General features: G+C 49.8%; 2 protein-coding genes across 6 annotated transcripts; one reads left to right on the top strand and one right to left on the bottom strand.

The window, feature by feature from the left end:
- Positions 1–383: 383 nt before the first annotated feature.
- On the bottom strand, positions 384–23,166 carry ITGB3 (integrin subunit beta 3). 3 transcript variants are annotated; one of them, XM_033078843.1, is made up of 15 exons: positions 22,770–23,166; positions 16,544–16,629; positions 12,262–12,454; positions 10,160–10,412; positions 9,305–9,467; positions 8,562–8,723; positions 8,294–8,389; positions 8,037–8,126; positions 7,521–7,655; positions 6,450–6,879; positions 3,291–3,513; positions 2,921–3,021; positions 2,680–2,799; positions 1,505–1,671; positions 384–721 (listed from the first exon to the last, which is right to left on the bottom strand). In XM_033078843.1, the coding sequence occupies exons 1-15, from the start codon at positions 22,825–22,827 to the stop codon at positions 653–655; spliced, it is 2,346 nt and encodes a 781-aa protein (XP_032934734.1). In that variant the 5' UTR covers positions 22,828–23,166; the 3' UTR covers positions 384–652. The 3 variants fall into 3 exon arrangements, with proteins under 3 accessions (XP_032934734.1, XP_032934735.1, XP_032934736.1); XM_033078844.1 differs by lacking the exon at positions 8,562–8,723; XM_033078845.1 differs by lacking the exons at positions 12,262–12,454; positions 22,770–23,166 and having other exon boundaries at positions 16,544–16,630.
- A 2,778-nt stretch (positions 23,167–25,944) lies between these two features.
- RPRML (reprimo like) lies at positions 25,945–28,013 on the top strand. Of its 3 annotated transcripts, none has more exons than XM_033078848.2 (2): positions 25,945–26,207; positions 26,674–28,013. In XM_033078848.2, exon 2 carries the CDS (start codon positions 26,886–26,888, stop codon positions 27,219–27,221), a length of 336 nt encoding a protein of 111 aa, XP_032934739.1. In that variant the 5' UTR covers positions 25,945–26,207; positions 26,674–26,885; the 3' UTR covers positions 27,222–28,013. The 3 variants fall into 3 exon arrangements, with proteins under 3 accessions (XP_032934739.1, XP_032934737.1, XP_032934738.1); XM_033078846.2 differs by having other exon boundaries at positions 26,608–28,013; XM_033078847.2 differs by having other exon boundaries at positions 25,945–26,325.
- Positions 28,014–60,948: the final 32,935 nt, after the last annotated feature.

Here is a 60,948-nt window from a genome sequence, read left to right as displayed (position 1 = left end):
CAGCACAGCTGATGCTACATAGAATTGGCAGGTGGTATAGACTGAATGCACTGGAAGAAGTGAGGGGGGCACCGTTATGTGGGATACAGCTTTTTACCACCCTGGGTCACAGCAACACCAGTGACATATGACTGCAAGAAGAAAGGAGCTGCTGGGCTGCTCAAGCAGTGTCCTGAGCCCCCAAAGCCAGCAATGGCTCCTGCCTGCTGGTAGCTGCCCTGTCCCACAGGGACTGAGGCCAGTGCAGAAGGGGGACTCCAAGTGGGCAGCGCTTCACCAGCACAGGCTGTGGAGGAGAGCACAGCTCAGCAAGTGGCTCAGGAAGCTGCTCCTGAAATGCCCTTCGCCCAATGAGCACTGAAGAGTTCACAGACTGACAGAGATCATCCCATTTCTCTGTGTTCAGTGTATGGAGGGGCTGCTGGCATTGCGAGCAACCCGCTGAGGTAAAGACTGAGGTTTGCCATGGAAAGCACATCCCTGCAGTTACAGTGGGGTGACAGACAAGAGGGGTCAGAGGCAGTCAGGGACTTGTTAAATTACATGCAGTCATTCACACAGGCAGACACAAAAAAGCTCTTCTGTAAACTGGGTTCCAGGAGATCCCATGGATCATCAGCTGATCCCTTGGCCAGTGCTGGATGTAGCATCCTTACATGTTCCCACGGTATGTGATGTTGGTGAAGGTAGATGTGGCCTCTTTATATAAAGGGTTATGGGTCTGGAGGAAGAAGGAAGATAAAAAAGAGCATCATCACTTTGTGCTTGGCATCAGCATTTCTTCTACTTAACATCTGGGGTAACTGAGGCACTGTCTCAGCATGGAGTGGTGGATCCCTGTCTCCATCAAAGGCTTTAGATGAGCAGTTTAATGGCTCCCCATAAGGTTTCAGGGGAAAAATAAGGAAAAGCTTCTGTGGAGGAAAGGAAAAGCAGCAGGAGCTCAGGAGGAGAGGGACTTCTTGAAAGAGCTCGCCGTGCCATGCCATGCCATGCCATGCCATGCCACACCATCCCTTCACTTTGTAGGGGGTTAGGAGATGGACGAGAGGTGGGGGAGAGATACCAGTGGTCTCCCAGCCCCCTCCCTTGTGCTCTGAGTTCCTCAGTACTTTCAAGCATCCCGTGGCAGGAAGGACCTTCTGCCTCACTCATGGGATGGAAACACTGATGTGAGCAGTGAGTAATGGGGTCATGCTGCTGACAAGTGCTTTGGATATGCTGGAGGTGGGAAAATCCTCTAGGACATCTCCTATCACCTGTGCACAGCCCCTGGGAACACAGTGGGCTCAGGGAAGGGCCGTCTTGGCTGGCAGTGTCACCTTGAGTTCTGCCTGGGACAGTGAGAGAGGAATGGGACAGGCTGGTCCTTAAGGACCATGTCATGGGACTACAGACAGCAGCTGGGCTCTCATGCTGGGAGCACTGGGATCTGGATCCCTCAAACCAGGGCCTGTGGGGTTTTAGGGCTCCTGCTCAGCATAGCCAATCCACTGCCCCTCACCGTGTCCCACTTGGCCCTGGCCTTCTCCTCCTCGAAACGGGCGAACTCACGGCGGTCATGGATGGTGATGAGGAGCTTCCAGATGAGCAGGGCAGCGAGGCCAATGAGCAGGATGGCACCTGTCACTGAGAGCAGGACCACCAGGACATCTGGCCCCTTTGGACAGTCTGAAATTGAGAGGAGGGCAGGGCTGGGGGGGACAGGGCTCAGCATCCCCAGGGCAACTTAAAGCAGCTCTGGGGATACCTGGCCGTGGGTACATGGAACTCCTTTGGTATCAGGAGGGCATCTTCCTCCTCTGCCAGCAAGCAGGAGCCTCCACCCTGAGCATAGCACGCTCTGGAAGGAGGATCCTGTCCATGGGGCACCTGTGCCAAAATACCTGAGCACCTATGTGTAGGGTGGGGGTCTGAACCCGAGCCGGGAGCTAGATCAGGGGCATCACAGGTCGCACCCACTTTGGGGGATGACACCAGAGACCAAATCATTGTGCTTGTGAAAGTTTGCCCCAAACAACCAGCCCACTGAAAACCCACCCCAGCCTCTGGCTGTGTATCAACACCAAGTTGCAAGATGGGGACAGTGAGATCCAGTGTAAGCCTTTGCAGCTCCTGCTCCCCCTGCACACTGCCCAGGGCCATGTGGCCACCCCAGCCCTTGCCTGCCTCTCCTCTCCTGTCTGGCTGTGGGGCTGGGGAGTACAGGCTTTACCCTCTGCCCATGGCAGACAGCTGCAGTGAGAGCTGGTGGCTGGCTTCACAACCCTACTTTTGAAGGATCTGCAGCCACACAGCTCCAGGCTCAGCTGAGGTCAGTGGAGATCTTGGGGCTGCTGATGGGAGCTTACTCTTATCTGCTTCTCAAGAAAGATCACCCCCATAAAGTCAGATACAGGATCAGGGCAGTGGGAAGGTTGAATACCCATCCTTGGCCTCAGTGAGGGGATGAAATAACTTAGGAAACGTGATACCTGAAAGGCAGGAAATCGTGGCGCCAGTGGCACTGAGCAGGGAACAAAGAAGTTCTTTAATCCCTCTCAGCCCTCAGCCATGCTGCCTCATGAGCCTGGCTGGAGTGGGAGGTACAAAGGGCACTCAACATCCCTCTGTTCCACACAGAAACCCAGCACAGCACATAGTGCAGCCCCTAGCCTAAGTGTGGCAGCTGGGTCTTACCAGGCTCCTCAATGACGTAGAGGATGGACTTGCCACTGGAGTCCTCGTAATACTGGAACCTCATCACACAGTCATTCTCGTCCTTATAGGTGCAGTTCATGGCATCCTTGCCCCTGTCACCTGCCAGAGGGAGAGGCTCAGAGCTCCCATGCCGAGGGGTGCACGCACAGAGGGAAAGCGTGTGGCATACACAGCCCCCTGGATTTCCATGTATTAAGGAAGGGGTTGGATCTCCTCTTACTCAGTTCCTGCACCGTCTCGATCTCATCACGGCACATGCGGCTGCAGGATTGCTGCTCCACTAGCTTTCCCCGCTCAAACTTCTTGCACTCCACGCAATCCCTGGGGAAGAGGAGGGAGGTACCATGAGCTTCTCCATGCTCTCCTTGTGGAACTGTCACACCTTTCAGTCTCAGGTTGTGGAAATCTCCGCAGTCCCAACCCTACTGAGCTGCAGATAGTTAGAGTTCCTGCCACCAGTCCTGCAGCTCCACAATGGGATATGACCCTCCCCAGCTCTCTGCCAGCTCCCCAGTGGACTATGACCTATCCCAGCTCTCTTTCAGCCCACAGTGTGGGATGACCTGTCCCAGCCCTCTGCTCTCTCTCACTTTTTGATGGTGCAGGCATCTGGGCAGGTGGGGCACTTCTCGCAAGTGTCTCCGTAGGAGCTGGGCTGGGTGCACTCACAGCGGCCGCACACGCAGGAGCCATGGCCACTGCACACCAGCCCATTGCTGGACATGCAGGTGTCGGTGCGTGTGGTGCAGTTGCAGTAGTCGCCTGTCCAGTCTGAGTTGCACAGACAGTCCCCACAGCTGCACTGCCCGTGGCCTGGGGACAACCAAAAGGCATCAGAATTCTAAGTGTCTCCACAGAGCCTGTTAGCAATTCCCTATATGGATGTCCACAACGCATAGTGGCAGCTCACCCTCTGTGGGTGGGTATGGCAAGGCAGACCAGCCAACTGAGACAACTCCTTTGCACTGTCCTTGGGGTGGGACACACCAAACACAGACCTTCACCATGTCCCCAACACTCCTCTTATCCCACCCAAGCAAGAACAAATTCCATTTCAGGCTGAGCTGCCCCAACTCCAGCAGGAGCAACTGGAGATGCTCCATCAGATCTGTCTCTGAGCAAGTCAAGTTCTGGCTGTGGCTTTGAATTTGAGTCAGGACATCTGGTCAAAGCCCCCATGTCTCACTCTTTCTCAGGTCTGGACCAGACAGGGAAAGCTGAATGCTAGGAAAAGCCCAACACATGCTCGCCAAGACTGGTTTAATCAGACAGAAAGGCATGCTCAAATCTTGCCAAGCCCCGGAGCTATTTGGATTGTAGTTTGATTCCAGCTCAAATAAGAGACACAGTAAGTGGCAGTAATACTGTGGAGCTGCACGTGCTGACCTGTCCTAAGCCCTGAGCACAGTGGGACATGCTGGGAATGCTGCTCCGGGCAGGGGATCAGCTGGGCACTGTCCTGGCCATGCCCTTGGAGGCACCAGCATGTGAAATAAATGTGTAACCCCATTAATGAGGAACTAGGGCTGAGTCACAGGAAAATAGTGCCACGCTGGGTGACAAGGCATGAAAACAGACTGGTAGGCTGGGGAGAAGTGGATCAACAGGGTCAGACAGTTCAGGTTAATTAACAGCCCACCCTGGCCAGGGGCAGCTCTTCATCATTTCCCTTCACCCGTCCTGGGTACCTGCAGCCCTTATTCAAACAGGAACAGGCCCCCTGAGGACACTGACTACTCAGGGTGGGGAAAACCCAGCATTTCCACCTCCATTATCAGCAGGCAGTTAAGATAAAAGATCAATCTGAGCAGCACAGAGGCAGTGTGAGCCATGAAGTTGGCCTGAGGGGCAGGTGGGGTCCCAAAAACTCAATCTGGTACATCAAGGAGCAAGAAATGAGTGTCACCTGTCCCAGGTTTCACCTCACCCAGGCTGAGCTCCAGCACAGTGGAATCAGCTTTGGCCACAGATGTTTTCCTGGGGATTTTGGGGTATCAGCAAGAAAGTGGTGGCTTTTTTTGGCACTCTGTTAGCAGCCATCTATCCTGGGCTTACAGAGGGAAGCTGGGGTTATGAAAGGGAGGGATTACCCCTCTCCCATTCCGCCCTTGAATCAGTTTTGTAGTACTCTGCTCCTGGAGAGGATGTGCCACAGTTTCATGCACTGTTCCTAGGCACTGTCACCTCTCTCAAGTCTCTTAAAAACAGGAGATGGGCAGAGCACTGCAATTCACTCAGACCTTCAGTGTTTACTGGAGGTGTGGGTGGAAAAAACCTTAAATGAAAGTTCCTGGTGGGTAAGAGACCCTGGCATATCAGGACATTTGGAACTGCTTTTGGGATGGAGGTTCTGGAGGAAAGCTTCTTCCCTAGAAGAAGACCCAGAGAATCCAAGGACCTGGTCCTCTCTTCTCAGTAGTGAGAGCAGCAGGACTAAAGAGGGGGAGTCTGGGAGTATGTGGAAGAGATAATTATTCAGGAGGGGTGATGCTGTAAGGCCAGCAAGGGAAGAAGATTTACTTCCCCAACACTTTTGCCAATAGGAAGTCTTCCAGAACTAGTGGAGGATAAAACCCAGCTCTCCCCACTCCTTTCCCTCTACCCTGGGGTTTCCTCCTGCAGAGCAGTACTTCTAATGTGTTTGAGCTGTGGTTCAAGCAAGGTCCCTGCCCTGTGCACCCCAGAGCTGCATTTCTTGGTCCCCACCAGGCCTCCTTTTTAAACTTCTAGCCTATCCTCGCTCCAAGCTGTCAGGCACAGGAAGTGGTATCAGCGGTCAAAAAGGGAGTACAGTAATTTCACGAATACAAGCTGCACCGTTTTGACCAAAATTTTGCTCCCACACCGGAAATGCGGCTTGTACTCAGGAGCGGCCAATATGTGAATAATTTTCTGACATTTTCAACCCCGGGAGTGCAAACCGAGTCAGTGCAAACTGCAAAGTCGAGCACCTGCCAGTAAAACCCGGCATTTACGCGGTTGTTACAAATTGGTTACTCTGTTGCGTGGCAGGTGGAGCTGCTCTGTGCAGGCAGCACAGGGGGTGGGGAAGGTGGGGTATCTCCCTCCTGCTGGCCCCGCGGCTGGGGGGGAAGGTGGGGGGCTCCGTGCTGCTGGCCCCGCGGCCTGGGGGAGGCAGGGGACTCCGTGCTGCTGGCCCCGCGGCTCGGGGGGCTCCCGTCCCCGCGTGCCACCGCTGCAGGAGCGGGGTGGCTCCATCCCCGCCTCCCACCACCGCCGCGGGTGCCAGCGGACTCTATGCCCCCCCTGTCACCACAGGGCAGCACCGGGCCGGGGCGAGCGAGCCCAGCGGCAGGCCGGCCCTGAGCGGCCCCATCGAGTGGCAGCGCCGAGCTGGGCCACCCAGCCCTGTCGGCAGCCCCGAGCCCGCACAGTCGAGCCGAGCCAGTAAACCCCGCCCTGCTGCGATTCTGTTACTAATTGGCAACTTTGTTGCAAGCGGGTCCTCCCTGTGAACAACAGAGCTGCTTATACTCAGGTGCGGCTTATTTATGGACAAAGAACGAAATGTCTGCTAACACTCGGCGATGCGGCTTGTATTCGTGAAATTACTGTAATTCCTCTGGCATCACTTCAGACAAGAGCTGGTCCAGGGATCCACACCTGAACAAGCCAGAAGTGGGGATAACTCATGGGACAAGCCCCAAATTGACTGGTGTCTCCCTTGCCCATGATCTCAGGCAGCCTAAACAGCCCCAAGCTGCCTCCCTGCCAAGCCCAGAACTCACCTGAGCACATCTGGCCCTTGAAGCGAACACAGGAAAAGTCATCGCACTCACAGTACTTGCCAGTCACCTTCCCAAAGTCGCTGCTATGGCACACGCACTGCCCGCAGATGCATTCACCACGCTGGCTGCACAGGGGCTGGCCTGGCTGGGGGCTGCAGTTGTCCTGCTGTGAGGGGTTGTACTCCTCCTCCGAGCACTCGCAGTGTGAGCCCAGGCGCCCGGGGTTGCAGCGGCACACCCCGCACTCCAGTGTGCCATTGCCATGGCTGCAGGATGGGCTGTTGGCCTCAGCATGGCTCTCACAGGAGCACTCACAGTTGAAGTTCACCACCACTGTTAGGCTGTCCTTGAAGCCCACAGGTTTGATGGTGAAGGATTTCTGCTGCTCCTGGGGGCAGCCCCGCACTTTGGCCTCGATGCTGAAGCTCACCTGGAGGGCAAAGGTGTGTGTCTGGATAGCAGTACCTACTCCAGTCCGTGCCCCAGCTTAGGGAGCTCAGAAATGGGACCTACCAGGTCTCTTTGGGCTCATCAAAGCTTATCAAAGCTATCCCAGCACAATGTGGGCCAGAGAATATGCCTGTCACAGTGACCAGGCAAATTTTAGCTTCAATATTAGGAAACATTTCTTCACTGAGAGGTTTGTCAGGCACTGGCACAGGCTGCCCAAGGAATAAGTAGAATCACTGTCCCTGGAAGTGTTCAGAAAACCTGTAGATATGGTGCTTAGGGCTTAGGGGTGGACCTGTCAGAGATCAATTAGTGGTTGGACTTGGTGGTCTTAGATGGCTTTTTCAACCCAAATGATTCCAGGTTACCATACCCTGTGGGTAGCAGCCCAGGCTGAGCTAGGGAGATCACAAGAGTTTGCACCCAGAAGATTCAAAAAAGCATTTTCCTCCTTGCACCCACCCTGCTGGGACCTCTCTCTCTCTAGTTCTGAGATTCCAGGGTCTGTGTCACCTGGGAGGTTGTGGGACAAGCAGATGGTGTTGGTATAGAGCAACAGATGACCTGGCAGTGCTGCTACATAGAGGGGAGAAAAGCCAAGCCCATGAGCAGGATCCTCACCGTGTCCCCGATCTTGAGCCCCATGCAAGACTTGAGTCCAGGAATGACCTCATCATTGAGGCAGGTGGCATTGAAGGCCAGGGACAGCTCTTCAGGGAGGTCACGCACCTCCAGTTCCACTTTGGAGCGGATTTTCTAAGGGAGGAGAGAGGACTGATGAAGACATAGCACAGTCTGGGCAGGGCTCAGCCCTGGGAGGGTCCTCCTCTGCTCCCAACACCACAGTGATGCTCCCACGCACATGAGAAAGTGCCCCAAGTCTTTCTCAAGACTCAGCTGTGTCATTCCCTACAGGGAAAAGTCTTCAAGACAGGAGGGGACAGGCAGTGAACACAGTGATCTCCCACCCCTGGGGTGCCTGCATACATGGATGGAGGCAGATGCCACAGCTGGTCCAAGGAGGATGCTTGGGGCTGGGGGAGCTGACAAATTGTGTGGGTTGTTGGCAGTGGGAAGCAGTGGCTGTTTTGTTAGGGAGATGGTGTGTGTGGTGGAGCCATCACACTGCACACTCACCCCATAGGAGTCCACTATGAGCTGCAGGACGTTGCTGGAGTCTCTGGACAAGGTGCCCACAGTTGTGCCTGGGATTAGCTCACTGTAGTTCTGAAGGAATATCGTAAACAGGGTCTGTTTGTGATATGTAAACGTGCCATGGCTGGACCAAACTCCATCCATGGGAACTTTGATAGGACAGGAGACCACCAAGCCATGTCCAGCCACCCATGGCCCACCAGCCCCCCAGGAAGGTGGCTTTGTAAAGCAGCTGGTACCTGGTAGAGGCCAACAACTGTATCTGTCACAGCAAAGATCAAGTTGATGTTCTTCTGTGAGAGTTTCTCAGTCATCAGGCCCAGAGAGGGATAGTCCTAGGGAAGAGGAGAGGTTAGCCTAGGAACATGTACATCCCCCACCTGCCCCTTCTGCCCCCACCTTGGTCCCCATCGTGCTCTCCAACCAGGGATGAAACACTTTTCCCATCCCATGGGGACCCAACAGGAGCTCTGGGCTCTACAACCCTATGCCTGGGTCAGGCTTTACCAGTGTGGTGGTGGCAGAGTAGAAATTATCCTTGTCGATGTGGCACTGGGCATCATTGGGCTGCACGATGCCAGCCAGCCGCCCATCCAGTGCGATGTGGGTCTTCGCATCCGTGGTGAAGACGAGCAGGTGGGAAGCATCATTCCTCCAGCCAATTTTTTCCTTCAGTAAAAGGCAGCTCCCAGTCATGTGTTGGCACATGCTGAGGGCAGTCCTGTGTGCCAGCACCCCACTGCTGCCCTTGTGCCAGGGGGTCACAGCTTGGCCTTAGAGACCAACCTTTGCACAGGGAACCAAGGCAATTAGTCTCCCAGGGAAGTGCTGTGGGAGTGTGGGGTCTGGAAGGTGGGCATGGGCTACTTGTAGATGAAAGATGGGTTTTAATTGGTTAGAGTGTTAATCAGGGTAGCTAATGACTCAGGGATGCAACACCTCCAGCAAAAGCAAGGTGAAGGCACAGGAGGTGTTGTCCCTTCTGGACAGGTCACTGCAGGGCTGACATGGTACTGTTTCTGAGCATCTGCTCTGCTCCTCTCCCTTATCATGATCCCATGAGAGTCCTGGTCTTCACTATTGGGCTAGAAATGTGTCACTTGAATGCTCACCCTCTCCAGAAATCAGTCACACAACAGCTTAACAAGACTTATGATCATGTACTGGAGAGATTGGCTGGTCCCAGCCAACCCACCTGGCCCAGCTTGGTGACCCTGTCCTGACCCCAGCCAGGCCTTCCTGCCCCTTACATCACACACGGTGGCCTGGATGATGGCATCGAAGCCACCCTCAGGTGCGTCGCGGTTCCGGGAGACGCTCTGCTTCCGCACCTCTTCATTGAAGCGAGTCACCTCATCCGTGAGCGACAGGACGTGTTTGTACCCAAACATGGGCAGGCAGGTTTCCCCAATCCTGCAGGAGGAGAGCACTCAGGGCGCAGGGCTCACCAGGCTCTTCCAGCTCCCATCCCTGCTCTACATCCATCCCACATCCCATAGTCCTGCCCAGGATGTGCTGGAGGGACCCAACCACCCAAGAGCCTGAGGCTGGTGAGAGACCTTTCAAATAAAATCAATGTTTTAGGGATGCTGGGCTCAGGTCAGCTCAAAACCTCAGTCCTGCTGGGATTTTTAGGAGTAATTTTCTTCCAGCCTCAGCATTTCTTTTGAAAAATGATGCCATTTTTTTCCCTTAAGAGTTTTCTAGTGATAATGATATTTCTAGTTTAGACCTGCTCTTCCTCCCTGTGCCAGCAGAACACAGATTGCACCCAGGTGCAGAATCAGACATCCACTTTCTCCACTCCCCTCCTTTCCTCCCAGGCTCAACTTCACTCCTGAATTCTCTGCCTACCTCCCTCCTAGTAGCACAGGGGAACAAGGAATGAAGGATGAATTCCGTTCCTAACACGTCTGCCATTCCTACTTCCTCACACTTTTTCCCTGCTCCAGTCTTTCCATGGGAGACAACCTTTCAAGAACCTCTCAAACACAGGTATTTTCTATGGCTGCAGTTCTTCACCAACTGATGTGGATTTTCATCCACAATGTGGTGGTGTCCCATCAACTTCTGGCCCTTACAGGACTCCCCCAACCTGGACTTACTCATAGCAAGGGTTCTTGACGGCTTCTGGAGGAGATATGTACATGTAGGGGGAAATGGGTTTGTCCACAAAGGCCCCAAAGCCGATGCGTAGGTTGCTGGTAAGCTTACGCATCTCACTGGCCAGTTTTGTGCCCAGGTTCTGGATGTTCCTCAGATCATCCTTCATTGAGTTGGACAGGTCCATCAGGTAGTAGATGTCCACAGGGTAATCTTCCACTTGACGCACTTGGACATGAAAGACCTGAGAGTCATCTGCAAAGTGACAGGGCAGTGGAGTAAGAGCTCGTCTCCTGGAAAGAGGAGAGGGGCTCAGCACAGGATTGGGGGAAGGGGTCAGCAGGACCCGAAGGGGATGGTTAAAGCTTCCAGGAGTGGGGGACCATCACCCTTAGACAGAGGGGCAAAGCCCTTATTTAGGTGTTTGCACAGGAGATGTGCTGTGCACCCCTTGGAAGTGTCCAAGGCCAGGTTGGATTCAACTTGGAACAACCTGGTCTAGTGGAAAGCATCCTTGCCCATGGCAGGGAGCGGAACAGCATCATCTTCAAGGTCCCTTCCAACCCCAAACCCACTCTGGAATTCTATGGCAGATGGAGTTTATGGCTCCTGTCCTCCTAACCTCTCAGTGCCAGGACTTGAGCCAATCTTCCTGACCACCCAAGATGGATGGAGTGAGGGAAAGCCCCCATGTGTGGGCAGCAGGTTTTAAAGGGATCACAAGACAGGCTGCTGGGCTGCTTTGGACTTCTCTGAGCATCCAAGGACTCTGACCCTTTTCTCTGCCCTCCCCCATCTCTGTTCCTTTCCTCTCCTCTTGGCTCTCCCAGACCCTTCTGAGAAAATTTTGGTGAAACATTTTCCGTTGAAACAAAAACCTCCTTAGAAAGAACCTTCTGGGAAACCCAGTTTTGATGATTTTTGCAGTTAAAAAAAATAGCTGAAAACACTTAAGGTTGACCTTTTCTTTCTGCCATTTTAAGAGACACAGGTCCTTTCTTCTGATCTTTGAAATGGTTTCTTTGAAACGTAAGCCAGGGCACAGCTGCAGCTTTGTTGGAACACCTCAAATGTTGAGAAAGAAAGGCCTTAACTGAGCTGAAATAATTACTGTTTTCACATTTCCATCTAAATCTCAGGTCATGTTCTTTCAGGATGAAGAAAGTTTCAGAATTTATGACAGCCTGGAAAGCTCTCCCCCCAGCTGGGACCCCACTATGGAGCCAGGGATCCGATTTTTATGTTTAGAGAGCAGCTGTTTGTCCTCACTGAACTGAAACCATGAGGATTCTGAGCTTGTGAGACATGAGCTGTGACCTGTCCTACTTGTATCCTTTGTGATTTGGTTTTGGTTCATGAGTCAAGGTAGATGATTTACACCAAACCTTCTTGCTTCGGCAGAGTTGGTATCAAGCTGAGGGTCTCTCCTCTTTATTCCAGGTAACAGGGATTTACAGCACTCAGGGAAGCACACTAACCTGCCTCCAGACAACCACCTTTAGACTTAGAAAGAACAAGGGCCACTTAGTAGCTCCATGTCCCCATTGAATGGAGATTCCTTTGCCTGCTGTACTTCCAATGGGGCAGGACTCCTCCTGGCCATGCCCAGGGATGTGCACAGAGGCCACGTGCCTGATAGTCTTGCCTCCTGCCTGGCATCCTTGAAACTCCTGGATGCTGGCAAAGGATCAGAGCAGTTAATTGACTCCAGTCTGCCTGGCTGAGCAGAGCTTGGGAAATTACAGGGATCTGGTGGCAGTCCAATCCTGCCAGCTACTCCGTAGCTTGTTAGATATGAACTGACTTCCACCCAGGCATTCTGAGCACAGCAGCAGTGCCTCAGGTCTGAATGGCTTTATAAAATATCCCATACTTTGTTCAAATACCTCAGGATTGAGGCAAGAGAATGAACACAGCTATGAGATAGCTCTACTGCCCACCAGACATGTTCTAGAGGATTCTGTGCTGCCACCAGCCTGGCCTTGACCTTGAAGGACGAGACTACCTTGGCCACTGAGTCAGAGTGATGGCTCATTCAGTGCCTGAGCCCTTTGGGTTATTTCCACTGCATCCCGCCTTCCTAGAACAGACTGGAGGCTCGTACCTGGCCGTAGGTTCAGCTGTATTCTCTGGGGGCTCATCTGGGTGGTGGTGGACCCCCCTGAGCCCTTGCTGCTGAGGGGCCGGTCCTCCAGGATGGTGACACTGCTTCTAGGGGACTCAATGTGGTCCTGCCTGCAGCCGTTGTGCAGGAGGTTGGCATGTAGGTCACAGCGAGGGGTCGACTGCGCCCAGACCTGTGGGGGAGGGACACAGTCAGGAGTCTCTCAGGACTATGCTGGGAGAAGGACAAAGGCTATCACCTTTTCCCTGGAGAGCCCCTGCTTTATCACACCTAACTCCAGACCAGGATCAAAGGCTTCTTGAGGCACACGGTCTCTGACTGAGGAAAGCAGCAGACAGAGGGGATTTGGGTCAGCAAATCCTGCTGAGTTCAGACCAGGAGCCAGCCAATAACACATCCCTGCCAACCTCCTCCTGACTCTTGGCAGCTGGAGCCTTAGGTTTGGGTTTTGGCAGTGCTAAAAGGAAATCCTGTCTTTTTGGGATGGCTGGAGGAGGGCGCAGCAGGATGTGAACATGACAAGCTGGGTAGAGGCAGTGTGGGACTTTTAAAATCATTTATTACTTTGACAAAAGACAAATCACCTTTCCCCCCATTTTTCCAACATGGGCCCTTAGAAATCCTGCCATGAGCAAGAAGTGTGTCTAGTGTGGGTGAGCTCATTGCACAGAGCAGTGCTCAGTTCCTGTCTGGAAGTGGATCAGACATATCTCCAGCTCTCCAGCTTCCTAATGGATGGACCCAGCTGGGGAGAGGAGCACCAAAAAAGGAGTGAAAGAGTGCAAAGGAACTGGGGCTGCGGGAAAAGACTTGAAGAGCCTGTCAGGGGCAGGAAGCAGAAAGTGTGGAGTCATGGTGAGGTCCAGCCCTGTCCCTCCTTTTCTAGAAATCTCATGGCTCCTCAACCTTATCACAGAACATTCAGGAGGGTTCCTATTCCTTTGGTTGCTTATGAAGGCAAATATGGGAAGAATTTCTCTCCCAGCCCAACACTGCTGTGATCTGCTGTCTCATATTCCTGCTCAGACAGTACCCACCTCCCCCTCCAAAAGGATTCTTTATCTCGCTCCCACAGCCCAAATCTTTCTGCATTGGAGTCCTCCAACAGAGGACCACCATAGCCTCTTCCTGCAGCAAAGGGAAGTGGCAGAGGTCCTGGTGGGGCTGGTTCCATCCCTCTGGGCTCCTGGAATACTGGAATCCAGTGCTGAGCCTTCCAGTGCTGGAGAGGTTTCCATGCAGGATATCAACTGCCCTGGGTTCAAGCTGGTTGACCCCAGGGATGAATTTGTATGTTTTACGCAAACTAGTAGAAACACAAATAGTGTCAGGAGGCCCTGGCTGGCCCACGGCCCTCTGGAAACAGTGGCCAAGTGATAGCCAAAAAATACATCAGCAGGCGTGTTCCTACCCTGCCCCTGCCTGGATGGTGTGCTGACAGAGAGGAGGACGAGTCATCCCTCCAATTTAGCTCCCTCACACCCACCCACCCACTCACAAGCTCACTCCACAGGGCTTCCTGCTGTGGAGGGGGTGGCTGGTTCACTCCAGATCCCATCAGTCATCGTGTACATTCCTGTCCCAGTCAGGGAAATCACTGGAAAAATACATGGGTGGAAAGCATGCTGGGCAGGTGGATTTTAACCATGGTGCTTGGTGATACCTGGACATCCTAGGGAGCTTCCAGAACCTCAGAGGCCTCATAGCACCTTACGAGATTAGCAGCATCATTCCTGATGTGAGATTTCCATGGAGAAACTGTTTAACCACAGGGCTGCATATTTCCCCTTTCTTTGGAGCCCTAAATATAGTGGCTGACTCAAAACTTACAGAAACCCCCCCAACACCAAAAACTACCACAAAAATGGGACATTTGGCTACAAGGCCCTGGCAGGCCCCAGTCTGGTTTTGACCCCAGGCTCTGCCACTTTGCTGACTCAACACCTGGGGCACAGCTCTAGTTAGGAGTGACCTAGAGGTAGCCCAAGCTTGCTGGTGACAAACTTACAGCACAGGGATTTCATCCATGAGAAACCATTCCCTGTCAGCACAGAGTTGATGGCATCAGCTCCCTACATGGAGATGTGGGGAGACAAGTGCCCCCTCTCTATTCCAGCCATCCTACGGCCCTTCCCAGAGAAGGGAAGCTCTCCCTGTCCCCAGTCTCACTGCAGAGTGGACATCTGCTGATGCTCCCTTCAGAATGGGAAACCTGATTATTTTATGCCAATCGCTGCCTCCAGAGCTGATTAGTGAGGGAAGGGTCAGGCAGGGCAGTTCCATCCCTGAGCTCCCAGGGTGGGAGCCTGTGGGAACTTGCATATTCCCCAGGGCATCTCTGTTTTCATCTTGGACACAACCACATGCAGCATCAGCTTCTCTGCAGGAGAGCTCTTGGGACTCCTCAGAGCACAGATACCTCCACAAATTAAGCTAAAACCTTCTCTAAAATCCAAATCTGGTCCAGTCTGGCCTCCAAGAGACCTAGAGTGGGCAACATTTTGGGTGAATGAGACCCTGTAGGATCTGTCACAATAATCTCTAAAAGGATTTTAGAGATACATCTCAGTATTACAGCATGGCTGGCTTTTTCCAAAAAAGCAGATGAGAACATCTATTTATTGGTAAGAGTGGTCAAGGTTTCTGAAAAATAAATAAAACTCTCTGCTCTGCATCAATACCCAGGGGGGGTCAGTGATCACAAGAAACCACAATGAAATCCTTCTCCAATCCAAAACCAGGATAGAGCAGGAATAATACATCACCCCAGGCTCTTTGGGAAGGCAGTGTGAGTGAAAAAGGGCTGTAGTGAGAGCAGAAGGAGCACAAATATGGGGGCTGTCCCTTTAAAAACAGGGGGGGTGCAGTATCAGAGACCTCTCCCACCCCAGGAAAATTAAACAAACCCACAGAAAAAAACCTCATTTGCTAAATTAAGACAATGTGGTCCAGATGTTGGAGGCAGAGTTGCTGAGCAGAGCGCACAGCCTAGCTCTCTGGGGGCTGGGTCTGACAGCAGGACGGCTCCCTTGCTCTTGTCGTGTCTGCCAGGGAGCACAGCTCAGAGCAGCATTGGAAATATTTCCTTTTTTGGAAACCTTTGCTGATCTGGAGGAAAAAAAAGCCCATCACAGCTCCCACTGCACTGTCAAGCCACCAGTGCAGCCCAGGATCAGCGGCTGGGAAGGAGCCCTACCACTATTCCCCCTCAAAGAGGGGATGGAGAGGGAAGCCAGGCCCCTTATCAAGCTGCATGTTTCAGACACTCCTGGCAGGAGATGGGCACAAACATCTTTATTCGCACCACATGCCAAGAGTCAGATCTGATGGGCACAGCAAGCCAGAGGCCTCCCCTCTGGATATGCATTGATCCCAAAACATTAGACCATTGCTGGTGTGATCCAGCAGCGTTTTCCAGCTTGGATCACTTTTCCCAGGTCTTTTCCAAGTCTCAGTAGGCACCATGGGCTCAGTTGCAGCTGACAGAAGTAGGTCTTCAAGGACAGAGAAGGAGAAAGCAATGAAAGCCTTGAAGAAGGTTTCATCACCTCTCTCCATCCCCATCACCTCTCTTGGCTCTGCCCTGAGGCTCCTCTGCCATCCCTTTAGGAAACTCCCTCCTCCTACCCAATGGATTAACCCCCAGGGCAGCATTTTTGAAGGGGAACGTGGCAGATCTATTTGGCTCTCAGGTACCCAAACAGGATGATTTGAGAGCCACAGCTCAGCACTCACATCCACTTTAGCTCAGTAATCAAAACCAGGCACCTTATTTCTAATGAAAAAAGGCTTTAAAACCCAGCCCCTAACTTCTAATGAGTATTTTCAATTCCTCTATCAGGTCTTCCAGGCCCACTTCCCTTTTCAGCCCTTCCAGGAATTAGGCTCCTTCAACCAGAGCTTTTCAACAGGTTTCCAAGAAGCAAACCTAATGTAAACTAAGTTTTTAAATGCACGTTATTTGAAAGATAAAGTGAATTCCAAGTGGAAACACCACAATTTCCCAGACAGCTCAGTGCAGCTCCCACCAACACACCCAGATAAGGGGCACATTTTCAGAGCAGGGCAGAAGCAGTGCCCACTGACCAAGTGCCTTGAGCCAAGGTCCGAGCCAGGTGCCACCAAGGAATCTGTTTAGATATGGTGGGAAGAGATGGAGACTGAGTTTGTGGTTGTTACCTAGACTCATCTCAAAGGTTCTTTCCCTTCCTTTGCTCTTCTCAGTGATGTACTTCAGCCCTGCTCAACCCCCAGGTCTTACCTCAGCAGAGCACCAGGCACAGAGGGGACTGACAGCCAGGCACTGCTTGCAGGAGTTCACCCCACGGGTGGTGCAGATGTTGCCCCCTGAAACAGCAAAACAGAGCAATTACAGCCCACAGAACCCAAACTCACACGTGTACTCAGCCGCCAGCTTCTGAGCAGCCAGAGCCCCACCAGGGCACTTCTCTATCCCTTTCCCCACCTGCAAAGCGTGGATCTTGCCTTCTTGGTCTCCCCAGCCTGGTATGAGCTGGGCTTCATATTGCCCAAAGCTGAGCATCATTCCCTACCTGCCCGCTTCTCAAAGGGTCCTCTCACTCGTGCAGCATCACACGGGTGTTGGAGTTGTGATACATATTGTTATAATTCGTGTTTATATATAAGAAGGTTGTATAAAATAAAGAAATAAGTAAGAAAACCTTTCAGACACTGCCGCCCACACCCGGAGCCATAAACAAAGGCCTTAATTAGCATATCAACAAACCTAGCTCAACAATCCTGAAACCACGGACGGGAAAAGATCATCGATAAAGACCTTGTCAAGTACCACATATCAGACAGCCGATCACCTCCACCGGTTCCCGTAAGCGAGAAACAGCACTCCGAAGGAAAATTACACATCAATATGGAGCAGACACAGCCTCATCAGGATTCATCGAAGCGTAGGAAGGACCTTTGTCCAGGGCAGCACCAGGAAAATGATTTAATCTAAATATGAGAATCCGCAGCAGAAACAAAGAAAACTCTCCCCTCAGGCCAGAAAAACTGTATAAAAACTGAGCTCCCTGGGATGGCAGTGTGAACACAGGGGGATCTGATGCGATAGAGGTCAGATCAGCGTGTGTGATCACCCGGCACCGATTCCCGGGCTCGGTGCTGTCCTGTTTCGTTTGTAGCTTCCCAAGACCGTATTTTCGGTCGCAAAAATAAAAACTGCTGTTTTACTATTTAATTCGGCTTGATTCGGTTATTATCTATAACAGAATGAAGCCCCCTGGCAGGGGGTTAATCTATCCTTGTGCCTCCCTGCAGACACTTTGGGGCAGCAGGAGTGGAAAGGGTGAGTCCCCAGGGGTGCAGGGTGGTACCCACAGCCCTGCCAGAGACCAGCTGCCTCTTCCCACCACCCCGACCTGGGGTAGTTGGTGCCACCTTGAGCAGACACTAAACTCAGTCTTGGCTTAGCTTCAAATCCAGGCAAAGGAGGGGAGTGAAAGGGCAGAAATGCAAAAATGTGCTGGTGGTGGTTGGCACCTATGTCCCAGGCAAAGGGCTCTGTCAGTGGCTGTGGGGACTCTGGGAGACACATGCTGCTACCAGTCCTGAAGGTCAGAGGTGGTGAGCCTCTGGGGGTGGAATTCAAGGGTCACAAAATGCCCATGGAGCCCAGGGAAGGAGAACCTCCTCTGACTCAGACCACAGTGGGTGGCCCTGTGGTTCCTGCTGCCAACGGCTAATCTGACAAGTGGCTGGGACATTGCTGCCACGGTGTCACCCCTGGCTCTTCCTCCCTCCTGGGCACAAGCATCTCAGCTGTTTTTGGATTCCCCAGGCAGAGAAAAATGCAGCCAAGTTCCCACTTGGATGGGGCACGCTGCAGCGTGGGGGATGCCACTGAGGAGCAGTGGGCACTAGAGCCTCCCCTCTGCCCTGTGTGCCCCTGTGGTTGCGCAGGGCTGTCCCAGCAGTGTCCCACAACCGCAGGCAATGCAACACAAAGGAGAAAGAGGAAATGGTGAAACAACATCATCATATCTTTGAGCAGAACCACAACCATAGCACTGTGCACTCCTGCCTGCTGGCATGTAGCCAGGGAGCGTACACACATGTTCACACCTGTGTGTGTTTCCATATATGTCCATTCGAGGGTGGTGTCATAGGCTGTGGCTGTCCCAGGGGTCAGCAGCTGCTTGGGAATGCGCCCAGGGTGTCCCCATTGCACCTCTGACACCTGCAGTTCCCATTTGTCCCAGACTAAACTAAAGCCCAAGTGCCAGCTTTAGGATGGCACCCATGCCCAGAGCTCTCATAATATCCTGAAATACACAGCTCCATGTGAGGATGGGACAGATTTTAAATGTTACACTGCCAAAAGAATGACAGATTGGTCTCCAATGATTTCTGCACCTCAGCAATGTGTCAGCAGCAATACTGATCCTTGGATGGACATGGATAGGAAGAGGGAAGGCAAAGGGCTCTCTGAAAACAGCAATGACAACAGCACCTCCCATGTCTCTCGCTGGCTCCTTCTGCATCCCTGTGAAATCCCTCCTGCCCTGCCAAGTGCTGGTGGCCGCAGCCAGAGCACGTGCCATGGATTTGTGCTGTGCTGTGCAGCTGGGAGCCAGCTCATTCCTCTGGGAAGCAGGGAGGGACTGTCCAGACAGCCCTCAGGGGACAGCCCTGGCAGCTCCAGGTGTTCTGGATTAAATGCTCAGAGCTGCCAACGCCAGGGCCACTTGCCTGAACATGGAAACAGCTTCCAAATCTGCAGGTCCCTGGGGAGCCCTTGTGCCTTGATACCTTGATACCATGATGACAGCCCTTCACTCAAGGATGGGGAGAAGCGCCAAGTACCAGCCTGCCACATGCTAGGAGTATCCCTGCTTTCCACTCTCACATCCCTCATGTAGTGGCCATGTCCAGCTGCTGGCTCATGACTGTGGCTGCTTAGCACTGCTTGGGCAGAGTTACAGTACTGAGTGCCACCAGCAACAGTCCTGGTCCAGGCTCCTGTTTAATGCCAGTGTGGGGCTTGTCCCCTCATGGTGGGTTTTATCTGGTTTAGTCATTTATTCCCCATCACCCAGCTTTCTGGGGAAGGGCAGAGCTGATAAGGGTTCCATGAGAGCTCTGGGACATGAGACTCACCAGTCCAAATCCTGCCTCAAACAGGTTTTCCCTATGACTTGACCCAGCCTCCTGGCCACTCCCTGCTTCAGTTTCCCCTGTGCAGTGTTAACCTTGGTCTAAATGAGACCAGCCAGTTCCACTGAAACTCCATGTGGAGGATTTCAGGGTCATGTCTGCTGGCAGAGCCCCCCCTCCTCATGCCATGAAATCTGATCTTGGGGCTAAGGAGCTCCAAGATCCTCTCAGCTCATCTGCTCCTAACCATTACCTCCATTACAAATTACCATTACAAATTACATCCTGCCTGTGTGCAGTTTGTGGACCCTGGTGGTTTCCTTTCCTCTCCTTCTCCTGCCACCCCAAAGGGGTCCTTTATTTGGTGTCCTCTCTCTTTGCTGGGGATGTAAATCCAGTCTTCTGGTGGATTTTGGAATGAAGGCCACAGGCCCATGCAGAGCACTGTCATGGCTGGGGAGCTGCACATGGGCTCAGGTGGGGCTACAACGGAGAAGTCTCTGTTGGAGGGATGCTGCCATTCCCAAAGCTGCCCTGGGTTCTGATGACACATTGTGCCGTCATGCCATTGCTGGTGACTTTGCCTGGGGAGTCCCTGGAGGTCTGTGTATCTGCCCCCAGACTCACACAGCCCTGTGGTCCCTGTGGTGTCCATCACTTCATGACTAAGACACTTCCCTGGGGATGGAGGACCCTTCCCTTCCCTGGAAGCAATCTTCAGCACTGTACAGGGCCATTCTTGGCTGCACTTCCATGCGGATGGATGGAGCAGGGCCTAGGCAGTTAGGACCATCCAAACATGAGGCTGGTCCTGCTGTGATCAGGCAACTCCACCTGGGGAAATGTTGCTTTTTTGGCATTACCAGCACTGATTGCATGGCTGGACGCAGGGATGCAGTGTTGAGACGATTTTGTGGGAGCAGGGACATTGTGAGAGTGTCAGAACAAAAGCACAGATGGGCGGAAGTGGAGGATGTGGAGGAGGTGGAGCATGTGAAAGACGGGGAGGATGCTGCAGCTGGAGTCCCCTCAGGTTTTGGCCCTGTGAGTGCCTGGCAGTCCTTCCCAGACTCAGATACTGCCTGGCTGTGAGAAGGTACTCTCCCAGTACAGCCTATACTGACAAAATCTGTATTTTTTAGTGAGAGTTTTTTCCCCCCATCTTTGGAGCTTTTTTCCCTGGCCATAAAAACTAATAAACCCAAGTACAAAACCTGCATTTTTAAACTATTATAGCAGCTGTTCCTACACAATGAGCTGATCCTAAAGACTCTAGCTTTTGAAAAAAAGCAATCCTGAAACACAGGGAAATGGGAGATAAACTGTACAGAATGATTAGGAACCACTCACCTGGGGCTGGGCAGAACTGTGTCCCTGAGAGAGGAGGAAGCAGGGAATCCCAGACTGCTTTGGATTGGAAGTGACCTTAAAGCCCACCCAAGTCCACCCCCTGCCATGGGCAGGAACACCTTCCACTAGACCAGGCTGCTCCAAGCCCCGTCCAGACTGGAATTGAATTTAGGGTAGTGATGCACTTGAAACACCCCAGATGTCTGTGGCTCAGCATCACCCTGTCCCAATAGGAGAAAATTACTCAGTCCTGGTCTGCATTCGGAGTAACCTCTGTGTGGTGCAGGAGCAGCCACACACTTTGTTTTCCCCCTCTGCCAACTTGAGCAAGAACAAGCACAGAGAAAATCTGACAAAGACATTTGAGGAAACATGATAAAGGTACAAACCACATACTCTCCAGCCTTTCCATCTGACTAAGTGATAAGGATCTGGGTTTTCTTGGCTGATCCCCACCCTACCATTCCGGGGGCTTTTCTTCTCTCCAGCCTCTCTCTTCCTGCCAGCATCTTCCTGGGAATGAAGATGCTCCCAAACTGAGCACAGGTACCAGAGATATCACGTGCACAGACCCAAATTGCAGCTCTAAGAACTCAGACTCTTGCAGGGGTTATCCTGTGTCCTGTACTGATTACAGCTCTATCCAGCAGTGGATTGGAGCCTCAGGCTGTTCCTGGGAATTCACCGAAGTCTGGAATTCTTTAGACAGAACAACGTTGCCCGAAACCCCAAGTCTGGCCTTGAAAATGTGACTGATTTATAAATCACCATATTGAAGTTTGCAGACTTCCTTTGAGTTCTAGGAACACACCTAGGGACCAGATAATGCTTTTCCAGGCTTTTCTGTACCTCTGACATTGGAAAACTTTTAAAAAATACAAACTACATTTATCCCAAGATCATATGATGACAGAATTCAGATTTCTTAAAGAAAAGCATCAAAATAACATGAGAAAAATAACACAGTACAGCAATGCTGACACAAATGCTCCCCCCACCCACGGCCCTGTGAAAAACACGTTTCATTGTTTCGGTAAAATTTAAAAGGTTTAATAAAAAGATAATAGGAGACAAACATAAAGCAAAGGGTTAAAACAGCTGGGTGCTTGGCAAGCTGCTAAGAGTATGTGGCTGCTTTGGGAACGCCTTTTAAAATACATTTTATAATATATCAACTTGTATATTTATAGTTTATAATGTATAGTCAAACTTTTTTTGGGAATTGTTTATTATGACTGTTTTTTGGGTTTGTTTTTTTAGAGTATGTGGGGGTTTTTTTGGCTTGTGGTTTTAATTTTTTTTATTACTTTTTAATTTGGGTGGTGGTTTTGGTTTTTTGTAGTTGGTGAGTGTTGATAATTGTGTTAGCTGTAGGGTTTTTATTACATGTTTACGAGTTGTTATTTTAACTAAGTGGGTAGCTTAAGCATACTGTTTTTAAAAAACTTATGTCTTTTGCTATTAGAAGAAAAAACCTATATTCATACAGAAAAGCTATTTTAACATTATACATATAGCATTTATCCCAATATTTGTAAAAAGCCAACAATATGTCATGCACTTATAACAGCCCTTAAAATGTACAGACACAGGGAGGAATTACTTGATAAGATTTCTCCCAGTGAATTTTCTGTTTATAAAGGTTGAAGCCCAAGTCGCAGCCCAGTCCTTTTGTTACAAACCAGTAACCACAGCCAAACCCAGAGTAGGTAGATGATAGAAACTCACCACATCCAGTAAGAATAACCCTCCAAAGTATGTCTTAAGACATCCGTGATACATTTACAGCCTATATGAGAACTTCCTGGCCCAGACCCAGCTGAAGCCCAAACAGCCTGAGCAGCGCTTGGTACGTGGGAATGCATTGCAGCTCAGGCTGCCAGCTCCCTCTCCCATAAAATCCCAGACCCTGGGAATGCAGAAAGTCCTTGGGATTTGTAGAAGTAACAGGCAACATCTTCTCTAAATGGCTGTAATCAGTGACAAAAGCGATAGAGTAAACCTACCCCAGCTGCCAGCAGTGCAGAGCAGGAGGATCCTGAGTGTCACGGAGAGTGGTCCCATCTTCTCTGAGCCCCAGGGTGGGGGGACTGCTTGGACCAGCCCCACCACGAGTGACAGATAGCAGCTCTGGAGTAGCTGGAGACTTTTATCGGCCGAGGAGATGAATCATAGGGCTGGGTGAATGACACACATGGCGAGTGGGGCGGCCAGAGGAAACTGCAGCCTCGTCACTTCGGAGTCCAGAGTGTCCCCGCCCGCTCTGCCGTCAGCTGCTTAAGAAGGTTTTCTCTCTCTCGGCTTAAACTAGGACCTAATAAACCCTGGCAGCGAGTCTTCCCTCGGCGCTGGTGACCTGCAGCCCCGGGCTCGTAACAGGCTCTTTCCCATTAGGCTCTTCCGTCTGGCTTTAATTCCTTACAAAATGTTGCTCACTCCTTCCTCTTATTAACTCTTGAAAGGCAGCTGGTTTTAAACTCTGTCCAAACTAGTGGAGTTCAAGGATTTAAAGTGAAATAGAGCAAATACACACTAATACAAAAGTGTGGGTTCTCAGTTCCCTCACTAGAGAGGGAATATCCCTTCTAAAGCAGAGCTGGGAGCTGAGGAAGACCTAGCCAGGAACCGGACCAGTGGAACCAGCGGTTTGGATATAAACCTGGACATCGCAAAGGGAAGGAAGCTCAGCTTGGGGTCACATAGTTTGGGCCTGATTTTCTTCTCACTTGAATTGTTTTTTCCCTTCTGTGTCCTCAGGAACTAATCCTGTGCTGAGCAAATCCAGGGATTGGGATCTGCATAGGGACTATGCTCACTGAAATGTCAGAACTGCCTGTGGGTATCTCTTGAAGGGGTTTCATAAACCTCTTGCTCCCCTGCAATACCAGGGTCCTAGTCAGAGCTGGGGAAACAGGCACTTGGAATACACCTGAGGAGCAAAAGGAGAGAAGGGCTGGAGTAATTTCCCTGGGATACTCTCTCTCACTGGGTGACAGGGGTTGGCGACAGTAATGACACAACCCTGGGTCAAGAAAACCCAGCACACAGAAATACCAAGCTGTGGAGTACAAATTTTTGTGCGTGCCAAGAGCTGCAGCCACATCCTGGAGGCTACAGACAATGTGCACAGACCTGTACAAGAGCCACAGCCCCATGCTGGGAGATGGGGATAACAGCACTTGTCCCAGAGCGGGCAGCTGTCCACAAGAGGTGACAGTGTGTGAAGATGAGGGAGAGATACAGACTCATCAACCCTGATGCAGTATCAAAAGAGGCCGTACCTTGGCTGAGACATCAATACAAACTCCAAACCTGTTTCTGGGAAGCTCCAATCTTGACCTGCTCAGATCCTGGAGCCATGTGTCACTGCAAATCCCACTAGCCAGTTTTAGGGCATCCAGATTCCTTATTTTCCTGCCTGGACATGCTGCCTATATGGCCTTTCCCATCATGTGCCCACACGATTGCCTGACCCCATGTGTTGTGCTGTGTCATCCTGTGACTGTGTCTGAGTGTTTCATGGAAAGGAAGATTAGTCTTAACTGTCTAGAGAGGACTATGGCATCCTGTTTGACTCTGCACACCCCCAGACCCAACCTGCCATCCATCTCCCAGGCCCTCTTCATCAGGGATTCATCCCTCTCAGCTCCTGGCTGCCCAAACTGGCAAGTGCTGCTGGTCCCAAAGGACATGCAGTTCTGTGTGGCCAGGAATCCCCTGCCCAGTGTGGGCTGTGATACTCTCAGCATGGTGCAAAAAGACTAAAGAAAAAGGAAAAAGTTGCAAAATTAAATATTTGACTTGCCTTCACCTTCCTGGGCGGGTCCTGCCTGAGGACAAGGATGGAATTAACTCAATGGAATTAACTCAATCCAACATGTTTGGGAGGCATTTCCCTGCAAACTGCAAGAAGTGCTGCTTGTCCTGAAAACATTGCTGGGATGTGAATGTTCCATCCCTGGAAGTGTTCAAGGCCAGTTTAGACAGGTCTAGCAGAAGACGTCCTTGCCCATGACAAGGGGTTAGAATGACCTGAGGTCCCCTCCAATTGAAACCATTCCAAGATTCCACAATGTTACCTCCAGGCACTGCATAATTAGCAGTGGATTGCTACAGATTTTGGGGTCCCTAGTGGGATGAAGGCAGGTGCCAGCAGGGGAGTGTTTGGGAGCCCTGGCTGACCCATCACCACAGGCTTTGACCCACGAGCAGTGGGTGCAGCCCAGATCCATGCTGGGGTGTGCTGGAAGAGGAGATGCTGGAATTGGAGCCACCAGAGGGAGCAGAAACTCCTTCAGTCTGGGAGCATGCAGGGAGAGGATCTCCTACCCAGCCTGGGGCACTGGGGATGCTGATTTCCCGTGGGATTTTTCCTGGCCCTCAGGTAAAGCAGATGCTCATTGGATCAGGTTTTCTCCTCCTTACTGCTTAACTTTTGATGCAACTGCCCTAGCAGAGTGGGCAGCAACCCAGAGAGAAATGCCAAATGCAGAACGAGGAGGAAAATGCAACAAGTAAACCCTGAACTGAACAGTTCTGAGCCCGTAAAGTCGCAGTAGCAGAGCAGAGGGTCCCTGCTGTCTGAAAGGAAGATCACAACACTCCCTACCAAGCTGCCCATACCCTCTGCCAGCAACATGCCCCTGACTTTGGCTACAACTCATCAGTCCTCATTTTTGTTTTATTAAAATTCCCTCGAGGGCTGGGCAAAGGAAACAAGGCAATATGTACATAGATAAACCAGGGCAAGGTTCTCACACTGTGCTTTGGGGATGATCTGCTACTCTGGGCCATTCAGATATATTTCCAGGCAAATGCCAGTGGGCAAAGCCAGGAAGCTGGGACATGGCAGTCCTGCGGGCACAGCCTTGGGATGAGCAGGAGCAGGAGTACGCCTGGCAAGCAGCTGGAATCCTGACTCATGGTGTTACTTTGGGAGCTTATGCAGACACAGAGAGGGGAGTGATGGTGAAACTTCCCCTGGGAATGCTTTGGTGGGGCTGAGTGGCCTGTGATGCTCCAGCCCTGAATGCTGTAGTGACACTGCTGTGGGACCCAGAGCTGGGCACAGGGCAGAGAGTAGGGTGAAGCACTGCAGAATTCCCCTCTGGAGGAAGCTAAAGTGGGAAGGGGAGGAAGGGGAGACCATGTGCCCTGAGGAAGAAGTACCCAGCCAGAGGAACAGGATGCAGACAGGAGCTGGATCCAGCTCTTCTCTGGAGGAATAGGACAGGCATCATGAAGCAGAGCTGGGGGTGGACTGGCTGGATTGGGCTATGCTGCTTGGAGAAGGAGTGGGTGGCACGAAGCAGCAAGCAGAGATCGGTGACAGCAGCGCTGACCTGAGGCTTAGAGGAGCCTTCGGGGGAACAGGAACCTGCGAGCAGTCTGGGAGGCAGTGCTGCTGTGCCAGCACTGACCATGCAGGATGCTTTTGGGAGCAGGTGGGAGGGCTGGAGGGAGGGATGAGTTAGGTACTACTCTGCAGGGCCTTAGGGGTCAGCCCCCACCTGGGAATGGCAGAGGAGTGGGTGCATGCACCTGTGGCAGGGCAGAAATGGGGTATGCATCATGGGGAAGGGGTGGGCAGCAGGGTGAACGTGGAGGGGGAGGAAGGCGGGCCTGGGGGGAGGCTGGAAGGGGGTGGAGTTGCTGTTTTTTCTTTTACCACGGTGAAGACTTTTAGCTTGTAACTTGCATTTGTGGAGCTCCCAGCCGGCAGACACGAGCTCTCCCTCCCGCGAGAGAAATCCCGGGATCTGGCAGCACCACTCCACTGTTTTGAGGGCAGGTTGGGAGGGCAGGGGGCATGGGGTGATCCCTGGCTGCCATCCTCTCCCCCAGGTCCCTTTCTCCTTTTCTCTTTTTCTCCTTTTGCTTATTTGGGGGCTCGTGCTAACGCTCTGCCAGGAGGGATCTGGGATCCAGCCATCTGTCGGCTGCACGGACTGGCTTCCCACCTGCTCACAGCCTTGAGGAAGTTCCCTCTCCATCCTGGGCGCTGACAGAGGAAAGGCAGGAGGTGGCTTGGAGCTGCAGAGCACTGGCCTGTTAAGGGTGGACAGGGGGACAACAAGCTTCCCTTTTACCTTTCCCGAGGACTTGGGGTTCACACACAGGCCATGAATGGATCCATTTTCAACCAGACTCTCCTGGAGCAGGCAGCTGACCCCAACAGGACTCAGGGCTTGGGAATGCTCATGGCCTGCTGCAATGGGAGCAGCACAGTGCTGGCGACGGATGGCAGCTCCTTGGTCCTGGCACCCGACGAGAGGAGCCTTTTCATCACTAGGGTGGTGCAGATTGCTGTCCTCTGTGTCCTCTCCTTGACTGTGATGTTTGGCATCTTCTTTTTGGGCTGCAACTTGCTTATCAAGTCGGAGTCCATGATTAACTTCCTGGTGAAGGACCGAAGACCTTCCAAGGACGTGGGTGCTGCAATCATGGGACTTTACTGAAGCCACCGGGCTCCTGTAGGCAAGTGAACTGTCTGGACCTGGTGTTGAGATGCATATTCCCATGTGTTTGGGGCAACTGGAGGGAGTGGGAATGGGGGGAGGGGTCTTTTAGTCTGTCTGTGTCCATGGGAAAGCAAACCTGCTCTTCCTAGCCAACAAACTGTGGTGGTGAATGGGGAAACCACCCCAGAGCTGTGTGAAGCATAATAAATGACCAGTATTGTGTTGCATGTAGAAACAGCTTAAGTTTTGCATGAAACTTGCAGAAATAGTGATAATGTGGAGATCTGGACTCTTTACTGCTGTTACCTTGGATACGGCTACCTGGGATTTAGGGCTAAAAAAAAGGCAAATAAGCCGTTACAAAAAAGCAAAGTAATGGGAGAGCAAAATACAGGGCACAGACCTTGTCTTTGAGAGGGGCAGGAGAAGGGAAATGCCATGTGGGTCATAAAACAGAGTCTGCATGCTAAAAAATGTCAGTCTGTTGTGTTTTGGACCTTGAGCATGCATCTTCTGGTAGTTTTGTAATAAGGAAAGCATGTTCTTTCTTATTTTCCTGAGCTATCCTGTTAAATAAACTGGTACTTTCTTCTTTCACACTATGGTGGAGGAAGAAAAGGATACAGATAAATATAAACCCCTCCCCAATCCTAAAACAAAAGCATGCTTGTTTTTGTATACACCAGACTCTTTTTCCAAGTGCTACATTGTTACAGTCCTTGAGGTTTTGTAATTTTTGAAAATTGGTGAACGTTCAGGGGGAAAAAAACCAAACCTGTTCCAACAGCACTTTGTGTTGTCTTTATTTATTTCTGTGCATGTGTAGTTCAGGAATTTCAATCAGAGTTCCAGGTATAATCATCTCACCTTGAAGTGATGTGTAATTAGAGGTATTTCTTTAAAGCAGAAACCACCATAATTTTTCACAGGCAAGTATCACTTTCTACTAGCAAATAAATTCATCAAGAATTGTGTATTCCAGGCTCGTGTTGATCAGCACAGCACTGAAACAGAGACTCATAAAGATGCTCTGAGTGCCTCTTGCAAAGCAAGATTTCATCCTTTGAGTTAAAACCGCTATCTCCTCTGATCCTGATGAGCTGTCAAAGCTGAATTATATGAAAGGAGGAAGACTCCTGACCTCTGTTCTGTGGTGGAATTACAGCTCTGGCTGTGGGTGTGAGGTAGAAATAATTTGTGTTTTGTTGCACCAACAATATTTCTTGCTGGGTTCACTTCTGTAGTGGGAAAGCAATCCTGGATACTGGAGGAGCTGATGAACTGAGCTACTTGGATGTAAATCTAGAGGAATAGATCTCTGCCTTTCCCAGAGGGAAAAGTATAATTAAAGAATTTTTTGTAATTAATCATTATTTGCTGAATACCTTCTCGAGTTTCCCACACAATGCAGAGCAGGACCCAGGCAGTGCTGTCTCCAGTTGCTCCCACTGACCTGTTGCCTGTCTCAGCCTTAGGAGCACACTGACAATGTGGCAGCAGGGGTATAATTTGCAATTCAAAACGCTGAAATGTCCTGTTGATGCCAGTGGAATGGCTGGACAGCAGCTCTGTTTTTTATGAACAGTTGCAAGTGTGTAGACCTGGGCCACCTTCTCAGTGCAGAGGGTCTGCTGCCCTGCTGCCATATGTAAAGTGGCCTCACACAGCAATCTGAAAGGGGATTTTGGTCCCCGCAGCTGTGAGAGGTGTTGTGGCCATTGATCTGGAACAGACTGCTCAGAGTGATGCCTTGGATGCAAACTGCACAGGTTGCCCAGAAAAGCTGTGACTGCCCCATCCCTGGAAGTGTCTAAGACCAGGCTGCATGGGGCTTGGAGCAACCTGAGATAGTAGAAGGTGTCCTTACCCATGGCAGGGGGTGGGACTGGATGAGCTTTAAGATCCCTCCCAACCCAAACCATTCTGGGATTCCTTGATTCCATGATCTCTTTGCACATGAGTGTGAATCACCCCTGTTACAGGAGCACAGTCTGATCAGACGAGAGGGTGAGACATAAAAAACCCCAAAGTAGGGCAATGACCCGAGCTCTGCAAACACTTGGGCCATACTTACGTTTGTAACCTAAAGGTGTATCTGCATCTCCAGGCTGCAGTGCTGTCACAAGGTAACCCACGTGCATTCACTGAACTCCCATCCCATCTTGCTTTCAGCTGGCATTTGGTCCCTCTTGCCAGTCCATCCACCCATTGGCCCCAATGCAAAGGACAACTCACAGATGATGGAAGGAACCTTCCAATGCTAGAAAGGAGAGCAAGGCATGGAGAGAGCTGCTAATGCAATGAAAGGATCAAATTTATTTTCGCCTGCAGCAATACCATGAGTGAAGCATCTGGTCACACATCTCAGCTATCTCCACCTTGGCCAGGGCTGTGACAGCTGGTGTGTGTGGTGAGGGTCCTGGCATGTGTCCTTAGAGGCCACATCCAGGAATGGCACATGAGGGTCTTCAACCTTTTTATGCTGTGGAGTGTTCCAGAGGTAAGGAGAAACATCACCACAGAAAGCTCATGTAACATGTGAGCTGAAAGAGCAATGAAACACCCCAGAAAGCAGAGCTGGGCACCTGCTGAGGCAGGTGAAGCTTGCTCAGGTCTCAGCTGGGAGAGGGAACATTTTCACATGGGTCTTTGGGGCAAGAGCCCAACTTTACATTGGCTTCTCCATCCTCTGGTCATGCTGTGGCTCTTTCCTGGCATCATGTCTGCATTACCTGGTTGTGTGCACCAAGAGGAGGATCCTCAGATCATCAGTTGGTGGCACCATCCACATTTGCCATATTACAGCAGACATCCCTGTATGCTTCTGCCTTCCTCGTCCAGGGGTTAAGACACTTAAAACACTTGCACACATCCTTATCCCATTAGATTCCCAATAAAAGGCTGGTTACCCCACTGAGGAGGAATTATTTGTGGAAAAGAAGGCTGGCATCATGATGGAACCCCTTGGATCAGAGATTATGAGTCTAATGACCATCTTGAGGTGAAGTCATTGTTGCTTAAGGGAAGGTACTGAGGGTACCTTGATGCTCCCCGGATCTCAGGGGAAGAGCTGTGATCTCAGACCCTGAAAACCCAGCTGTCCTGCCCCAAAGTGCATGAGTTCTGCAGCTGATGGATGAGGTTGTTACTGAAGGGCTTGTTGAGGAAAGCAGACCATAATGGCTCTTTCTGCTGCCTTTCCCCACAAGGTGTGGTTTTTCATTTTCCACTTACTCATTTAGCATCATCTCACAAGTGGGTGCCAGCTCCCAAGAAAATTCAAACTTTTTTAAAAAAATTGTTATTCATTAGTAGATTTTAAATTTTTTTGGTAATTGCTGCTTGAAGCACAGTAATTTCCAGAGTGCCACTGGGGTGCCAGTAGCTGTTCAAGAATAACTGAGAGATTGAGGGACAGGGAGGGAAGGGATATGCTCAGATGGATCATCACATCAGTGGCAAACTGAGGACCAGCCTTCCAGTCTCATCTAAAATCTCCTCCTGCAGCGGTACACAAGCCCGTTACACTGATCTGAGTCATTGGACCATCTAGTCTGCATCTCTCCTCTGAACACATCCAGGATTTTAGGCAATACACAGTCTTGGAGATCCTTCCCAACCTTAATGATTCTTTGACTCTATGACTCTGTGGTCAGTCAAGTTGTCCTGCCCACCAAGAGCAACGTGCCCTGGACCTTCACCATATTCCTCCATGCACAGTTCCCTGTCTCTGGGCTGGTCCCCACTTGTTGTGATTCTGCTCCAGCTGGAATTTCTTCTTTCTAGACAGGTAGCAGGGAGACAGCAGAAAAAGGCAAGTGAGAGCATTTCCCCTTCCTGAATTGCCTGCAAAGGGAAATCCTGTGCTTTATGGAACCACTGGCTGTACAATTTCAGAAATAAAGAGGTGGCTTGACCCACCTGGAAAACTCTGGTCATACAAATGTCCCTGTGGTGGGGAAAATGCTGAAGTCCCAGATGATACCTGCCTCTTTCCCCTGCCTTGGCAGCCTGGACTGAGGGAATGAAAGAGTTAAACATGATGAGACAGACAGACAGATTGTGGGGGAAAGAAGGATCCCAACCTGAGCTTGGCACCAAATGTACTGGAGCACCTGCAGCAAACATACACAGTATTTAATAATTCCTGAGAATCATGGTAATAAAGCACAGAGTCAGGTTGTTATGGTAACAGTTTGGGTGTTTTTGAGGCAGGGAGGCGTTACTTGGGTTGTAACCTCAATCCAGACTGAACACATTTTCTGAGAGCCCAGAAAATAAAAAAGAAGTAAAATGAAATCAAATTAGATAAGTAGCATTTTCCTGTCTCTTTTTTGGCAGTCCTGGATTTGTTCTGTAGATAGATGGAGGGAGGCAGGTTGTTCCAGACACGTTGCCCTAGAAAGCCTGAGGAATAGCTGGAGTGGAGCATTGCAGGTTTACATTAGTTGCTAGAGGGGGTGAGGGGCTGAACCCCTCTTGTGGGTTGGTCTGGGATGATGCTCTGCCACCGCCTTGGTTCCTTGCCACACTTCTGGCCTAGGTCCAGGTATATCCCCAGCTGGCTAAAGGGAAGGACGCTCTTATCTTTGCAGGTGTGCACACACAAGGGAGCAGTGATGGACAATCCCTGATCTTAGCTGGGCCCACAGCAGGGTGCTGTTTTCCCAGGTAACAGTCTGCCCACATCCCAAGGGATGGATGTCCCAAAGCTGGTCTCCAAGACAAGACAGGCATTTGGGGGCTGCAAAGGGGTAACAGACCACTTTTCTAAATCCCCATGACAGACCTAAGAAGAGAACACATATTTCCTGGGCTCTGGCAAGGTCTCTAGGCTGCTGTACTCCGCAAAGAGGCATCTATCAAGCAAGATTGGAAATTTCTGGCACCTCCCTCCTGCCCTCCCAGCTGTAGAAAAAGGTACTCCCACCTCCACTCACAAGCCAACCTCTCCAGCAAGTATATGAGATGCTCATATGGAATTTTAATTCAGTGCTGGTTAAGGCAGCAGCTTTGTGACCCTGTTCTCTCTGGAGGAAACTGAGGCAGGGCATGTTGGGCTCACTTAGCAGAGACATGGCTTGAAATCTGCAGTGCCATTACTCAGGAACATCGCTCCATAAATCCACTACCCTCAGCGTGGATCTCTTGTATCAGCTGTGCAAGAGCCATTAGCCTCCAGATAAAAGCCTCTATAGTCCATTAGCTCTGCCAGAGAGGAACAAGTTGATGCCATCAGAGTCAGGGACTTAAGGGAGACTGAAGCCAAACTGACAGAGTCCAGAGCCAGCTTTACCTTGTTGGAGACTTGGTCTGCCAGTTTATCTCTTCCTGAGTCTTCCAACTGCTTTGCTGCTGAGGCTGCTGAAGGCATTTTGGCATGGAATTCTTCAGACTCCCTTCCCCACCCTGGTACCATCCTTGAGCCTGACTGGAGCTGCCAGCCTGGCACTGGGCTCGCTCTCAGGTGTGCAGAGCACCTGGTACCCACCAAAAACCCGGGGCAAAGAAAGCCTCTTACTTGCGAATAAATGCAATTTTGCCAAAACAGAACTGGTTTGGTATTGCATGAGCATTTAAAGCCATCCTTGGAATAAAACAGATCTTACAGCCCCATCTGTGCCAGGGAGATGGAGAATACTAGGAACATTTCTGGGCTTGGGAACTTGACTGATGATACTGTTAATATGTGAGAATGGTTCTGGTGTGGTTCAGACCTGCACCAACAACCTGACCTGAACAGTCCCCTGGGCAGCGGCAAAATGACAGAGGTAAAAGACCGCAGAGGACTCAGGGACATTGCTCTGGGCTTTGTTGTCTGTGCACAGGCAGTGTATCATTACGTTTTGCAAGTGTAGATGCCTTTAAAGCAGTTGTTTGGCTTCCTGAATCCAACTTAGTGTTCTTAAGTATGAATGAGGGATTGGAAACCTCATTTAATTTTAATTAGGAGAACATGTCTTCATCAAGCAGTGAACACAGGGAACAACAAAACCTCATCAGCCTTGAAACCTGCCTGATCCAACTGTTGGATACACCCTTGGCTTCACACTAGTTCTCCCACTAAGATGACTTAGCCAAGCATTTCCCCATTGGTCTGGCCAAATTTGTGCTCCTCTGGTTTTAGACACAGACAATTTATTGGACTTGTTTGTTCCGTGAGCATGTGGTTATGGAAACTTGAGTTAAGAGAAATTCAGAACATTGCCAGCAATGAGTATGGTTTGGCACATCCCTGAAACTGTCATTGTCAATGTGTTGAGAAGTGGTGGAGGCAGTGGCAACTCTCAGAGACATAAACATGTATCTAAAGTTACTGTCTCTGATCTGAAAGATGCTGCTCATCTACATGTATTTCAGGTTGTAAGTGAAACACAAGTTTTGCTTCAGAGAGGCCTTTTCAGTTTTGTTCCCTGCCAGAAGCTTACTGATGAGGATATTTTCATAGCAACAATTTAAGGCAGGCTAATCAATAACAAAGCAAAAATGTCTTTCTGAGACATGGGTCTACATGGCAATCTTGGCTGTAGGTCACAGGTGCCTTCAAGGTGAAGGCAGTAGTTTTGTCACTCTATGACAGCCCGTGCCATTCAGCTGGGCATAAGCATGGCAAAGTGTTCCCTGCTGGGGTGCAATCAGGGACCAGCTATTAAATCAAATTAATATCCTCTTTTTGAATTAATAAGATCTGTCTGAACATATATTCTAAGAGGAATGGGGCTCTCCTGCTCCAGTGACAGCCTTTGAAGACACCACCTCTGCAGCTGGATTTACTCTCCTAGTAGGGAGCTGTGAGACCAGAGGACTCAGAACCTGATCCAACCTCAGTTGGATCTGCCTTTTCCTTCCATGTGGGCTGACTGGCTGTTTATGAATTTCAGCAGCACCAGCTGTACCAGCTGTTCAGAGAACACCACTACTTCTGGTTTTTGGAGTGACTCTAGAGGGAAAGGAGGTGAGATCAGCCTTCCTGTGATGCTCCACTTCTTCTGAAAGGATCAATACTGCAAGGACATGAGTTACCACCTCCATCTAACTGCGTATGGAAAACTGGAAATTATGGGAAACACAATAAGCAAGAAAAGGAGAAGAAAAATAAACAAGGAGAAACATCTACCCCTGTGGCATCAGGTAACTAGAGTGGCCTTTCTGGAAAAGGGGCTGGAATTGCATAGTCAAACAACTCTGGTTTTCCATGAAAGAGACAGTTTTGTTGCCTTGGTGTGTGTTGATTTTGGAGTGTGAGTGTGAGGGTGGACTCAGGTGCTTGTGCATCTTCCAGGAAAACAAGGTGTGAGTGAAGCAAGCTCGGGGCCCTGTTCCTTTTCCATGGCAGCTGCCTGGCTGGTGCTGGATGCTGTCTCTCTTCTCTGGCATGGCTTGAGCTGTCACATATGCAGATTTAAATCCAGAGTCATCATTTTTGGCAAGCCCCACAAGTGTTCCCATCTTACAGGTTGCCAAGCAGCTGTGAGTGCTCCCCTCCTGCTTGCATCCCCAAATGCAGGTTTAATAGGACAAGACAGATGAATAAGCACTCAAAATGTAATTACTGTAATTAGCTAAGTTCTTTCTCTCAGATAATTGAAAATCGGACTAATTGGTTGCAATAAATTCCCAGAGCAGCCATTCATCCAGCTTGGATCTGGTGTGTGCTCTGCCAGCTGCCATGAGGACCAGCCTGGAAGTAGAGTGCTGCTCCCCACTGCTCTACCATGCTCTGCTGGGCCCAGCTCCTCAGCTCCAGACAGGTGTTAAAGCCCCCAAACGCCTCAGGCTGAAGCTAGGGAAGTTATTGACCAATGAACACAGCAAGGCTCATTCTGCCTCATCTCACCTTTCACAAACCAGGGAGCTAATGGGCCACTAAATCTCACCCCCTGGCAGGACATGCCAACAGTCCTGTGTGACAGGACATACCCTGGGACATCTGCAGCAAGCCAGAGGGTCACAGCTGGAAAGGGATTAATCTCCACTTGTCCCCATCATGACCAGTATGCAGGCAGCTGACCAATCTCAAAGTCTGGCTGTGAGCAGTCAGTGTTGAACCAGCTGCTCATCTCATCTGCCTGTTCTGCTCACTCTGCTCAGCTGCGAGGTGTTCTCGAAGCTCTGGCTCAATGTCAGAACTGTCCTGGACTGATGGAAACCTCTAGGCTGCAAGTTGGAAGTGGCAGTGACAACTCTAGATCAGCCTTGGGAATGATTTCTCATAGCAATCCATAGATTTAGTATAAAACAACAGAACTGTTCAGGCTGGAAAGAGCTCCAAGATCACCAAGTCCAACCATCTACCAGCACCACTAAACCACGTCCTCAAGTGCCTCATCCACATGTTTTTTGAATATTTCCAGGCACAGTGACTCCACCGCTGCCTTGGGTAACCTGTTCCAGTGCTTGGCAACCGTTTCCATAGAGAAATTTTCTCTACTCTCCAGTATTTTTCCTAATTTTTCCTGATCTCCCTGCCACAACCTGAGCCTTTGGGCTCTGCTGGAGCTCCTTTTCAAATGAATGAAACTAAAGGTCTCTACCATAAATGTTGATTAGACAAAGTGAAGCACTTTCTGGCTGAGGAGCTTTGGGAAATAGGTTGCTTTGCACAGGTGCACACAATTTTTCTAGCAAGTCCCTTTGAGACTCCACATCCCTGTTTTGTGCAGCAAAGACTTGGTGGCAATTCCCAGTGGCCAGGAATGGTTCAGGGAGGTTACAAAGGTAGGAAAAACATCATTACATTCTTTTCATTGCAGAGTTTGCAGGATCATGCCTAGAAAAACGCTGGACTTGCTCTGCATCCTTGGCTCAAGTTTCCCTTCTTCCTTCACTCTTGACAGCATGCTGTGTGCCAGGTGGCTGCATTTCATTACTGACTTTATAAAGCTCCTGGGGAAACAAGGCATAAGGAGATGAAAAATCTTTACAGAAATGTGATGATCCCTGTGCTGGGCAAAGGTGCAGAAGGAAGGCACTGATCACATTTGTATTCCTGTAGGTCACTGTACTTTTTTTCACACTTCCTTCTGCCTGGGCTGCACCACTAGAGGTATTTCTTTTAATCTGGGGTTAAAACTGTTTCTAGTTTTATGTGCTTCTCACATGACTGGGAAGGAAAATGAAAGAAGGCAGCTCTGCCGTGGCAGGGAGTCCTGGATATTTTAATTTTCAAGTCAAGACCTGACGTCTGATTTTTTCTTTGGGTTGCAAAGCAATTTCAATGCACTTTCCTGCACTAACCACAATTCACCGAGGTAGAGGTGGTTCTGCCCTCTCGATCCTCCTGTGTTTGATATGCTGATTTCAAAGCACTTTGCTCTGGAGCCAAAGTTTCCAGCATGGCTGAATGACCCACAACACAAATTGTTTGTATCAAAAATAGTGTGGCAGCAGGACTTCCTGCATCCTTGCTGCCAACCTGGCAATCCCACAGAAAGGGGAGCAATGCTATGACCCGGATTAGGGAACCTGGAAAAAACCCATCATAATAAACTAGCACTAAACATAATTTCCATGTTGCTTAGGTCATTTCCTGGTTCACCGAGCAGCCCCCAGGCATCACTACTGGCACAAGAAACAGGAACCTCTGGCTGTTTAGGAATTTGCCATGTGCACAGTTAATTTAAATGTCTCAGGCTTCCTGCCTGCTGTGGGGAAGAGGAAGGAAAGGCCACAGCTTTGTGAAAGATGTTTCTTAAGCTCCCCAAGAAAAAGCTTTAGAAGAGTTCTCCTTGAGATTGGATCCACTAAAACTCCAGGACCATTCCTGTGCCTAGCTCGCTGTTCCTCACCCACAATTCACTGAGCTGATAACCATGGCAGACTTGCAGAGCTCTGCCTTTGCTCCTTGTGAACCCCATTCCAGGGCTAATTCAAGGGCATTTCTGGGTATTTCTCTGTTTTTTCCGGGCTCCTTTTAAACTCTCATTCTGTCTCTCATCTTGTCTTGCATTTGTCACACCAGTGTAGGGGTGTGCAAACATATTACACATTCTGGAGCAGATGAACTCCCTGTGGTCCCTTCCAACCTTACACAGTCTGTAATTTTGTGATTTTGTCATTCTGGTCTCCTTTGCCCAAACCATCAAATAGTCCTTCTGCAGAAGCCCCTTGAATTCTGGCAGCTCCTCCTTTGCTTTTCTTTTCTGGGTGTGATGCGGTACTTTTGGGAAGCACAGGCAGCTTGGACAAATCTGCCATCTTCAAGTCAAAAATGCCTTGCCCAGAGCACCTTCCGTGAGACCTGTTGCTCCCTTACTCAAAGCTAAGTCTTAAGTGTAGCTCAGCTCACTGCATTGTATCTGGGAAATCTCACTCCCACTTTGAATTTGGATGACAATGCAGAGATGGTGGGAGGATGTGGCATTGGTTTCCTGCTGATGGGTTATTTTGGAGCTTAGGAAATAAACAAAAAGAGACAAAACATTAAATTCTCGTGATAAAACTTGGCTTGCTTTGCCATAGTCCAGCTGCTACACAGTATTGCCCTTTCTCAGGCTTTTCCCCCCTTCTTTTAGTCGCCATTCATTGCACTGTGACGAGACAATAACTTTCTATTACAGGATTGTCCCTTGTCACTTTGTTTATGTCAAAATGTTCTTCTTCTCCCAACCTCATGGTTTTTTCCTGTTTTCCTTCAAATCTGCTCCCTTTGTCTCTTCCTGTGAATCTAGACAACTTCAAGGGAATGATTCCACATAAAAATATCCCAGAGGAACTAATTCTAAGTCTTTTTTTGTCATAGATTGTTTTGTGTGGGTCTCCTGCAAGTTATTATAAACTCAATAGAAAAGAATTACCTGTCTAATTCCCTGAGGAATAATTTCAACCAGGTAATGAATTGCCTGGGAAATGACTATGGAAGGCACCGAAGGCCACCAACAGAACAGTCTCCAGTTCTGTGCTATTAATGTGCCTCCTGAAATGTGTCAGAACTCTGCCAGCCCTTGCTGTGTCTGCTCCAGGGATGCTGCCTCTGGGGATGTGACTGGGAAAATGTGAAGGTGGTGTGGAAAGAGTGCCCAGAGCAGGGCTGAAGGGAAACATGTCCCAAAGGCCAGACACAGCTGCTGGACTCACACATGGAGCTCTTTGCATTGTGCTGGGGTGAAAGTGGCCCTCAGCACCTCAGGCAGTGTCTGCAGAACCCACCAGGCTCTGAGTGTGCCACAGTCCCTGGGGCAAAGATCTGCTCAGCTGCATCATTCCCTGCACTGACTGTGGGCTCAGCCAGCTGGAATCCCAGTCATCCCCTCGAATGCCTCTGAACTGTGCACTGCTAAGGCAACCCAAATGCTGCAGTCAGTTCTAAGCACCTTGAGACAATACAGACATTGAGGGGCTGGAGTGTTTTTTGGGAAGGGAACTGAGCTGGAGAAGCCCCAGGAGTGGCTGATGGAGCTGGGCGGAGGGGGAGAGGGGTGCTCAACCTGGACAAAAGGAGGCTGAGAAGGCCCTTCTGGCTCTCCACAACTCTGTGACAGGAGGGTGCAGCCAGGTGGGGATCAGGCTCTGCTCTCAGGGAACAAAGGACAGGACAAGTGGAAACAGCTTCAAGTTGCACCAGGGATTTTTTCGTTGGATATTAGGGAAAATTTATTCACCAAAAGAGTTGTCCATCCCTGGCACAAGCTGCCCAGGACAGTGGTGGAATCACTGTCCCTGAAGTGTTCACAAAATATGTGGATGTGGCACTAGGGAATATGGTTTAGGGGTGGATCTGGTAGTGCTGGGTTAATGGTGGGACTCACTGGTCTTAGAGGGCCTTTCCAACCTGAACAATTCTGTGAATCATGATCCCACACTGGTGCAGGCAGTGGGTTTCTTTCCCCCATCCCCTCTCCTGTGTCCATCAATGAGGCAGACCAGGGAGCTGCTCTGGCTGAATAGGGAAGGTTTTTTTGTCCTCAGCTCTCTGCATCTGCTCCTTGACCTGACTCACAGAGAGGATCCACTTTTTGCCAGTTCCATCATAGGAGAGAAAATTGGGAATATGTGATCCTCCTCTGGCAGTGCTCAGCATCTCCCTGCCCACAGCACCCAGATTATGGCCAAACCTTCAAAGAAACCAACTTTCCATCATGAGATTTGGTAAGGCAGAGGAGGAGCCCTGCAGCTGCATGTGCTGGACATAGAACAGCAAAGATCTCAGAATTGCAGAATTAGCTGCGTTGGAAGGGACCCACAAGGATCATGGAGTTCAACTCCTGCTAGTGGCTACTGCAGCAGTGACTGCAACCCAGGGTGGCTTGGGGTGCATGGGGCACTTGCATCCTGTGTCCTGTCCCATTGATGAAGCCAGTGGTCCCAGTACACTGAACAGTGCTGTGCTCTGTGGGACCAGCTCCTGCTGCATGCTGATTTGGGAAGGTGGCTGCAACACTCTGACAGATGGCCAAGAAAGCAAATGCTGTTTTTTTATGTCACCTCCATGTTTCCTCCTTTGCTGACTCCTGCACTTGAGGCGGTGTTTGGAGATGGGATGTGCTGCCACCACAGCTGAGGAGACAGCAGAAGGTGGAGCAAGGTGCTGGCCACCTCACACACATTTCTTCCCCAGCTTTCTGATGCTTTTTGACCTTCATCAAAGCCTTCTCCTAAAGAAATTAAAGCCAAAGGGGGGTTGGAAGCGGGCTGATGCTTGAGTGGAGTGTTTGCTCTTGCAGAGCTCCCTGGTTCATAACCATGTTCATAACCTCCTGCAATGGTGCTGGCCCAGGCTGGGGTTTTGTTTGCCCCAAAGAGCCAGATAAGCCAGGAAAACTTGGCCAGGGGATCCTCCTGCCAGCTGGTGACCAATCCTGGCTCTTCTTCTGTGGGCTCAATGCCAGCTGCATGTAGAGGACCTTGAGCGAGCCAGAGCTTTGATAAAGGTCTTTCTGAAACAAGGCTGGGTTGCACAGAGCCTAGAGCAACCTGGTTTAGTGGAAGGTGACCCTGCCCATGGCAGGGGCTGGAAATTGAATGGTTTTTCAGGTCTCTTCCTACACAAACCATCCCTTGATTGCATTAAATTCCTTGATGTGCTGCAGCCTCTCCTCCCCCTTTGCACTTAGGATCTTTGGGCAAGAGACCTCTCCCCTCCCCTCCTGGGGCACAAACATCATGGCACTATTGTGGAGGGCTGGACTAATGAGAGAGGGAGCCCTGGATCCCTGACATGCAGTAAAAATTCAGCAGGAAGAGCACACTCAGCAAGAAAAATGGACCACAGGGAAGCTCGTGACTGTGATCTGCTGTCCCTTGGGTTGTACCTTGGAAGAAGCAGGAATAGCCTACACAGGGACACAGGAATGAATCCACCAGCCTGTGTGGGTGGCTGCTGCTGCTCCATGCTTGGGCTCTGTTGCCTGGCAGGAGGAGACACTTCTGCTGCCATCTCAGCTGCCAGGATTCAGCTCCTCTCTCAGCCTGCCCAATGCAGAAGGAGAGATGGCCATCGCTGTTTGCACAGCCTCTGTCAGCCTCCTGTTCTGCCACGTTGCACTTGGCAATTATCTCCCTCTCCCTCTGTCCACTAGGACAGCCTTAGCAGCAGGTAGACAGACAAGGGTTGGACAGATACATGGTCTCAAAGGCTCTCCTATCTCTCCTTGCCTGTGATGGATGGAACCTCCCTGAGTTCAAGCATTCCTGAATTCAGATCCCTGAATTCAAGGACATGACCAGTGGGAATCACTGGTGTTTGAGGCACTTTTCCTAAGATAAGAGAAACTGGATTGTGAGAGGTTGGTGAAAAATCAGTGTCACACGTGGTGACAGAGTTATGAACTGGTCTCATTTCCATCATGAGCTGGGAGCCCTTGTGGGCTTAGGGAGCCCCAAATGGTTTGGAACAGCAGCTTCCACGTTCCCAGCCCTGAGGAGCAGGAGACCACAGGTGAAGGGCTTTGGACAGGTGTGCTGGGCTCTGCTCACTGCTTCCTTAAAGCCCTCCAGGAGTAACTCATGCCCCATCTAGAGATAGTTCGGGAGAATAAAACAATAGGGAGAGTAGTGGGCAGATAGGGAGGTATACAGTCAGTACAGATGTAATGACAGGAAAATTCTGTGGAAAAGCAGCATAAAAGTTCGTGGAGGCAGAGAGGAGCTGGTCTGCACCCACACACCCAGGCTCGGCTGAAGCAGGAGCATTGAAATGGAAATTACTTTCTATTTACAGTTCCAACATCCTCCCTGCTCCACCCAGGAGCCAGACTGGGACCTTCCCTGCCTGTCTTGGGTGACTCTGTGGAGGGAGCAGAATGACACTCTGTGTCACAAACAGGTCTGTGCAGGGGTAACAGGGATGCTCTGGGGCTTTGGGAAGCAGGCTCAACTCCCTTATCCTCTCTGGACAGCAGAAATCTGTAAGTGAGCAGTGTGCTCATGGTCAAACACGCACTCTGCCCTCACCATCTCCCTAGGTCACCCCACAGTCATGCAGGGGCTCAAGAACAAGGCAAGGTGGGACACACATGGGCTGGGCAGATCCACAGCTTCCTTCAAGTGGCTGAAGAGGCCAAGAGGTATTTCAGACCTCCCTAGAAGAGCCTGATCATTATTCTGCAGCATTATTCTGCTGTGCAGGAACACATGTGGGAGTGCATAAAAGCAATGCCAGCCCACATCCGTGCTTCTTTTACCCACGGAAGTAGCACTGGCAGCAGAAATGAAACTTGTTCCTGTGCTGTGCCCACCTGGCCTCAGGGGAATGACTCTATCCTGTAAGAGCCAGGCCCCAGCATCTGCAGCAGGTGCCAAGGAGCAGAAGCTAAGGCTGAGCTGTGCCTGGAGCCAAAAGCCTCCCTCGAGCTGCTCAGTGGCTGAGAATGGCTCAGACACTCAGAGGCCTACCACCATCCAGTGGGCCCTGGAGCTCAGCCTGGAGCATGGAGCCATATCAGGGTCACTGGGATATGCCCCTGGGTGATGGGTCAAGCCACAAACCCTTAAGTTGAACAGTCTACCTGTTCTCACCCCTATGTATTGCTCAGCCCTATTGTGAGGAAGAAGAAGCAAATTCCATACTTGTCTGCTGTGATAATTGATAAAAGATTCGTGTTAATCATAAAAGTATTGAGGTTTGTATAAACCAGAATACTAAAGTCTGAAGTGACACTTGATAGAGGAAAAGTGTGATTAAATCATTCTGTTTTAAATCTCCTGTTATGAGTATTATGTTTCTAAATAATTTGTATCTACTACAAGTTTGTAAAATCAGACTTTCCAATAGTCCAATAGATTTTGCAAAATCAAACTTCCTGCCTTTGTTTTATCAATGCTGCCTATCTACAAGACCAGAACTTCTCAATTTCTGCCAGTTTTATCTACCAAGAACAGATGGTATCTATGGGACTGACTCCCAGGGACTTTTACACGGATGTTTATTTCAGCCACCACTGCTTGCCTGGCAAAATTATGACAGCAAGAAAACAAAAATTATTGATAACCACAAGAGACCACACTATAAGAAGAAGCTGCAAACCAGAAGATCCAACAGAGTGGGCAGTGACCTCTCACGTCTCCCCAGCGCTGCTTTGCTCTGTCTATACAAAATAAAGCAATCTACATTTTGCTAAAAATTGAGACTTTTGTTTCTCATATATAACAACTGCTCACCTTGGGTGGCACAGGGCAGGCATTTTAGGACAAGATTTCCTTGAATAATTCTCCTCATCTGCCAAACTCAAATTTTGCTGCCAACAGTCATGAGTCTTCTCCCTCACCTTCCTCCCTCTATTCTGTTTTCTGGATAATTTTCTTTATTAAGATAAATAAGTGGTAATATCATATTGTGCATTAAACACTGTTCCTTGCAGTCTGTCAAACAAAGAGCATGAGGGAACTCTGAGATTCCAGCTGTTGCTAGTTCATTCACATTTGGGCAGGTCAGCTTTTAAAGAATTTTCTCAGAACAATTCTTCCAGATTTCCTACAGAGCCTATAACATGAAATTTTGTGAGAAAGCACTATCACAGAATCACACTATCATAGAATGGTTTGGGTTGGAAGCAATTTTATATATCATCCCCTTTCACCCCTAGCCATGGTCAAGGACACCTTCCACTATCCCAAGTGTCTCCAAGCCTCATCCAACCTGGCCTTGGACGTTCCAGGGATCCAGGGGCAGCCACGGCTTCTCTGGGCAACCTGTGCCAGAGCCTCACCACTCTTGTAGTACAGAATTTCTTCCAAATAATCAATCTAAACCTACCCTCCTTTAGCTCTTTCAGGCCATTTCCCCTTGTTCTGTGGCTCCAGACCTTTGTCCAAAGTCCCTCTCCAGCAGTCCTGGAGCGCCTCTGAGTATTGAAGGAAGGGCTCTAAGTATTGAGTATGGAAGGGGGCTCTAAGACTTCTCCAGAGCAGGCTGAATTACCCCAACTCTCTCAGCCTGCAAGCTGTGAGCCCCAGACCCAGAGAACTCCTGGAGGGTTGCTGTTGATATCTTTTGTGTGCAGAGGAGCAGGCTAATTCTGGACTGGAAAAAGCTATGTGGATGAGAGACCCCCAGCTCTGCATGATGCTGTTAGGTTCCTGCAGTGGGATCACCAATTTTTGACCATCTTTAAGATTATACCAGTCTGCTTTCCAGAGTAAAAGGTCCTACTTTTCTGTTCCCATACCTGGCAGTTCCTTCAGTGTGCTGCGTTTCCCAGGCAGAAAATTTCTGCAAAAAAAGGTCAGATGTTTTATCTGACATATTTTCCTGTTGCTTGGAAATCTACAGGAGTCCTGGGTGCAGTGACACAAACCTATTTCTTCTGCAACAAAGGTGTTATACAGTCTTGGCTCAATGGATGGCTTCCACTGGGGAGTTAGTGTGGGCTTTCATCCAGCAGCCATATGCTCACAAAGCCAAGAGTTGCCTCTTTACCTCATGGAAGTAGCCACAGAGCAGATCAGCAGAGTGTGAAACTTCCCAGCAGCCAAGATTGCTGAAGCTCAGAGAACCCTTTGGCTTCCAGAGGCTCTGGGAGTAGCTGTGTGTGGATGAGTGTCCGCAGAGCACAGGAGTGATGGGAAGGGCCCCACTGTGGCACCAAGTGGGGGAGGAGACCCTGCTAAATGGCCCAGACCCACCATTCCTGTGCATCCTGCACACCCAGCCCTGGCAGCCCCGCCTGGAGCAGCAGGCCAATCCATATCCACGACTTTCATTTCCCATCACCTCCAACTGGTCTATTCTAAGAAAGTCTGCCTAGGATTCATCCACCCAAAGCGTTACACTTCACAGCTTCCTTCCCACACAGAGCTTGATTCCTTGCTCTGAATAAGCATCACTTCCCTGCCTGCCTCCCCACAGCCAGGCTGCTGCCTGCCTCCCTCTGTCCCCTAAGGAAGTGTGGCATGTCTGATCCATACCTTGGGAGTTGTGTCCTGCTTCCCCCCATGTGCAGGAAAAAAGGAGAGGGATAAAAGCTACACTAGCCTCCTTGGTTTCCAATTCCAGACAAGGCAGGCAGAGGCAGGTACTCCCAGTACTCCCAGATGGCAACACCAAAAGTTTCAGTGCTCAGGGATCTGATCCCAGGCAGGTTCCAATCCACTTCCCAGTGAGCAAATTCTAGTTTTAAGGACAGCAGATGGTTTGTGGTTCCTGAAAAGTTCCTTTCTTGACACAGAAAGGAATGGCACTACTCAAAAGCTCCTGAGTAATATCCAGAAGATGGTTCCAGATTCTTTTTGGTGGTGCCCAGCACCAGGAAAAGGAGCAATTGTGATAAACTAAAACGCAACAACTTCCACCTCAACACGGGGAGTGGCAGAGCCCTGGAACAGGGAGGGTGTAGAGTCTCCCTCTCCAGAGACATTCCAAACCCACCCAGACAAGTTCCCATGTCACCTGCTCCAGGGGACTTTGCCTGGGCAAGGGGTTTGACTGGATGATCTTCAGAGGTCCCTTCCAGTCCTAATGATTCTGTGATGTGGGTTTTGTCCCACATCATGTGCATTTTGTCTTGGTCCTTCCTACAACAGAAACAAATAATTTGTGTGAAAGCTCCCTGTCAGCTCCATGACAGCACCAGTGTAAGAGACCCAGAGAACCTCCTGGGGCATCTCAGAGGTTACCACAGCCAGAAGCTAAAGGCAGGTTCAGAATCCTGCTTTTAGGACTCAGGGTAACTCTCAGTAATGAAGAAACTGTACTGACCCTGAACATGGAACACCATTCAACTCTGGAAAGACACTTGAGTAAGTAAAGACTTTGTTACAGTGGCTCATCTGTGGCATATGAGGAACAAGATTTTCAGGAAAGAGATCAAGAACTGCTTCTGTGAGGACTGATAGGATGTGAAAATCCAGGGAAAAACAGAGAGAGATTTGGCCACTCGGGGAATGTACTTGTGGAGAGCACAGCAAGACCAGCTACAGGAGATGACAGACTGAGATGGACAAAAGGACTTAGTCTTAAGCTATGCTAGGGAAGGTTCAGGTTGGACATCAGAAGGGATTTCTTCACTGAAAGGGTGGTTAGACTCAGCAGGGGCTGCCCAAGGAGGTGGTGAAGTCCCCGTCCCTGGAAATGTCCAAGGAAGGACTGGACGTGGCACTTGGTGCTCTGGGTTGGGTTACAAGGTGGGGATTGGGCACAGGGTGGGCTCGATGGTCTTGGACATCTTTTCCAACTTGGATGATTCTGTGATATCACCATAACCAGAACCATTGAATAGTGAGACTGAATATTTCTATCCTATTCCAATCTCTCACAGGGATAGTTGGCAGTACAAGAAAGCTCCAACAAGCCCCATGTTGCAGCCTCACCAATGTAATAATCTAACACACTGTGTTCTCCCAGGGCTTCAGTTATGAAAAGGAGAGAGAACTAAATTCACCATTTTATCACTTGTAGAGATCAGCTCAATGTCAGGCTAACATAGAGCAGGTAGTGGTTCATACCTCTATAAATCTGCTATTTTTATGTCATTTAAGCCCTGAAATTTTAAACCACTTTTGCCTGAGCAGGCTTCAGTGTCCCCAGGCTGATACCTGAATAACCAATGGCAACTCTTTCATCCTCTTGCCCCTCAGCTTGGGCTCCAAAGGACACTGCTACTGTTGCATTTAAAAAACCCCAAAAAACAACCACCATAGTCTAGTAAATGATCTGGCCCAGAGCTTTTGGCAGGTGCTCCTTGAGGCAGCTGTAATCACTCATTTAAATCTCATTTATTTTTATTTTAGAAGGCTTCCTAACAACAAAAAGGATTTCTTTCCTGCATCTCATTGGAATTGTATGCACATTGCCATGGCAACCCATGCCTAAGATTTTTGTAGTCCAGGACCCATTTTATTGGTTATTAGATATCTGTGCAACAGACACACACACACACATATACACACACATATATATTTATATATATATATATATATATGTAGCTTTGTTCTCCCATCTGCCTGTTCCATCTGTTTATTTACCAGTGAAATACAACCAATTTGCTTGGCCACAGCTTTCTTCCTTTCCTCATGGAGCTGCCAAAAGGAAACAGAGATGCATTTACTGGTGGTCATGGAAGTAGAGGAAGAGGAAAGGAAAACATTGAGGTGGACACCTGACCCTCACACACATAGAAAAGCGTTTAACTGATAACAACACCTTCTAGTCTGAATTGCTGCCCATTTCCAGTTATCTCCCAGGTGGGAAGGGGAAGAGAAGCTCAAGAGCACTCTGGCCAACATATTCCCCATCTGCTGCTGGTGGAGCAGCAGTGTACTGGCTGCAGCTCAACCATAGCAGCTTTGTTTCCTACCACACGGTCACTGGGGAACTGGAGTCAAACTTGTCTCACTGATCAGCAATAGGAAACATTACAACTCAGCTGCTTCCACTGAAAGTCTTTCTTACATTCCCAAAGATAAGGACAAGAGTATCACTGTATCCCAGTACACTGTTCTGTGGAATGGAAAAACACTAGTAACAAGATCTTTGTGATGAACTGACTGTGTTTCTCCCAATAGTCCCTCTGTGCCACACTGACTGTGCTCCTCCCGACAGTCCCCTGTGTGTTGAACTGACCCTGTTCCTCCAACAGCCCCATGTGCCAGACTATTGCTCCCAACAGTTCCCTGCCTGGACCAGAACTTGTGCTGACAGCTGTCTGACATCCCCCCTCGCAGGCACTAATTCCTCCAGGCAGTGTTTGCCTTACCTGCCTACCCACACAGCTCTGCTAGGAGAGAGGATGTGCTCCCAGCCTCCCAGCACCCTCTCGTTATTTAAGCTGTTAGTTGTTAATTATAGTGTGGCACTTCAACTTGATACTTCCCAGGGGGCCATGCTATTAGACCAAACTCGGTTCCCAGTGGAATATTTTTGGAGACTCTGCTGGAAGTGAGCCTGTGCCTGTATCAGTCAGGGTGAGATGTTCCTGACTGCTCTCAGGAGATGGCACCTGCACTTGGCGCTGTAAGATCCACACCTGCACTTTAACTGACAAGTAACATTTCTGCTATCTAGATGGGAGTTATGTCTTCCTTAAGGACATGAATAAAAGGATATATTGCTTTTAATGATATAAAGCTATTACAAAGTGTCCAAAGGAGGACTATGAAGATGGGGAAGGGTCTGGAGGCACCAGGCAAGGAGCAGCTGAGGTAATTTGGCTTGTTCAGCTGGAGAAGAGGAGACTGAGGGGACACTCACTAGGGGCTGCAGCTCCTCCCCCGGGGCAGCTCTGATCTCTGCTCCTCGTGGCAGGGACAGGACCCAGGGGATGGCTGGAGCTGTGTCAGGGGCTTTGGCTGGATCTCAGGGAAAGGTTCTTCACCTAGAGAGTGCTGGGCACTGCCCAGGCTCCCCAGAGAATGGTGCCAGCCCTGAGGCTGCCAGAGCTCCAGGAGCATTTGACAGTGCTGCCAGGGATGCTCAGGGTGGGATTGCTGGGGTGTCTGTGCAGGGCCAGGAGTTGAACCCGATGATCCTGCGTGTTGCTTCCAGCTCAGGATATTATAGGATTCCCTGAATCACACAACCATGACCACAAGGCCTGGGGGACCCACACTTTCGTCTCAGTGAGGAAGGTATTCCTGTGAAGTTGCCAAGCAAGTAGTCAGATCAATTGAGAGCAAAAATCTAAGAAATAGATATGATTCTGATATTCTCTAGCTTGTAGTAACATTATCCAGGCAATTTATCCCTTTGCCTTGTGCGACCACAGAAATCCTTGCTTCAAATGCAGAAACAAGTCAACAAGTGTAGTGATCAAACCATCAACCTGCTCAGGGCAAGAGCATGGGAGGAAAAAAGGAGTACTTTTGGAGTTATGGGGGAGTGTATTACAGGGAAAGGCTTGAGGATCTTGACAGAAGAGCACCCATCTCCCTGGACCGTGTTAAGTGAGACATTGCTTTGTGGGGATTTTTTTCAAGGAGAATCAGATGTGATGGATCAGATATGCCAGAAGAAACTTAAGGGTTGGATGAAGCGTGCTTCAGAAAGCACCTGCTGCTGGCACCACCTACCCACTGTGGTCACTCAAGGCCAGCTGAGCACCACAAAACACAGCGCAGCCCAGGGACAACAGCCAGGAGAGTCCAGCTGTGTCTCTGCCTCTGTCATTGAGCTGGAGGCCTTTTACTCAACATCTACAGAGAAATCACTGTAAGACAGTTCATAGCATGCTTAACTCATCCTAAAAACAACAAAAAGCAGAAAAGAGGCAATAAATTAAAAAGAACTAAAATAGAAACACGAACATTGTATTGCACTGAGCCGTAACTACAGTTGAGAACAGCCTTTGCACCAGGAGATTCAGGGCGGCAATTCAGCTCCTCGGTGCTCTGCCAAATTTGCATAAAAACACCTCAGTAATTAAAATTTCATCTTGAATAGATATTGTTTTAATTGTGTCTGCTTTGCCTGCTCTGGACTATCTGCAGGAATCACAAATGTACAGCAGGAGGGCTGAGGATGACTTTAGCTTCTTCCTTCAGCCACCTCAGCGACCCATCAGATCCTTGCTCTGACCCCAGCCCCCCAAGTCTGTGCAATGTAAAACAAACCCTGCAGTGCTGAAATAATCACAGACCCTAATTACAGCCCCAGAGGGGCTGTACAAAGAAACCCAGTACCTTCCTGCCCAGGACAATAAAGCTCCAACAAAGCTGCTCAGGACATGATGCCAAGCATAGAACCACTGTGGTGCTTGTTAGTGACGTGAGCAACTTGACCTTCAGGTGGTTTCACTTAAAATTAACTCGTCTGACCAACCACTGGTTCTCAGAGAGCTTAAACCCTCAGAAAACCCTCAGAGAAACCACTTTAAGGTAGCATTCACTGTCATCTGTGTCCAATAATTTACAGTAATTTCATGATTACAAGCTGCATGGACTATAAGCCGCATCTCTGGGTGTCGGAAAACATTTCGTTCTTTGTCCATACACAAGCCGCATCCAATTATAAGCCATTCTGTTGTTCGCAGCGAAGACCCACATGCAACAAAGTTGCCAAATAGTAACAGAATCACGGCATGGTGGGGTTTACTGGCTCGGCTTGGGCCGTGAGGGCTCAGGGCTGCCGATGGGGCCAGGTGGCCCAGCTCGGCGCTGTCGCTCGGCGGGGTCACTCAGGGCCGGCCGCCGCTGCCGCTGCTGGGCTCACTCACAGGGGGAGGGCCCCCGTCTCTCCCCCGAGCTGCTCTGCCTGAAGGAGGGAGTCCCCCACCTTCCCCATACCCCGCGCTGCCTGCACAGAGCTGGGTCCACCCGCGGCACAACAGAGTAACCAATGTGTAACAATTGGGTAACGCCGGGTTTTACTGGCAGGTTGCTTGACCTGGCACCTCGGTTAGCACTTCCGGGGTTGAAAATGTCAGAAAATTATTTACATATTAGCTGCTCCTGAGTGTAAGCCGCATTTCCCGTGTGGGGGCAAACTTTTAGTCAAAACGGTGCAGTTTGTAATCGTGAAATTACTGTAATTCTCATTGCATGATAATCTCATATCCAGCCAAAAAACCTGCCTGGTCTAGTGGAAGATGTCCTTGCCCATGCAGGAGGTTGGAACTAGATGGTTTTTAAGTCCAAATCCAACCCATTAATCTATGATTCTATAAATGATGCTGATGTGCTTACTTGTCTTTCACTGTATGTGAACAGTCATTTATTAAACATCCTCTCTGGGACTGGTAACCTCTGCCCCTTTAACCTTTTCCGACCTCACCTGAACACACTTGACCCTGAAGTTCTGTGGAGGGAGTGGTTCAGGTAAGGACTTCTCTAATTTGTCATATTTTAAGGCATGATACTAAAAAAAAGACAATCTCAGCTGAGAACTCATCAGCAGTGAGCAAAGTGCATCAATTATCTCCATCTTGCATATGACAGTAAGTGCTGTTTCCTTGGAGGAGAAAGAGCAGACCAAGTGGTTCATGATCCTTTTGAGCTTGAAAGAAAAGACACAAAAAATTACTCAGGAATACTTTAAATTACAGCAATTTCATGATTATAAGCCGCACTTGATTATAAGCTGCACTTCCCAGTGTCAGCAACTTTTCGTTCTTTGTCCATATAAAAGCTGCACCTGATTATAAGTCGCACATTACAATACAGAATGTGATAAAAGGTATCTATTCTATCACCATCTGTTGAAGGTGAGGGCAGTGATCCTTATCTCAACGGCAGATATCCTGCTAATGGGCAATCCATTGAAACCAGGTGGGGCATTGTTCTTTATCTTTTCACAACCCATCCTTCCTCCAGCGAGTCATTTTCTGCTAATGGCCCATTGAGTCCCACTGTGTGACTGATAAAATTACTTCATCCCATTGGAAGATGCTCCAGCCAGGGGGAAGAGCCCAACATTTCTTACCAAGATAAAAACAGAGGTTTTGGGACACTAAGGGAGCCCCTTTCTCCACCGGACTCCAGAGGAAAAACGGATTTCTCCACATCACCACTGGACCTCCAGAGGGAAACTGCACCTTCTACAGGACCACTGTTTCAACTGAATCACATCTGTCACTGCAGGAGGATGCAGCCACCAGTGAATGGGACTGCTACCAACACCCTGCCTGACAGGGTGTCAGATTGTATTCTGACTTTGTCAGGGCTTGGAGTTTGTTTCTTTGTAGTACTGTATTTCTATTTTAATTTCCCTAGAAAAGAACTGTTGTTCCTAATTCCTATATTTTTACCTGAAAGCCCCTTGATTTCAAAATTATAATACAGTAAATTCACGAATACAAGCCGCACTGACTATAAGCCGCATCTCTGGGTGTTGGCAAATATTTTGGTTTTTGTCCATAGATAAGCCGCACACGAATATAAGCCGCCCTGTCGTTCGCAGCGAGGACCCGCGTGCAATTATTAACAGAACGGTGGGAGGGCGGGGTTTACTGGCTGAGCTAAGGCTGTGCAGGCTCGGCCCGCTAGGGGCCGCTGACGGGGCCAGGTGGTCCAGCACGGTGCTGCAGCTCGGGGCCGGCCAGCGCTGCCACTGGGCTCGGTCACCCCGGGTCGGCGCTGCCCTGTGGTGGCAGGCAGGGACGGAGCTTCCCCTGCTCCTACGGCAGCGGCGGCGGGCGGGGACGGAGTTTCCCCGCTCCTGCCGCGGCGGCGGCGGGCGGGGACAAAGCACCCCGTCGGCTCCCCGAGCCGCGGCAATGGCTGCGCGGGGCTCCCGTCGGCTCCCCGGGCCACAGCAATGGCGGCGCGCGCTTCCCCCCCCCTCCCTGGGCCGCAGCAATGGCGGCGCCGGCTTCCCCCCCCCTCCCCGGGCCGCAGCAATGGCGGCGCCGGCTTCCCCTCCCCCTCCCCGGGCCGCAGCAATGGCGGCGCCGGCTTCCCCCCCTCCCCGGGCCGCGGTAGGGGCGGCCCGGGTCCCCCCTCTCCTCCCCGGGCCGCGGTAGGGGCGGCCCGGGTCCCCCCCCCCCTCCCCCGGCCGCGGTAGGGCCGGCCCGGGTCCCCCCTCTCCTCCCTGAGCTGCAGCAATGGCGGCGCCGGGCCCCCCCCCCCGTCTCTCCCCTGGGCTGTGGCAGAGGAGGAAAGAGAGCTCTCCCGCCTCTCTCCCCGCCCCCCGTGGTGCCTACAGGGAGCCAGGCTCCACCCGCGGTGCAACAAAGTAGCGATTTGTAACAATCGCAAAATGCCGACTTTGCAGCTGCTCGGCTCAGCACTCTGGCAGGCACTTCTGAGGTTGTATTAGCCGCTCCTGATTATTAGCCGCATTTCCGGTTTAGGAGCAAAATCTTAGTCAAATTGGTGCGGCTTGTATTCGTGAAATTACTGTAATTTGGAGGGAGGGGGTTTACATTCTCCATTTCAAAGAGAGGCTCCTGCCTTTCTCAGCAGACACCTGTCCTCCAAACTAAAACAGCAACTTTTCATTTTTTGTCCATATATAAGCCGCACCTGATTATAAGCCGCACTTTGGGTTCGGACCAAAATTTTAGTCAAAATGGTGCGGCTTATAATCGTGAAATTACTGTAATTGCTGCCTACTGACAGCAGCTGGCAAAACAGCCCTTTGCCCATCAGCATTCAGACAATTAGCTCTGTCCTCCACTTGAGATGGTGGAGCAGCTCTGTATTTATTCATATTTTGGATAAGTTCAAAGTGAATCGCTTCTGTGATTTATTATCTGCACAGAAAAATCTCTAAATCTCATTTCTTCAAAGAGTGCTGTCACCAGCTCAGGGATCAAAGCACTGCAAAAGAGGCATTTTCCTCTGGGGAGGGTCAGGACTGAGTTTTCCACTTTGGTGGTACCTTTCTGCAGGAGCTGTCTGTAACTGAGAACCTGTCCTTAGAATCATAAAATGGTTTTGGCTGGAAGGATTTTGAAGATAATTTCATTTCCCTGCCACTTTCTACTAGACCAAATTGCTTCAATGCCTCACCCTCTGGAATGTCTGTCCATCACCACTGATGCTAGAATGCTTAAGGCACTATGTAGATTTTCCTCTGGAGCATCTCAGCTGTGTGCCACCCCCGGCTCATCACATGTGTCTTCAGGACATGCACTACAGCCCTTTGGCCCTCTCAGACCCCCAGCAAGGGGGTAATCCCAGCAAGGGGGGCTCGATGCAGGAGGACAGTTTGAGCAATTCCTGAAGCACAGAAAGGAGCAGTTGTCATGGATACCAACATTCAACAGGAAGGTCCAATTCAGATCTGCTTAGCCTGTCCTCCCTTAGTCCATCATGTGGCTCTGTGGAGTGCCAATTCCACAGCACGGAGGTAAAGAAAATTGACAATTAAAATCGGCATAGGAGCTAAACTGCAATATTTAAGGGCAGTCCCCAGCCCTTCTATCTGGACATCTATTCCCAAATACACAAAGCCAGAACATACTTTGGGGTATACAGTTGCTGCTGGTGGAAAGGAAGATAAGGGAAGAGGTACATGCAAAGAAAGGTGTTTGGCATCTTGGGGAGATCTCAATCCTGAATTTACTGAGGAGGTAAACCTTTCCTGACTGGATTCAGGCCCCTGTAGAGCACTGGGCATCAGCTGTACTTGGTGCTTTCCCCCTGGCTGTGTAGGACTTACTCTGTGACCTCCAGAAGTTTGAGAAATTCCACCATGTTTTCATTTTCAAAGGTAAATCTCTCCCCAGCTATAAAGCTGTCAGGTCCAATTATTTTGTGCTGGAATGTTTTGTGTTTCCCATTTGAAATTAGTACTTCTATTTATCCTGTACATTTTGTTTGTTTTTTGTTCTGGCCAATCAAATTTTCCCATTGCCTTTTCCCCATAGAGTTCATCCAATATTCTGGTTGGATTTTTAGAATATTTTCAAGATGATTGCTTGCAAACATAACCATCAATTAGTTACCACAAGTCTCGTTAAGCAGCAGTGTGGGCAGATGATTACAAATAGTTGTGTTGCTGCCACTTACTGCCTCATCACCCCACATCAAAAATCCCTTTGGTTTTCCTAATGATCTTGGTCTTTTTCTTAGATCCCAGTCCAGGGAAGCATCTAAACCTACACTGACACAAACAACCCCAGATGCTGAAAGTAATGTGGGTGCTTAATAGGCTTTTGAATTAAACCCAAACAAGAGCAGCCTTTGTTTATCATGTTGATTATGAATAGCAGCCCCAGGAAGGCAGGGGGTTTAAACTACCACATGGTGCAGGGAAGCACCAGAAACTCAGAAAACATGATGAACCAAAAGAGGTTTTTAATGAATCCTAGGACAGAGCATTCACAGCACACAGACCTGTGTGCTGGACCTGGACTTGTTTCAGCCATGCTGCACCCATCTCCAGGCCACCACTCCTGCTCTGCTCAAACCTCTTCTGTGGCCCAATTCTCCAGGAGGAGACTGACTTGGGTATTGTGAATTCCACTGCCAGGCTTTTTGCTCAGCCCTGGATTGCAGGGGTGAATCAGCTTGTTTTGAGAGCCACCCACTCCTTCCTCATCAACTTGGACTCAATGATCCTTGTGGGTCCCTTCCAACTTGGAATACTGTGGGATCTGTGAACTCCCAGTCCAGCCCACTCCCGGCCACAGCCCCTGCCCCCAGCCCCTAGGCCCTGTTACAGACCTGCTAATTACACTTGTCTCAAGATTAGTCAGAAAGAATCTGTTCCCTGCAAGCTGAGCTGAGTTTGGCAGTAGCTGCCACTGCCTTGCAAATGCCAGGCTGTGCCAAGCCAGCCTCGTCACACTCTGCTGGGTCCCTGGCACCAACTAGGCCTCCTCAAGGCAGCAGAGGGGCATTTGCTGTGCTTCATTAGCATGGTGGTGGCTTGGGCTGCAGTCCTGCAGGGTCATTCCAAAGGGGACTTCATCGAATCCCAGAGTACCCTGAGTAAGAAGGGACCCATAGGATCATCAAGTCCAACCCCCGGCCCTGCACAGACACCCCAACAATCCCACCCTGTGCATCCTGGGAGTGGTGTTCAAACGTTCCTGGAGCTCTGGCAGTCTTGGGGCCGGGACCACTCCCTGTGGAGCCTGGGCAGTGCCCAGCACCCTCTATATATTTGCAGCCCCCTTCAGGATTTTGCAGAGGGGAGAAGGTAGGAGCGAGTGAGGAAGTTGAGCACATCCAGACTCCACAGCAGAGAAGGGGCCCTAGTTCTTCTCTGTCCCTGTGTCTCAGGAAATGCAAATTTCCTGTAGGGGCTTCATCTCCAGCCCAGCAGAGAAACTTTAGGAGGCAGACTCAGAACTGACTCACCTCTTTCCCCCATTTCCTTTCCTCAAGGTCTTCACTCTCCCTGATTCAGAGATCCTGGAAGCTGGCACTCCTGTTTTCTTCACCTTCAGCCTACTGATGCCAAAGTTGTGTTTAGTCCCCTGCTGCAGCCCCACAGACTGAAAAGCAGTGAGGAGCAACAGAACTGTGGAGCTTTATAGGGAACCAGAGGCCCTCCTGCCCTCACACACCACATACTCACCCCCTACTCCACCTCCACTCCACAGAATTGCTCAGGTTGCAAAAGCCCTCCAATATCAAGTCCAACTATTCCCTTAGCACTGCCAAGCCCACCAAAATCCATGTCCACAACTGCCACATCTGCAGGTTTTTTTAACAGTTCCAGGGATGTTGGATCTACCACTTCTCTGGGCAGCCTGTGACAGTGCCTGACCACCCTCTCAGTGAAGGAAGGCTGGTCAAGTCTTGAAACACTTTGCTCCTCTCCCTCCTCTCAGCTCCTAGCATTCCTGCCCAGGATGCTGTGGATGAATTGCATTGGTTGCCAGCCCAGACTTCTGTGAAATTTCTTGGGACAGCTTCATGCCCTGAAACTACTGAGCACAAGCCTGGAGCTAGGCCAATGCCCCTGCTCTGAGTTTCATTCTACGCTAAAAACCAGAACAAGCCACTCCTACTCCTGCATTTTAGATTCAGAATTTCTTTCCTATAAAAAGACTCAGTTTCTGTTAAAAGTGCCAGCTTCCTGCACAGTATTGCTGCCCTCTTCTGGGCTCTCTGGCAGCCAGTGGGCTCAGCAAAATTCTAGCTGCATACACCAATCCCTGAGGTCAAGAAGGTGAGAATCCTTCCCAAAGCCCTGTGTCCCCACATCACAAGACTTGGCTCTGAAAATGAAGATATTTGAGGTTGTGCTTTCTCTTGCTCTGTCCTATGAACCTTGACCCTAGTAAATGGCTTTAGCTCTTCCCTGGGGCTGCTTTTTCAGTGGTGTGCAAAAAGTGCATGGGAAGGAAACTGAGTGCAAGACTGACTGGTAATGTTGCTTTTTCTCACCTGATTTAACCTGTATGGGTCTCCCACTAACTCCCAAATACCACTGTGTCTGGAGCAGCCAGTGTTGCAGAGATAATTAGAAGTCAATCTTTATTAGCAAAGAAAATGGTTGCAGTCAGAGCTATTTGGGAAGAATAATTTAGAGAGAAGGTGTGCCCCTTGCTGGATATTTCAGCTATCGTGGAGTGGTTGGGGGGACAAACAAAATGTACATCGATGGCTGGAGGGATGCCAGATCTCATGAGGTATCAGTTTTTCTGTGCCCCTCACCTGCTTCACAGACCTGTTCCTTCCTTGGGGGCTGTTTTCCCTCCTGCCCCACTCTTTTCTCATGGGAGCAGAGCCCATCACAGCTGAGAGGAGCCAGGACCTACCTGCCTTGCCTTGCCCTGCCCAGCAGCAGGTGGGATCAGCCACCTCCATCCCAACAGGTTTTTGGCATTGGGTCCAGGCTGACCTCCCTGTGGCTGAAAACATGGCCTAGGACAGAGAGAGAGACAAATGCTGAGGACATATTTGAGGAATTTCAAGGCATTGCAGAGAGCAGGCCTGGAGTTGAGAGGAGAGGAGGGTTGGGGGGCGCACTGGGGCTGGGAACCTGTATGGCATGTGGGTGGATGCAGCTCCACCTGGGACCATCCTACAGGCAGACCTGAGGTTGTTTATGCACTTAGAGGAGAGAAAATACCAGGAACGATATTTCAACCGTAATTTCACGATTATAAGCCGCACTGAGTATAAGCTGCACTTCCGGGTGCCAGCAACTTTTCATGCTTTGTCCATACACAAGCTGCACCTGATTATAAGCTGCATGTTACAATACAGAGTGTGATAAAAGGTATCTATTCTATCACCATCTGTTGAAGGTGGGGGCAGTGATCCTTATCTCAACGGCAGATATTCTGCTAATGGGCCATCCATTGAAACCAGGCAGGGCAGTGTTCTTTATCTTTTCACAATCCATCCTTCCTCCAGCGAGTCATTTTCTGCTAATGGCCCATTGAGTCCCACTGTGTGACTGATAAAATTACTTCATCCCTTTGGAAGATGCTCCAGCCAGGGGGAAGAGCCCAACATGTCTTACCAAGATAAAAACAGAGGTTTTGGGACACTAAGGGAGCCCCTTTCTCCACCGGACTCCAGAGGAAAAACGGATTTCTCCACATCACCACTGGAGCTCCGGAGGGAAACTGCACCTTCTACAGGAGCACTGCTCCAACTGAGCCACATCTGTCACTGCAGGAGGATGCAGCCACCAGTGAATGGGACTGCTACCAACACCCTGCCTGACAGGGTGTCAGGTTGTACTCTGACTTTGTCAGGGTTTGGAGTTTGTTTCTTTGTAGTACTGTATTTCTATTTTAATTTCCCTAGAAAAGAACTGTTGTTCCTAATTCCTATATTTTTACCTGAAAGCTCCTTGATTTCAAAATTATAATAATTTGGAGGGAGGGGGTTTACATTCTCCATTTCAAAGAGAGGCTCCTCCCTTTCTCAGCAGACACCTGTCCTCCAAACTAAAACAGAAACTTTTCATTCTTTGTCCATACATAAGCCGCACCTGATTATAAGCCGCACTTTGGGTTCGGACCAAAATTTTAGTCAAAATGGTGTGGCTTACAATCTCGAAATTACTGTAACTGGCAGGAAGTGACACTGTGGTAAGCAGAACTGTGGAGACCAGAGTCAGACTGCTCATGTTGGATGTGACTGGGAAGCCATATCCTCTGCCCAAGTCATTGGCAGAGTGGGCAGAGAGGGAAGAGTCCTGTCACCAGCACCTGGACACAGGCTGGATGTGGAGAGCTCCAGGAGAGAGGAGGTCCAGGAGAACTCTGCGGGTCTCACCTTTTGGTGTTCCCAGCTGGAGATGGGAAAGTGCTGGCACGCAGGCACAGTGCCTGGGAGGTCCCAAGGCAGGGACAGTGGATCCCAAGGAGTAAAGCAGAGGGCCAGTGCTCAGGCCCAGCTCAGGGGGTGCTCACCTCACTCCAGTTCCTCTCCAAGGCTCCAGTTACTCTTCTAAGGACTCAGAGTACATTATATCCATCTCCACACTGATCTTTTACTTGAACAACTCCAAGCACCAGAGTCAGCATCCCCAGGGTCCCCAGCACCCTGGGTCTCTTGGGGGCTGGGTAGACATGTGGAGCACAAGGCATTCTGCTTGTTGGACAGAGTGGAGCATGCCATTACCATGCCAACAAGGATTCTGCTGCTTCTCCTTGTCATTTCAGTGATACCTCACAGGCTGGGCAGCCTCATCTTCCTGCCCACCTTGCTGACACTCACCAGAACTGGCCTGTGTGGGAAATATTGCCCCTGGAGGAATCTGGGAAGAGGAAATATAGCTGGAATATCCTAGAAAGAGAAAATGTTTGGAGAGGTGATCAGAGGGATGAAGGAGCATGAGAGTGCTATTCAAGGTGGTTTTTGGTGGCAATCATAGCAGAGTAAGAGGCAAGGAAAACCCAGAAACACAGACTGAAGGTGAAGGCCTTGCACTTCAACAGGAAAACTCTGGGTCTCCATCTATGGAGGGCACCTAGAACTAGCCTGGGGGGGTGGGGGATGGACTGAAAAAGTAAGACTATATTGAAGAAAATAGGGAATTGTGGGTTTGAGGGGAAATTATATTTACAAAAGTCTCAGGGGAAGAAAAGACAGAAGTTGCTGAGCAAAGACCAAGGTGTGGCCACACACTAGGGAGGACTTCCTGCCAGCTTGGGTCATCCTAAAAAGCACATCAACACCTTCCAATAGGAAGTCTGGATTAAATCCTGGGATACTCTAGGCAATCTCTTAGTTTTGACTAGAATCTCTTTTAAGAAGGGTGTGTTTTCTCAATGTTGCAGTTTGTCCTGGAAATGAAGTTTAGATTCCTATGGTTGTATATTGAGATCTACAAGTGAGCAGTTCAAATATACAGACAGGTGGAAACTTGGGAAGAGTAAAGCTAAAAACTCCTTCTCCCTTGTACCAGGGTTTCTGGAGGTGGGATACAGGGGGAGGGAGAAGTGCTTTTAGGGTAAATATATTGAGATTATCCTGCTGGCTTGTGAAAAAAATGTCTATGAGAAAAACAGCACAAGGTAAAGAAAAAAAGAAGATAAATATGAAAACACCACCACTTCATTTAGGATCCAACAGAAACAAAGTGCACATAAACAGCTCAGAGACAGCAGAAGGCACCAGTGATTATTCTTGGGGAAAATCTTGCTAGGCTAAGACATCCCTCCCTCCCTGCCCTCCCTCCCTTCCTCCCTGCCCTCCCTCCCTTCCTCCCTGTCCTCTCAGAATGATGAAATAATGAGAAAATCCAAGAAAAACTTACACCTCCCAGCGCCATTGCTGGGAGGGGTGGGGAGCACACACAGCAAGAGCAGCCTCATGCCTCATTCTGGCTGGAGCCAAAGGAAAGGGCAGGGCTAGGGGAAGCATGTTTGTTTCCAGGCTGTGCCTATGGAGAAAACTTCACCCTGGTGAACAATGGGATAAGCAAATATTTAATGTTTCTCTGGGGAAAAAAAAAAAAAAAGCACTACACCCTAGATCTAAGGGTTTTGTTCGTTTGTTTTCCCCTGACAGTTTCAGCATAAATAAACCAAGTCTGGTCTGAAATCAATTGGGATAAAACCAAGCAGGAGAAGGAATGAAGATTTCCTTGTGGTTTGTGGGGTGGGGCTGTGCATCCCTGCTGTGTGGTGTGGGCTGAACCATAGGGATCTCCCTGATCACCTTTCTAATGAACATGCTGGAACTTGATAGTACCTTTGAGATCTCTACTTCATCAAATCAGAGTGCAACTCATGTTCAGAAGTTATTACAAAGAAGGCAGCCAGCCAGGCCAGACTCTGAATGACTCAATGGATCTCATTTCCTAAGGGAACCAGGCTAAAAATACAAATTATCTGAGGCAGGTGCAACATTTCTGAAATTCCCTGATTTTGCATTCATTTTAACTTATCAACTCATTAAGGGATTTGTTTGTGAGTTCTCAGATGAGTTTAGCAGTCACTGAACATGTGCTGTGATGGCAGGAGGAGGGATACCCTTCCTACATAGCAAAGAAATTCCTGCTCACAGAAATACAGAATTCCCGCTCACATGTGAAACTGAACTTGGCTCATCCATAGGAAAATGTCAAGAATAGGAATTCAACTTTCTTACCACCTTTTAGTGTTTGTTATTCCTGTGCTTGTCTTGCAAAGAGCACAACCAGTGGTAAGTACATGGAAAAACCATCCCGTGTCATCCTGAGCAGGAATTAACCTCCCTCCCTCCAAAGGAGCAAAGTGAGTTACTGTCACGTACTAACTCCATTATAAATAAGAATTGATGCAGGAATAGTTTCTGTATCCCTCTATGGTTGGAAACTAGGGATTTGGGATTGGTGGGCATTTTGCATTATCCCTTAGCTTGTTTTACCCTGTGAAGGGCTAAGGGTTGTTAATAAAGGCAGGAGCTACCTTGATACCACTCAGGATTAACTCTGGTGGTGCCAGACCATTCTCTGAGACCTGAGAAGGACTTTCAATGCTCAGCAGAGTCCAGCTCTCTCATGGGCTATTCC

Source organism: Catharus ustulatus, chromosome 23 (genome assembly GCF_009819885.2).
Source record: "Catharus ustulatus isolate bCatUst1 chromosome 23, bCatUst1.pri.v2, whole genome shotgun sequence".
Lineage (NCBI taxonomy): Eukaryota > Metazoa > Chordata > Aves > Passeriformes > Turdidae > Catharus > Catharus ustulatus.
This window is presented reverse-complemented; position numbering and strand designations above follow the sequence as displayed.

Coding starts and splice junctions, on each gene's coding strand:
- ITGB3 (XM_033078843.1), bottom strand. CDS start 22,827: ATGGGACCACTCTCCGTGACACTCAGGATCCTCCTGCTCTGCACTGCT. Junction 10,413..12,261: donor ACAGCTGAACCTACGGCCAG/GTACGAGCCTCC, acceptor GTCACTTTGCAG/ATGACTCTCAGGTCTTTCAT. Junction 8,724..9,304: donor TCCAGGCCACCGTGTGTGAT/GTAAGGGGCAGG, acceptor CTTTTACTGAAG/GAAAAAATTGGCTGGAGGAA.
- RPRML (XM_033078848.2), top strand. CDS start 26,886: ATGAATGGATCCATTTTCAACCAGACTCTCCTGGAGCAGGCAGCTGAC.